This window comes from Nelumbo lutea, chromosome 3 (assembly GCF_056320005.1).
Source record: "Nelumbo lutea isolate HS-2025 chromosome 3, American lotus-T2T, whole genome shotgun sequence".
Classification (NCBI taxonomy): domain Eukaryota; kingdom Viridiplantae; phylum Streptophyta; class Magnoliopsida; order Proteales; family Nelumbonaceae; genus Nelumbo; species Nelumbo lutea.
The window spans coordinates 311579-370489 of NC_142686.1; the positions used below are offsets into that span (position 1 = coordinate 311579).

At 37.9% G+C, this 58911-nt stretch overlaps 3 protein-coding genes and 1 long non-coding RNA gene across 6 annotated transcripts; 2 read left to right on the forward strand and 2 right to left on the reverse strand.

Moving 5' to 3' along the window:
* Positions 1-1228: 1228 nt before the first annotated feature.
* U2A' (U2 small nuclear ribonucleoprotein A) lies at positions 1229-37692 on the forward strand. Its single transcript, XM_088977529.1, has 8 exons — positions 1229-1623; positions 1769-1809; positions 4356-4485; positions 4578-4783; positions 23308-23481; positions 25115-25165; positions 25304-25480; positions 37294-37692. Exons 1-8 carry the CDS (start codon positions 1542-1544, stop codon positions 37294-37296), a joined length of 864 nt encoding a protein of 287 aa, XP_088833655.1. The 5' UTR covers positions 1229-1541; the 3' UTR covers positions 37297-37692.
* Positions 14320-39773, reverse strand: LOC148862237 (equilibrative nucleotide transporter 1-like). 3 transcript variants are annotated; one of them, XR_016109787.1, is made up of 2 exons: positions 39144-39773; positions 14320-14925 (listed from the first exon to the last, which is right to left on the reverse strand). XR_016109787.1 is itself a non-coding variant. In XM_088977531.1 (2 exons), the coding sequence occupies exons 1-2, from the start codon at positions 39673-39675 to the stop codon at positions 24372-24374; spliced, it is 555 nt and encodes a 184-aa protein (XP_088833657.1). In that variant the 5' UTR covers positions 39676-39757; the 3' UTR covers positions 23761-24371. The 3 variants fall into 3 exon arrangements, 2 of the variants coding, with proteins under 2 accessions (XP_088833657.1, XP_088833656.1); XM_088977531.1 differs by lacking the exon at positions 14320-14925 and adding an exon at positions 23761-24394 and having other exon boundaries at positions 39144-39757; XM_088977530.1 differs by lacking the exon at positions 14320-14925 and adding an exon at positions 25464-25791 and having other exon boundaries at positions 39144-39758.
* On the forward strand, positions 39768-44902 carry LOC148862238 (uncharacterized). Its single transcript, XR_016109788.1, has 3 exons — positions 39768-39899; positions 43065-43295; positions 43372-44902. It is a non-coding gene; the product is annotated as an uncharacterized LOC148862238 (long non-coding RNA).
* Positions 44903-46356: 1454 nt separating this feature from the next.
* ENT1 (equilibrative nucleotide transporter 1) lies at positions 46357-51836 on the reverse strand. The gene is made up of 2 exons (XM_088978122.1): positions 51171-51836; positions 46357-47244 (listed from the first exon to the last, which is right to left on the reverse strand). Exons 1-2 carry the CDS (start codon positions 51721-51723, stop codon positions 46535-46537), a joined length of 1263 nt encoding a protein of 420 aa, XP_088834248.1. The 5' UTR covers positions 51724-51836; the 3' UTR covers positions 46357-46534.
* Positions 51837-58911: the final 7075 nt, after the last annotated feature.

Genomic DNA, 58911 nt, shown 5'->3' on the forward strand with positions numbered 1-58911 from the left:
TGAATGAACTATTTAAACTTTAAAAAAGCCTATAGGTAACGATCCCAAAAAATAATTGACGGATGACCAATTTCGGCTCTCCAATTTCGGTTCACATATGCGCCCCACTAGGGGGCTCCCCAAAATCCCCCACAACACATGACCCCACTCTTTATATTGGTAACATCTCCGGACGATGATCTCATCATCTCCCATATTTGTTGTTTGGGAGATATTTTTCAATGCAAAGTGGAGATGTGGTGTAGGGCATTTGGGGGCGCCCCTTGTGGGGTGCAGATGTAAGCTCAGTTTATGGTTTAGTATAACTATGCCAAAATGAAAAAGATAAGGTTATTATTGGAATTAAAAAAATTAAACATAGATAAAAATGATAAAAATAATTGGAATTTGAAAGTTCGAATATGAAAGTAGGGAGATTGAAACTCTTTGTAAGAGTATTACTAGAAGGAAGAGTGACACTCTCTTTTGTTATAGTTAACACATAGGGGGCGCCTTGGGCATTGTTATAGGTTGACACCAAGATTGTAATGTGTGGTGGTTAAAGATGTTGGAACAAGTTGTGAGTAGCATATCTAAGCCCTATGACATAGGGAGTGTAGCTGCTACGGTGTTAGAAAGTTTAGGGGAATACAGTAATTAAGTAAGTCTTTGGCATTGGTGTTGGGCATGTTTGAGTTGTGAACACATCATTGGTGTTGAGAAAACTGTGCTGTCACATAAGTTGTTTATGGGAAACAATAATGATTTTGTTTGATACCACTGCTATAGAACTGTTTTTAGCATTGATCATATTATCTAGTGTTCAAGATGATGCCACATCATTGCACCACTGGTAGCAATGGGTTGTTTTTTGACAAAACATCGAATTTGACATTATTTTTAGACCACACCTTATTGATTTCTAATGCATGGTCTGAATGTAACATTTTTTTTTTCTAGAAAAATGATACCAAAAACGTCATTGATGCCAAACACCACCTAAGTATAGGAGAGCTTGAGAGGTTTCAATAATTTATCTTTTAAGGCCCTGCTTGTTTTTTGACAATTCACTTACCTAGTTAAATAATAGAATGACCCTTTTAGCCATAAAAATCTATTAGTAGAAAGGACATTTTAGTCATCTTCAAGTATGACAACTTTCCCTTGAATGGGAAAATTATTTACCCCACCTTGAAGATTGGTATCATTTGCCCGAAATAAAACTTCTGTAATTCTAATTAAATCTGAAAAAAAATATGAGTTTCTTTAATCAATAATAACCAAAATCTAATTAACAAACTTTCTACGTCTCAAAATCCCCCAAAAAAGAACGCCCCCCTAAAAGCATTTCTCAAAACCCTAGGGATGGTTTAAGAGTTTATGTGATTTTCAGGTAACCCGGTTCAGCGAACAGGATAGACAATATGCATAAAGATGGATCGTAGCGGTGGACCGGTGGTATTCTATTCCGTTCCTTTTCTTTCGCGTGCTCGTCTGCTCGACGCAGCAGGGTTAGTAACTAGGAAGAGAAGCGAAGGGAGTGAAAAGGAAAAGGAACAAAAATGGTGCGGTTAACTGCGGATTTGATATGGAAGAGTCCTCACTTCTTCAATGCCGTTCGAGAGCGAGAGCTTGATCTCCGCGGTCAACACCATTCTTTCTCTATCTACAAATCCCTTCATCATCCATATCTCATAATGTTTCTTGTTAGTTGCAGTAGTAATAGTTGTCTATGTGAGACAAAAAACTTAGATTTGTCTTAAAAATTTCGTTATCATCTTTGTTCCAGGAAACAAGATTGCTGTGATAGAGAACCTAGGAGCGACTGAGGTGAGTGAGCTTCCACTTCAACTTCTCTATAAGACTTACCTTCTGCAATGAGACAAAACCTGTATTTGACTTTTCTCCCCCTCCAGTTCGCTAGTTTATCTTGTTTATATTCTTTCTTTGGGGTTCAAAGACATATGCGTACTTGCCAGGGACATAGATGATATGATTTGGTTAAGAAATCCTTTGTGTGAAAGATGAGTCTAGGGTCTCCTCGGGGCTGGGCCATCTGTATGGGGTTCTAGGCACAATATGGAAACTAATAAAAGTTTCATTGTTACTGATGAAAAAATAGAGTTTAGGGTCTCTACATCCTAGTAACAACCGTGCAGCTAATCTGTTGAAGCCCCGATGTTTCCCAAAGTTTTATTTGTTTTCACTTAAAATTGACAAACTTTTCAGGCTCATATGTTTGCTCCTTCTACGGTGGAACTTTGTTTTACCTGCTATTTACAAAGACAAATTAGAAGGGCAGAAAACAAAGCTTTTTTCTGTGAAAGAGATGGAAATATTAGCTGAAATGTTTCAATTGGAAAAATTTCATGTCCATTTTATAGAGATACAAATGCAGCCTATTACCACTATTCCATTCCGTTATTTACTTCTCTTGTGCACCATAGTTTATAGAAATCCAGGTCTGCTACCAACATGTTTTTTTGATAATTGTTCTACCAACGTGTTGTTAGCAACATTTGCTTCCAACATGATTGTAGCTGTACAACTCAAAAATGATCACTGTCTCTACTATACGACCCCCATCAATGACAAGATACATGAATGAAACATGTTTGAGATCTGCATCCATAAATCATATTGGAAGCAATGTTGCTACCAGCATAGTGGTACTTGGTAGCTGTTTGGACTCGGTTTATGGCCTCCAATTTTTTAGCTTCCCTTCATTCCATGTGGTCTCTTGTAAGCATGCTATATTAATCCTTATCCTCGTTGTATTTACTAATTACATAGTCTTTTCTGTTAAACATTCCTACATTCTAAGTGGCTAATTGATTCATGTTTCTTGGATTAACTTCTTTACTTACCCTCTTCCAAAAGTATATGGGAACCTTCACTTATTTCTCATCACAACTTACCATTGTTTTGGTGCGTTGCTTTTAGGGAATGCCCTAGCATTAGCATGAAATGACAATTAAGTAGCCTTGTTCATAAGAAGTTGGCAAAAGTTTTATTGTTGGTTGCTGATTTTACACAACCCTCCTCCCTTATTTGGGCTTGGGACAGGGAGTCAATGTATGGTTAGAAGATGGTATTCAATATGGAATTTGTACTAAAAACTAACCCATCTAACTCAGGCACGATCTCAGAAGACTATAACCTGTGGGGATAGAATTAGGATTGGGAGATGTTGTAGTCATAAATGAAGAGAAGTAGTAATGCTAGCCTTTTTTCTTATTATCTTTGAACTACAGAGGTAATGTTCAAGATTCGGTTCCATGGTGCTTGATGTTTGCTGATAACATAGTCTTAATTGATGAAACTAGTGAAGGATTAAATGCAAAATTAGTTTTAAAATATATTCACAAAAAAACAAGTCATTTTAATATAAACAGGACTAAAAATAGAATATTATCTCTGTAGTTCAAAGAGATAACTCAGTGTGGTCTCTTTGGTTACCTTGGTTCAATAATTCATAAGTAGAGCACAAAGCGTAAAATGGAGGGTTTGTTATTGATAAAAAGGGTAAAATGGAGGGGGTGCATCTGGTGCAAGGTTCAAAATTTTGTCAAGTATTGGGGCATATCATATTGTACTGGCCCTGTCTTGATATGTGAAATATTAAGCATTTTATAATTTTAATATAACCAGGGATAGGCCTTGTTAAGACCAGCCTCTTGTAAAAATAAGTGTGTTGGGGATTAAAAAAATAAGCATGCTGGTCAAATCCCTGATACGTACATTCCGGCATATCGGGGTGTATCAATATTCTGAACCTTGATCCTGAGTCTTATGTGATAGGCGAATACCATTTTGGTTTAAAGGAAAGTTCTATAAAACAGTTGAACCAGATTAACCAGTCTCTGGCGAAGAAGACTGTAGCCCTATTATCTTCTCTGATTTTCAGCAATTCCATTCCCTTCAATCTAAGTAGATGACTAATGGCCACACTAGGAAGGAGCAACTTGGTGCAAGTAGAAGGCTCTAAATGAGCATGGGGAAGGCTAAAGAGGGCATGAGCTGAAATAATAAGAAATGACAGTTTTGTTGAGTTGAGTTCTTGTCCTTCCTTGTGTTTTCTCTCCTTTATAAGAAAATATGGAGGTTCTCATTGGATTGCATGTCCCAACTTCCTATTACCTCACCTATGGTTTTCATGGGTTTTTCATAAATAAATTATCTTCATTAGTTGCTTGGCTGCTGTACTGCTTTTTTTTTGTTTTTTTTGTTGTTGCGTGGTCACTTCTATATACTCGTGTTGGATGTTTCTTTAATAGAACTCTTCAAGTAGATTATTCAGCTCTTTAAAATTTTGTAACCCTTTGGCACCTTCTGTTTGATGATAATGGCTTTTATACTTCTTATCTTAATTTCAGGACCAATTTGATACAATTGATCTGTCAGATAATGAGATTGTCAAGCTTGAAAACTTCCCTTATCTAAGTCGGTTGGGCACTTTGCTTATAAATAATAACAGAATTACTCGTATTAATCCTAATATAGGAGGTAAGACTGAAATCGCCATTTGCCTGTTTAATGCAATGTGTTTATTTCTTAAGGAAGCTTACTCTAATGGTTTCTGTTACTTAAATTTGCAGAATACTTACCAAAACTGCACACCCTAGTTCTAACAAATAATCGACTTGTTAACTTGGTTGAGATCGATCCTCTTGCATCCCTTCCGAAGTTGCAATTTCTTTGCCTGCTGGATAATAACATTACTAAGAAACCGAATTATCGGTTGTATGTGATCAACAAACTGAAACAGTTACGGTTGCTAGATTTCAAGAAAGTGAAACATAAGGTGAGTGCATTTTTTTTTTTTTTTTTAATTTTATATCAAGCAAGTATTGTTTAGGTGCCTTATAAGGCATGCCAGAGACTCAAAGTTCATTAGAACCTAGGTTGGATGGTCTTGAATCTTGATCTTGGTTATTTGATTCAATTACCTTGATTTATTTATTTTTTCCTTTTCTTTTTGAAGAGGTAATGTAAAATTGTACTAATAGAAAAAGGAAAGGTATACAAGTATGTCAGTTCACCGTACAAAAAGATTCTGTACATATGAACACCATTAGGAGCCCCCAAAGAAGTCAATAGCCAAAAAAGAAGACAGAAGATTCTCTTTAAAGTGTAAGTTGATTCTCTACCAGCCTCTGAGATCTTCGACAATGTGATTAATCAGCATCTCTTCTTGAGACTACTTTTGGTAAAAAATCCTCCTATTCTGTTCTTCCCATATAGCCCATAACACTGCCAGAGGAATAGACCACAAAGTCCACCCCTTCTTATTCATTTCCCTACTTTCCAACTTTCAGGAAGGGACTTCTGGCTGTGCTTAACGTAAGCTTATTAATGGGTGGTAATTTGTCCTCGTAGAATTAGAGATCATGCTCCCAAGTACGGCCATGAGCCCCATTGTAGTTTAGAGGAATGCTTGTCAAAATAAGTTGTCTCTCCACAAATGGGTTAATTGATGCCTAAGTTTTTTTTTGTTTTTTTTTTTTTAAATTCAAAATTGAAAAAAGATTCCTTGTCATTGATAAAAAACTTCTTCAATATATAAAGTTAAGAATGTAATGAAATACTCAAAAGTGCATAAACTAACAGAATCAATGACTCAGATTTAAGGGAGAAATGCATGAAGATCCAGACCCTGTGGTTAGATGGGGAAACAAATTTGATGCTAAAAATTAGTAATCTAAGTGAACTAGGATGGAAGACAATAAAATCTGGTCCATATTCAATAGCTCCCTGATTGCTTTTTTACACTAACAGTTTGTCATCATTCAGTGGAAGGATTTTTTTTTAATAAATGAGAATAGTTTTATTAATTCAAATAATGAAAGTACAATCAGCCTAGGAGGAGGCACGAGATGTTACCTCCCCTGAGGACTGAACCATATACACTAAACATACCCAAGCCTGAAACACAATTACAAAGTAGCCCAAAGTAGATCTCCCCTTGACACCCCTTGCTTGGCCAGAAAATCAGCCATTGCATTTGCTGATCTGTTAACCCACTGAAACCTGACAGTCATATTTTTTGTCATCCATTTAACTTTTTTTAACAGATCCCTGTAGCCCTAACAAGCTGTTTCTGGACTTATCAGCCAGCCCACTACTACTTGGAATCCTTTCTACTATCAAATTGTTCACTCTAATTTGACTAGCCATCTGTGTACCTTGTACTGCTGCTAGTAACTCTGCCCTTGCAGAATCACCTTCACCCACTGGTCCTGAAAATATAGACAACTTATTGCTGTCTTTGTCTCTCAGAATCCCTCCAATTCTGGATGGCCCTGGGTTACCTTGGCAGCTGCCATCAAAATTCAATTTTACCACTCCATCCGGTGGGGGTTTCCATTCAGCTAGTGATTTGTTCTTGGTGGAGACTGTAGAAGCCACTACTGCCCAGTTTCTCCTTAAGTCATCAAAGGAGTACTCTGCCAACAAATGTGAAGATTTTAACCACGTAAGCAAGACTTGCCCAGTTTCAGCAAGACTTCTTTCCTTTTCTTGAAATATTCTAACATTTCTCTCCTCCCGTAATATCCACAAGATAGTGGCTCTGATACATTTCCACATTAGCTTCCCTCTTTTTGTCAATCTCCCAAAGGCAGCCGGAGTGAACAACAACTTTACTTCACAGGGCAAGTTCCACCTGCACCCAAATAATTAAACAACCCAGTTCCAAATGTTGGCAGCAAAGGAGCACGATATCAGCAGATGGCTATAGTCCTCATCCTTCACTTTACACTGGAATCACCAATTTGGGTACAAACACATAAAATGTTTCTTCTTTTGCAAGTTTTCCATAGTATTGATCTTACCATAATAGGCTTCCCAGGACACTGCTATTTGGGGGGGGGTATTGGCCTTGACCAAACCTTTTTAACAGGGAAGATCTGAGAGGAGGGGTTGGAGCAAAGGGCTTGTACAGGAGCGGCTGTACAAGGCATCCAGATTGCTGAACAATTAGGAGTTCAACATTTGATAGTTGAAGGAGACTCTAAAATTGTTGTGGGATGGCTGACAAAGCCAGCTTCAGCTATGTGGCGATATAGAGATTTATTGAGGAAAGTCAATTGGCTCACAAGAAATATGACAATTACCTCTCTTTGGGTAGAAGGATCAGCAAATTCCTTAGCGGATGGACTAGCTAAGCAAGGGGTTTCAAGGGATCATTTGTTTTGGGTTGCTATGTAATTTTATTTCTGTTTATTTCTGCTTATCCAGTTCTTAATTGATGTAATACTTTGTTAGAAGAGGTAACAGCTCGTGCCTCTTCATGGGTTTCTTGTATTGCCTTATATTCTGATTTAATAAATTATTTTCATTAATAAAAAAAAAGATGCACAAATGAAGGAGCCAATTGGGGTTAGGGACCAGACCCTTTTATCCGAGTTAGGGGGTCCAAACACACCAAATCTAGAAGCAGCAATAGTTCTGAAACACAGAGAAATTTTTTACCCCTTAACCCTCTTTGAAACCTAAAATCCTATTTTAAAGCCAAAGGGCAAACTGGGGGAGGGGGGAAGGAACCATGAAATGAGTTTCTTTTTAAAGAGGGAGATGGAATAGTGAGAAGGGAAACCGTCTTTTAGGGGTTGAGTGCTCACCCAAATATCTTCCCAGAAAAGAATGGAGTTTCCAGAACAAGCATCATACCTTACAAATTTGAGGAATTTGGGGAGAATGCCAGAGATAGCCTTCCAAGGTGTTGTTAGCAAAGCCCTTCAGGATACCCTCACATCCCAACCTGATTTAGAACAACCATGGATACTTTTCACTATTTCATGCCACAACCTCTCCCTCTCCAGGGGCCACCTCCAAAGTCACTTACCTAAAAGAGGGAGATGGAATAGTGAGAAGGGAAACTGTCTTTTAGGGGTTGAGTGCTCACCCAAACATCTTCCCAAAAAAGAATGGAGGTTTAGGGGTTGAGTGCTCACCCAAATATCTTCCCAAAAAATAATGGGGTTTCCAGAATAAGCATCATACCTTACAGATTTGAGGAATTTGGGGAGAATGCCAGAGATAGCCTTCCAAGGTGTTGTTAGCAAAGCCCTTCAGGATACCCCCGCATCCCAACCTGATTTAGAACAACCATGGATACTTTTCACTATTTCATGCCACAACCTCTCCCTCTCCAGGGGCCACCTCCAAAGTCACTTACCTAAAGGAGCTTTATTCTTATTCACAATATTCCCTAAGCCTAGGTCTCCTTTTTTGCTCTGACTCACCATCTCCCACCTAGTGTTTTAAAAGCGCAAGACGTAGGGGTCAATTTGCACTTGAGGCGCAAGGCGAGGTGCAAAATTATAACAAAATGCTAAAAAATAAAAAAAGTCAGAAAATTAAAAAAAATGCCAAAAAATTCAAAAAAGTACTAAACATAATATTAATAAAAAAAAACTTAAATTCTAAAATAATGTTTTAAAAAACCTATTATCTAAAATTAGAATACATAAACATAAGATGTAATTATGTAAAGCATATTCAAATGAGAATTTAAAAATAAAATCAAACATATAAAACATTTTCAAGCATTTAAAACCTCTAATCTCTTTTTTCACTAAATTGCATTACTTCACGTAGCTAATGTAATGCAAAACATATTACATTCCTGATTCTACAATCCGCCTTTGTGCCACGCCCCTCGAGGCAAGCCTAAACAAGTCCATGTTAGCTCTTAAATTTTTAGTTTTCACACAAAAAATAATGATTTTATAGTTTTACTTGTTTTTTAAGAAGACATTTTATTAGGATGAATGAATGAACAACATTACCAAATTGGGGGTTCTCGGAGCTTTCGTAAGCTCGCCTCTGCTTCGACAAGCCCCCCCCTTTCAACTAATGTTATGCATTTTTATTCTTCTTAATATAAAAGATTTTTATTAAAAATAAAGAAAAAATGAGATCCCCCCTTCCTCTTCATCCTCCTCCTAACTCCCCTCCTCTTAAGGAGGCTTATGCCTCTTTGTGTTTGGGAGGCTTACGCCTCTTGCGTTCTGAACTATGCCTCACGCCTCTAGGTAGTGGAATGCCTCGTGTCACGCCTCCGCGTTTTAAAACATTGATATGAACATAGGACCTGCTGTCCCTCTGCCCACCCTACCATGCAAACTTCCCCCAAGTGTTTAAGTTATTCTCTTTTTTGTTGGTTAGCTCAGTTGACTTAACCTATTTTATAGTAGCTACTCTTCCTTGCAAACCACGTAAACAAGCCTGTTCTGTCCCTTCATCTTCCTCCCTTTGTCCCCCTTCGATAGCTGGGCTTCAATGGAAGTAGCAAGCTAAACATGGTATACTAAACCATCTGAAACAACCTCTATCTTCCTTGGAATATCATTGGGTGTAACACCACCTAGCATCACTGCGATTGAATGAGGATCAAAATCAAAGACACCATCTAATCTTGCATCACAGATTACAGCTATTGAATGTAATACTTCCTCCTTCCAAAGATTGAAAGGTAACCCAAGCAGTCTAACTATTACATTGTCCTCAATCTTAAAACTTTTGGTATTAGAGAGAGGACACCATTTCGAGACTGTGACAACACCAACCTTTGAGTGAATATTTAAAGCTGAAATCTCTACTTGATCTTCACCCAGATCTATCAGAGCTTTACAAGATTCATAAAGATTAACCACCATTGGCTTTTGCAGGTTTAATTCTTTGAGTATCGCTTGCACAATGCCTCTCCAATCCTTTGGTGGACTTGAAGTTTCCACCACAAATTTCTTCCCCTAATCCTCCTTTTCTACTGTTGCTACCAGTTTACAACTTCTTTTTCCTTTTTCTACAATTGTCCATTTCCTATAAATGGGTTCTTCCTCTCTCTTTTGTTTACCTACTTTCTTTTCCTTTGCCACAACCTCTACTTGTTTTAGTTTCAGCTGCTGAGTAAAGTCACTCAGTACCTCTGCCACTACCTTCCATCCATTACCCCCTCTACTTTCTCGGAAGCAAACCAACTGCTTCTTTCTTCCTCCAAAGAATTCCTGTAGAGTTATGTAACATCCTTTTGCATTCTTTTTACATTCCAATTCATAACTCTTTCTTCCGTCAAGGTTGAACTTCTTAAAGTTCATTTGTTTACCTTTAGAACTTGCTTCTAAAACAAACTTCCGCATCCATTCGATCACTTCAAGACCTTCCAACAGTATTGTAGCTTTCTTTGCCTCTCTAATCTTCAAGCTCTACTGGCCTTTGATCCTTATCTCTTCAAATATGAATCTTTTGCTTCAATCTTCATCACTTTCCTCCATCTTGCAACTTTACGAACCTATTCTCCATTTGAAAAAATCCTCTACCATTCTCTTGCAACCCCACAGATGTGCAGATATCTTGTAAAACAAGAAATAGTGATTGGAAAACTGTGTTACATAAGACTGCACAAGGTATTATGTAGCAGCACACATCTTCTTAGTTCTTTCCATATGATCTTTTGTCAGGCACTTTCTGTGCGTGCAGTGCATACCAAGAACACATCCTTGGTAGGAGCTTACTCTATTTGACTTGAAGGTTTAGGATATGAATCTGCATTACCAATGGTAGTCGGTGTATCTCTTGTTTGGTATGACATATTGCATGATTCAACTGTTGAAGCCGTGGTTAAAAGTAAAGAACACACCAAGGCTAAGTAAGCTAAGCCGAAAGCTAAGCCGTGTTGTAGACTCACCGATGCTCTTAGTTGTAGAGTTCACTCTTCACTGAACAAACCATTTGGCGTTTGCTCACCAGTCACCCCTAGAAGAGTTCACTCTTCACTAAATAGGAGAAGAGCTAGAACTCGCGGTTGTCGCTGGACTAATTGTTGTCGTCGGTTGCTGATGGTAGATAACGAAAGATGAAGCCCAAAGCTCGCCGCTCGCCAGCACTACACTAGGGTTTTAACTAAAAGTTTTGGAGGGAAGTCAGGGAACTGGGTGGGAAGAGTGGAACGTTAAGGAATTATTGATAAAAAAAGTGGACGGTTTCCAATTGGAAGGTTTAACTTAAGGAGGCAGAACTGTGTTGAGATTTCATTAGCATGGACAAATATGGGTGATCATGGACCAGGTTTGGTGCCAATGACAAGGGCTTTAGCCTAGGCCCGGGCTTGGCCTTATAGTGGTTTGGACTGGGTATACAAGCTTTCCAAGCCTAATGACTTTGGGCCCATGGCATCTAATGATAAAAGTTTGTTATTTAGAATTTTTTGAATTAAATAACATAACATGTAATAAATGAAAAAAATATTGCACAAACCCAAGCTAGGCTGGGTTTGGCTAGGCTTTGGGCCTAGGACACAAAAAATAAGGCTTGTGCCTCAATGCTTCGTTTAATTCTTAACCTTGGTTATTGATAAAAAAAGAATTCTTAGGCTTGGTTTGGCTTGGTTTACCTATCTTTTTATAGATGAAGGCAAGACCTTAATCTTATTCACGAGAAATATGGGACTTGGAACAATGCTTAATAGTGAATGTTACCATTGAGTGTTTTCCCATGGCTGCGTTTGTCGTGATACAAATGCAAATATGTATTGTACATAAATACTCTGCCTTTAGTTCATGAATGCAAAATGGGTTCACAGTTGTAAACCCATTTTGTACTCTTCTTGTTTGTTTCAAATCGATATAAATTTGTTGGTGTTTGGTAGATTACGTGGAAGTAAACATTTAATGCTTCAACTGCCCATGGTCCACATACGGTGATCTCTCTTGATCGAGGGGTTCCAAACTCTTTTATCTGGATTGATGGGGTCCAAGCAAGCAAAATCCAACAATAATAAAGTTCAGAGACACAAACACATTCCTCATCATTTAGGCCTCTACGAAACCCAAGGTCCTAAGCAGGAGACAAAGGGAGAGCTGGATGATGAAGAAACCTCGAAACAATCTCCTTCTTAAAGAGGGAGATAGAATAAAGAGAGGGAAATAAATCTTTTAAAGGTTGATTACCCACTTAAACATCTTCCCAAAAAAGAACAGAGTTACTTCAGCAAACATCATACCTTACAAACTTGAGAAATTTAGGGAAAATGCTAGAAATTGCCTTCCAAGGAGTAGTGAGTTGAGCTTGTCAAGATATCCCAGCGTCCCATCTAGTTTCAGAGTAGTCATGGATGCTAGCCACCACTTAATGCTAGAGCCGCTCTCTTTCCATAGGCCACCTCCAAAGCCATTTGCCTATAAGAACTTCATTTCTGTTGGCTAAGTTCCTTGGTCCTAATCCTCCTTCCTTGCAACGATTGACTATCTCCCAACTAATCTGATCCTTTTTTCCATCTCCTGGCTTTATAAGAAGTCCCTCGTTAGTTTTTTCTAATCTCTTAGCTACTCTAGAGAGTATCCTAAAAATGGATGGAAAGTAAATGGGGAGATCAGCGAGAGTAGCTTTGATTAAGGTGATTCTTCCCCCCAATGAGACGCAATTCTTTTTCCAAGCCAGTAGTCTTTTTTCAAACTTTTCTATGGGAAGTCCTAAGTAGGTCAAGTGCCACGCAGAAATGGAACACTCTAAGCATACAACAATAGACTCCGGCTCCCTCTGATTTTAGTTTATCCTCACCACACAACTCTTTTCAAGATTGATCTTGAAGTTGGAACCATTCTCAAAGAATGCAATTATTTTCTTAGTTTGTTCTGTTTTGAGTTTTGTGTAAGGCAGTAGCCTAGTATCTTGTTGGTGAATACTTGTTACCCCTCTCATGTATGTTTTTTTTCCTTTTTAATAAATTTTCTTTTGTCATTAAAAAATTTATTTGCATTAATGCCCATCTCATTGGTTATTCTAGATTTGGCCTTCCCCTTGGTCCATCTAACAAATGCTCGGAAGATTTATACATTCATAGAGCAGGTTCTGTTCATCCTCTTAAGCATATATATATCTAGAAGGTCCAAAGAGTCAACATAATTCTCCTCTTCTTCATCACCTTTAAGATGTTCTGCCTTGAGCCTTAAGTTGTGGTTGACAAGAACTGACTTTTTAAGCTTTACATGACCCAAGCTATTTTGCTATTTTGTGTGAATAGGAGAGAACATACTCCAATTTCACTCACATCTTAATGATGTAGCTGTTCGAGACAATACATGTACAACTACATGATGTAAGGAGAGTAGGGGAAGAGATAGATTTGGTCAACATAATTCTCCTTTTCTTCATCACCTTTAAGATGTTCTGCCTTGAGCCTTAAGTTGTGGTTGACAAGAACTGACTTTTTAAGCTTTACATGACCCAAGCTATTTTTCTATTTTGTGTGAATAGGAGAGAACATACTCCAATTTCACTCACATCTTAATGATGTAGCTGTTCGAGACAATACATGTACAACTACATGATGTAAGGAGAGTAGGGGAAGAGATAGATTTAGAGAGGGAAATGAGATAGAGTTTGAAGAAAGTTCAAGAAGAGCGAACAAAGTGGAACTCTTGAACTTGAACTCTTTATGTCCCAACTTATCAAGTGTAAAAGCAAGCTTGAAGGTCCTAAACGAAGAGATATTACATTATTACTTCACTTTTTATTTTTTTCTTTTTCTTTTCTCCTATTATTCACATAAGAAATCCAAAAGAGGGTTTTCTGTTAGTGCATACCTAAGGTCTTGAATGGCTGAAGGCCTGACTTTTTGATCGTTGCTCTAAGGAAGTTTTCAGTGATGTTAAAGCTACTAGTTCGAAGCGTAACTATGCCGTTTTAGACTTTCTAGTTTCCAAGTATGGAAAATAGAAAACCCTTCTTTAATATGATTGTATCCCAATGCTACTCTATAGTCTACAAATGTGGTTTTAGCTTATTTCTTTTAAGAAACATCTCTCTTTTTCTCTATGTTGATAGGAAATAAGATTCTATGTTTCTTCTTGGTTGACATGTCTTTCAAAATATTAGGAAAAAATGTTTTCTTGGTGTTTGAATCGACTTAGTTGATATTTTCAAAATATAGGAAATGTTGATTTACATATTGTATATTTTATATTCATCCCCAAGTTTATTTTAGTAAATCTTGAGAAATGTCAAGCACAACTTTAGAGGGTAGCTTTCAGAGTCTTCTACTTCAGAGTTAATTAATCATGTCATGTTATATCATTTTTGTTTGGGAGAAAAATCGTTTAAAGGAATAAGTTTGTCTAGTTTTCATTGTGAATCTTGTGAGCTCTCCTATAATTATAGAAACTCGTATCCTTTGAGTAATAAAATATCCATTTTTCTTTTTAATGTTGTGCTCTCAAAGGTAAAACTTGTATCATTTACCTTTGATGGGTGTTTTTTTTTTGATAAATGAGTATGATTTATTAAGTCAGAAATATAAGACAATATAGTAGTCCACACACCCAAAGAGAGATTATCTTCTTTTTTTTGATAAATGAGTAAGATTTTATTAAACCAGCAAATAATAGTTACATGCAACCCATGGAAAGGCACGAGATGCGACCTTGCCTTTAAGGCTAGTTACAGAATTACAAGTACAAAAGAAATTACACAGAAGCTCAAAATAAAGTATCCCAGAGAACCCCTTGTTTTGCAAGTTAATCAGCTATTGAGTTTGCTGATCTCCCTGCCCACTAAACTCTGATTGTCATATTCCTTGTTAACCATTTAACCTTTTTGAGGAGATCTCTAAAACGCCAAATCATAGTATTCGGATCCTTTAGCCAACCCACTTTCACCTGAGAATCCTCTTCAATAATCATATGCTCTATGCCTACCTCATTTGCAAGCTGAATTCCTTGTACAACAGCAAGTAATTCGGCCCTTAAAGAGTCTTCCACATCTGCAAGACCTGAGTACAAAGATATAATGCCTGAAGGTCCTGGATTTCCTCGGCTACTTCCATCAAAGTTCAGCTTGATAAACTCCTCCCCTGGTGGCATCCATTCAACCCTATGTCTGTCCTTCCTGGCATCCATTCAACTCCTCCCCAAAGAGAGATATCTTATATATGTTTTCTATACAAGGCTGAGAAAGGACCATTATGTCTCTCTCTTACAAGAAAGAATAAAAGAATATATGTGTACATATGTTATAGCATAAAAAGGTGCTCCTAAAATCCGAGAAAGGAAAGAATATATAAGATTGAAATCTTCAACCTCTACAGCTATAAGTATTTTGTCTGATTTATTGCTCATTTTTCCAGATATACATGGATTTACTTGATGTGTTCCCAAGATGAAGCTTCAAAAATTGTGAAGCAATTTCATGAATTTGTTTTTACCCAATTTGAAACTTATGTCAAAATATTATACTTTGATAATGTAAAGTAGTATTTTGAGAAGAGTCTTACATCTTACCTTAAAAAAATTTTGGGGTTATTTATCAAAATTCTTGTACCTGCATTCCACAATATAATGGAGTGGCAAGGATAAATTGTCACATTGTTGAAGTTGCCAGAAGTAAATAAGAAAAAAATAAGGCTTCTAATGGACCCCCCTCAAGTTGGAGCCTAAATGTCATAAAGCTTCAACTTGCTGTAAATGTAATCCATCTGAGCATGGCTTAAGCCTTTGGTGAAGTGATTGGCTGGCTGATCTTCTGATCTGACCTTGCATATGGTGTTACAATTTCGCTACTTATGACCTTCTCCTTTACAAAGTGGCAATCTACTTCTACATCTTTAAATTTTTTCATGAAACATTGGATTAGAAAAAATGTGGATTGCAACTTCAGTGTTACAAAATAGTTTGATAGGAGTGGAAACTTTTATTCCAATTTCCTGAATAGCTGTTTTAACCAAAGCAACTCACAAGTTGCATGTGCCATGGTCCTATATTCAGCTCCAATACTACTAGCAACCACATAATGCTTTTTGCTCTTCTAAGTAACTAAATTTTCTTTAGGAAAGGTGTAATAGCCAATTGTGGACTTTCTGTTAGTGATAGATCTGGCTCTTAGTCTACATCTGTAATTCCTTCAAAGAACAGTTCTCCCTTTTATACATCAACGCTTGACCTGGAGCACCCTTCAAATAGCAACTTGAAGAGGAATATTCATAGATAGACCTGTTCATGAGCCGGGCCGGCTTTGCCTCTACATTAACAGAATATGTTCAGGCTTGAGCTCGAGCCCGGCCTGACAATCGGGCCTAGGTCTTGAGCCTGAGCCCGACCCACATAAAACCCGAAGCCCGGGCCCAAACCCAAGCCCATTTAGAAATTTGGAAAAGAAGATTTTTCCTTTTTAATTCAATTAAAAGCTGTTTTATTTATACTTAAAGACCTCAGAACGTAAAAACTGATGAAAAATCTCATTATTACTTGAAAAAAGAGAAGAAGGTAAAGAAAAATATATTATATATGTTTTTTATTATATAAAATATATTTTTATTAATATAATACATTATCAAGTCAGGCTCGGGCGGACTTTTTTGAGAAAGCCCGAGCCCGACCTTAAAAAGTTGAGCCCGATATTTAGGCCTGAGCCCGAGCCCGAGCCCGTGGGCCTGAAATCTTGTCCAAGCCTGACTTAAATCGGGCTACCTGGCCCATGAACAGGTCTATTCATAGATAATACATGTTTTCTTGGATGATTTTTTCTAGTTAATGATATGTGTGTGTGGATATTGTGTGAGATAAGATAAATGTCTCCTATTTATGTTGTTGATGTCAGCTAGCATTTTGAGAAATCTTTACTAATTTTCTTTGCTTGCAGCTAGTGTTTTATAGTGTTTCTAGGCAATATGTATTACTGTTTGGTGATTATATGTGTTGGTGAGATTTAGTTTTAGGTGGAGGCTGCTAAAGTAACATAGCAGAATTCTCCCTTTCGTTATGGCATCATGGGGTAGTGAAATTAAGTCAAGCATGGTTAATAACCGGACTTCATGGCCGTCCAGATGACCTCGGTGAAGCTTAATGGTGCTAATTACATACCTTGGGCAAAATCTGTTGAAGCAAATCTAATTGCTAGGGGTAAATTGAAGTATATTAAGGATTATAAACCGGACTCAAGAATTGCTGGACACATTGATTGGGTAGAAGAACATGTATAAATTATGACTTCAATGGAATAGCATGGAACCCTAAAATAGTGTGAATTTTGTGTTCTTTGACAAGAAATATGGGATTGTGCTAAACAATTCTGCTCTGGACAAGATAATGTGACAAGGATTTATCAGCTTTATCAAGATTGTTTTCTGCTACAACAAAGTGACATTATCGTTGAAGAGTACTATGCTAGCATCCATAAGAGTCTTGCATAATGATTTGAATTCCTATCAGCTGTTGTCAAATGACTTGAAGGTACAGTAGCAACATAGGGATCAGCTGGATGTTGCCTTGTTTCTTTCTGGGCTAAGGTCTAAATATAAATCTGTTTATGGACAAATTCCAAGTAGTTGTTAGATTCGTACCCTATTGGAAGTCTTCTTTAGAGTTAGGAGAGTCTCAAATCCACAGGCTTGTAGTTCTCCCATATTTGAGATGTTTGCTCTAGCTGCAACCAGGGGTGGTGGAGGTTTATGAGGTAGAGGTGGTATGGAATGAGAGGTGGCTGTGGAGGTGTTTGAGATGGAAGTGCTGCTAGAGGCTGAGGTGTTGGAGGATGTGGTATAGTTGTGTGAATGTGGTCATCGTGGGCATGAAGGATACATTGTCATTAGTATGCAATACAATAAAAAAAGAAATCAACATGATAGACTAAACACATTTAAGTTGATCATTATTTCATTAGAAAGTGGCTACTGAATGTCTACTATTAGTGTGCCTAAGGTTTTCCTTATGCTTCATTGATCCTGGCTGATTGCCTTGATGTATGATGTCTTGGAGGAAATCTCTTCCCCTTTATAATAGAATTTTCACCACTTCTTTAAAAAAAAACAGAATTGCCAACCATTTGTAAATACCCTTTTTGTCAAACTTGCTAAGCATGGCTTTTCATCATGCCCAACTTGCTAAGACTAAGCAAAAGTTTAGGTTAAATACCCTTTTGTCAAAACATTAGCTAAATGATTCTGGTTGTGTTTGGGAGCGTTATTTTTGGCCTAAAGGGGCTTCTAAAATGCCACTTTTTAAAATGGGCATTTTAAACAAGTGCTTTATAGTGTTTGCTTGGTCACCAGCTTTTTAGTTCAAAATAGGTTCTTGTTAACATAAAAAATCTAAATGGAGTTTTTTTTTTCTTTTTTGCTTTTTTAAATGGACATTTTGAGGTAGAAAGCCCTTTTTGAGCTTTTTCACCAAACAACTATTTGACTGGTTTTTGGCTTCTCCAACCCAAAAGCACAAAAAACCCATTTAGATTTTACTAATTAGGGTATATATGTAACTTGCATTTCATTAATTATGTAATTCAATACAAATTAGGGGTATATATGTAACTTCATCTTCTTTCTCTCTTTTATCTTTAATTACTTTGTTTTAAAAATTGAAACAACCCTAACTAGTCTTGATTGACCCTATGTAATTGTTTTATACTATGTTTTGGGACAAAGTCTTAGTTGAGTTGACTATACTTGTGTCAATCTTTTTGCAAAGCTCTTCGAATTTTTTCTTTTTTTTGATCAATAACAACTTCAGCAATTTTATTAAAATATCACAAGAATAGTTACAGCAAGGAAGACAAACACTCTTATCTGCCAAAAACAACTTAAGTCCTCAAAGAAAGAAAAGGAAAAAAAGAAGCTATTTAGTTACAACTTAGCCCAAAACACTACATCCCTTTCTATCCCATGTTTATTTAGCCCATCAGCTATAAAGTTAGCTGTTCTTTTAATCCAACTCATCCTGATTTCCATTTCCCGTACCAGCCACTTGAACTTTCTTCTCTCATTGCTGTACTTCCATAATCCACAGTTGTCTTTCCTCAGCCACCCTATCACCACTTCCGAGTCCCCTTCAATTATGAGTTTTCTGACGTCCATCTCCTTAGCTTTCTGAACTCTTTCCATAACTGCCAAGATCTCAGCTCTAAGAGAATCCCCCACTCCAATTGGACATGAGAACATGGCTGAAATGACCTGGTTCTCATCCTTAAAAACACCCCCAATCCCTGATTGTCCAGGATTCCCCCTACAACTCCCATCAAAGTTCAATTTTAGGAATCCAGCAGGTGGGGGTGTCCAAGACACCTTCACAACTGATTTGGACTCCATACAGCTTGCAATCTCACCCCACTTCTTCAACATGTCATCCACTGTGTAGTCTGTGAATAGCTCTAGAGATTTCAGCCACTGGATTAGGAAGCCCTTTACAAGACGAAATGTGACATGAGCTGGATACTTAATTCTACATCGTTGTTCCTATTTGCAATTGTGAATTTATTTACTCGGGATAGAGTTTATAATTCAGTTGCTCCTTTCATGAGCACCTTTATACCTAATACATCCAGCATTTACTTCCATCATCTCGCTAAAACGTGAGAAGGATATTCTTTATACTTGTCAATGACGAAATGAATATACATGAATCGTTTTTTGCACTAAAGTGTTTGACTGTTTGTATGTCTCCTTTTTAAAAGCTCGAACCTTTATATATCTGAGGCGGCTTTATCATTTTTGTTTCTCTTAAATTGGTGATTTTTGAATAATCACAATTTCTGATCCATCATGTGAAATTAGTTGTTCAAGCAGCGGATGGCCTTTCCTTGTAATTGTCCAAAGCATGGCTAAGGATTTTTAGAGAATGTTAGGGGAACCTTATTCATAGTTAGGAATGTGGCATACTTGTCTGGCAAATTGATCTTTTGATTGACCGCTTCATCTAAGAACGTCTTCAGTGAGATTATATCTGAAGTTAAAAGGGGCTGTTGTTAAATTAAAGGAAAGAGGTAGATGAGAATTTTCTTTCTTTGAGGTGCTCATGTTATATATTTATTTGTTTGTTTGGTATTTCACGTTTGTTCTAGTTTGTGTTGTTTTTTTTTAGTTTTTACTGTCTTGTCTCTCCACTGATGTTACACCTTTTCATTGTAGTGGTTCACTTTCCCCCCGTTTTCAGGTGAAATTGCTAGGTTATCTAAAATAAGTAACTTTTAACTTTCTTAAATGAAAATAAACCTTAATAAAAGATATCGACACTTTACTACATTTAGATTGTACAAAGTTACTTAAATTGATGATAAACTGGTAATTAGGATCTTTAGCAAAGAATGCTGTCTGCAAAGTACTTAGTGCCATGAACCATGTTGCTTTACCCCGCCTCTTCTTTGCCCAACAAATTTGAATCCACTCCTTCAAGAACTTTCCCCTGAATATCTGCATCAAAATTCTCTTTAATTCAATCTAATGTGAAAATTTCTATTGACATCAAATCTGACTTCTCACTTGATGTTTCTACCATCTGATTATTGCTAGGTAATTTGGATCGATGATTGCCACCTATGCACCTATGCCTCCTTTTTATCTTTTATATCTTCCTATTACTTTTATGGGATCTGATTCCCCATAGGCCAATTCTCATTTGGGAGAAATTTCTTGAAACTTGAATTATTTGGCTGTTCTTCAAACTCTTAGGCCTCTAATCCATCCACAATGCTGATCTTTTTTCTCCTTCTCAACTGGTTCTCCATTTGGTGATATCATCTTTTCATTCAAATTCATCAATGAAATCCTCTAAATGGGCTTCCTAATCCAGTCCAGCCCTTTACAAGATAGTTAGTAAGGTCTTGTCCTTAAGAATCTGACAAGTACTCCCCTCCTTAGTTTTTTGTGAATCAAGGAGTTTTTGTTCAAGATGGACAAATTATTGATCTAATACTAATTGCCAATGAGTGTGTAGGAGAAATGAAGAGATCAAGGAAAAATGGTGGTCTATAAGTTGGATTTGGATAATGCCTATGACTTGGTTGATTGGAAGTTTCTGATTGGGGTTGTTAAGACAATATGGGTTTGGAGAGAGATGGTGAAAATGGATTTGGGGGTGTTTAAGGACTTGTCGCTACTTGGTAATAGTTAGCGACACATTGGTGGATTTCTTCCCTACTAGGCATGGAATTAGACAAGGAGACCCCCTCTCTCATTTTCTATTTACGGTAGTCACAGATGTTTTAAGTAGAGTCATCCTAAAATTACTCATTTGCAATTTGCAGATGATAACATTTGGTTTTGTGAGGGTGATGAGTTAGTTGGGATAAATATGGAAGAGGGGGAGATTGCAGAGTGTGTTGGCATCTTAGGGTGTAATGTTGCTCAATGGTTGTTGACTTAATTACCTCTAGGAGCTAACACAAAAGAGGCATTTTCTAGAACCCAATAATGGAAAGATTCTATAAGAGACTGGCTAGTTGGAAGAAAGGGTACATTTTTCTGGGTGAAAGAATAACTTTGATTAGTTTGACCCTTTCCAAGTTACAAGGAATATGTTGGTCTCTTTACAGTGGGTGGGGAGATCAGCAAATACTTTGTCCAATGTGGTAACCAAGCAAGGGGTAATTAGGGAAGAATTGTTTTGGGCTTAGTTGTGATTCCTGTATTTTTTTCCTAGTTTAATTGTATGACTCTAGGAGGGTCCGTAGCTCGCACCTCTCCCTGGGATGTATGAAATCACAACTCTAAATCAATTTTTGAATTAATAAAATTTTACTATTACTCTTAATAAAAAGATCCCGGTAGGTGTGGGCAAAAGGTTAGAGAAGTTAACGAGGGACTTTTTATGGGAACCAAGGGAAGGGTAGCAGGATGATAGGATTAACTAGGACGCGGTGAGTAGAGAAAAGATGCATGAGCTCTGGGAATAGGTAATATTACAAAGGAGGAATACAACTCTTCTGGGGAAATGGCCTTGGTGAGTGCCCCAAGACAGGGATAAATTATGGACGAAGGTGATATTGAGCATTCGTGGGCTTTTGGACAATGAATGGGATGGCAAAACTTTGGCTAGGGTGAATTGGGCTTCTCCTTGGAAAACCATCAATGCCGTGTTGCCACTCTTTACTCCTTTTATGTACAATTGTTATAGTGGTAACTAGTTCATGGGCTGGGCTCGGGCTTTGCTTTTGTCAAAATGTGCTTCTTGTTCTAGTTAAGGGGGTATGGTGTAAGCCCAACCCTATCAGTGCTTTTTGTTGGGAAGTTGCTCATGAAAAAATTAATACTTGTGACTTCATCCAAAGAAAATGACCATATTGGTGCTCATTGCCTCAATGGTGTACCTTGTGCAAGGTTAGTGGTGAGAGTTTCTACCACTTGCTTATCCTTTGTTCGTTCACTACTTTTATTTGGGAATGGTCTCTTTCCTTGTCTGGGTGTAGGTGGATACCTCCGGCAGATGTTCAAAGTTTAATTGTCCCCTCTTTCTTCATATGGCCAAAGAAAATGGGAAGAATTATGTGGGGATGCTCAAGAGTGGCATTTTGATGGATAACTTGGGAAGAAAGGTACTCTAGAATCTTCGTAGAGAAGGAGAGAAGCAAGGAATATGTCATTGGAACTAATTATAATCAGAGTGGTACATTAGCTGAAGTCCTTGGACACTTTTTTTCCCATTGTATCAATGGACGTCCTCTTTAGAGGAGGAAGTGGCTGAATTATGTTCAACTAAGTCCATTTCCAATTACTACTGGTCCCTTCCGGAACGAGGGTTCATTAAACTTAATTTTGATGGCAGCAGCATGGGTACTCCAGGGTTTTTTTTGGTATTGGTGGTGGGGTTTTCAGAGATGATGAAGGCTAGATTCTACCTCTTTTCTCAGGACCAGCCAGGGACGGTTGGATATACAGTAATGAAAAGAAGAAAGTCAGGTGGTTGACAAGAGATATGGAAATTTCATTCAATTGGGCTAAATACTGTGCTATCTCGTTAGCTGATGTTTTAGGCAAACACAGGGTGGGGGGAGAATCTATGTTCTGGGTACTGTTTTTAATGAGGGAACAGTTGGGGGAGAAATAAGAGATTTTTTCTCACATTGACTGACATTTACTTCTGTAATTCCTTTGTTGTACACTTATTTCTATTCTTTAATGAAATGAATTTATGCTGTTATCGATAAAAAAAGTTCCCCTCAAATGTCATCTTAGTTTTGATATGCAGATGTGTTTGATGGAGGTACTGTTTGTATTCCATTTTGAGGTGTCCATGGAGCATAGGCCTTACACTTGCATCAGTTATATACTCTATAGTAATGTGTATTTTTTTTTTAAAGTTTAAAGCATTGTGGGTGTAATGTCTTACTTCCAGATACATAATGTATTTATTTTATTGGAAAGTAATAAGTTCTACTCCCTATTTGTTTTGAGTCCACCCAAAATTCTATAACATGCGTATATGAGTCGGGGCTTTCTCTAATGATTCATACCTTTTGATCTTTAGAATCTTTCTGTTTCTAGCCTATAAATTTTATGTAATCCTTTTCTTCTCTTCTGTTTTTTTCACTCCATGGCTTGATTTTCGTCATCATGTTTGAGAATAGGAGAGAATTGAAGCAGAAAATCTGTTTGCATCAAAAGAAGCTGAAGAGGAGGCTAAGAAAGTATCTGCAAAGACGTTCACTCCAGGTGAGATGCCAGATGTTCAAGATATTCTGAAGGAAGAACAAACCCCTAAAGCAGTTGCTCCCACACCAGAGCAGATTATAGCTATTAAGGTGAGATGTTTGTGACACATTACTTTTTGTTATTGGGTTTGTGCTTTATGACATGGAATCTCACACTCTCTCTCCATGTGTTTGTGTGTGCATTGACTCTTATCTATGTTGTTAACCAATGTTGGTCCCTACTGTCTGGGGGCCTTGTGAGGGATGTACTGGATATGGACATAATTTTTGGCAATTTTTTGCACAAATTTGCTGCTCTCAGACTCAAACTCGTGTTCTCCTGCTGGCCACTTGGTAGTCTAGGATTTTACTATTGCACCAAGCAATGACTTTTTTTGATAAATGAATAATGCTTTTATTAATAAGAAAGGAAGTGTATGTTCACCCTAAGAGCAAGCACGAGATGCTACCTCCCCTTAGAATCTCCCTAAGTTTCAGATTTTCTACTCCTAGTTGGTTTGCGGCCTATAATCCTTGCACCGCAGCCAGTATCTCAGCCCTTGTTGAATCGCCAACTCCCACTGGTACTGGGAATAGGGATAGGATGTTTCTATCCTTACCTCTTAAGATCCCTCTTATACCCAAAGGCCCTCGATTGCCTAGACTGCTGCCATCAAAGTTCAGCTTTACCACACCCTTTGTAGGAGGTCTCCACTCTATCTGTAGTCTATTCTTTTTTGGGGGGTGGGGAGGCCACCTCTGCCCAACTTTTCCAGAGATCATCAAAAGAATAACCTCTGAACAGATCTGAAGTTTTTAGCCAATGAATTGTTCTTGTCAAAATGCACTTCTTTACTTCATTGATGCTTCTTTCATTTTCTTGGACTATTCTAAAATTCCTTTCCTCCCAGATAGTCCACAAAATGGCTGTCTGATGCACTTCCACATTAGTTTCCCTCTCTTAGTTGGCTGCCCAAAAGTAGACAGATCAAAAAGCAAGTTTACTTCAAAGGGAAAGATCCACCTGCACCCAAAAAACATAAAGACCCAATTCTAAATATTAGCAGCAAAAACACAAGATAAGAGCAAGTGATGGTGATCCTCATTATGCACTTCACACAAAATACAGCAGTTTGGGGATATACAAAGAAAATGTCTCTAACTTTGAGGGTTATCCATAGTATTGATTTTACTCTAAAAGGCTTCCCAACAGAAAACTACTTTAGGGGGAATGGGCCTTGACCAGATTTCTTTGACAACGAACTCCGAAGAGAGAGGGGCAGAACAGAGGGAGTTGAGATAAGAAGCGCAAGTAAAGGAACCATTAGGAGTTAGTCCAAATTCTTCTATCGGGTTTTGAGTGGTCCGAACAAACAGAGTCCAAAAGAAGCAAAATCTCAGAGACACAAGCAGATTCCTCATCCCTTAAACCTCTAGGACACACAAAATTCCAATTCAAAGGCAGGGGGAGAACTGAGGGAGAAAGAAATCTTGAAGCAGGCTCCTTTTTAAAGGGGGAGATAGAGTACAGGGAGGGGAATGATCCCTATTTGTATCCTGTACATGACAAAGAATGTTTGAAGAGGTTTTTTTTTTTTTTAATTTCCTTTTCTTTGTCTATTATTGTATGGTGACTTGATCTTGGGGTATAGATTTCTGTTATTACTTATTTTATCGGTAAATGTGAAGAATATGGGTTTCAAATTTCATTATTAATATCTCTTCATCTTTGTCATATATGCAGGCTGCAATTGTAAATTCCCAAACTCTTGAAGAGGTTGCAAGGCTTGAACAGGTTTTTATTTTTATTTTCCTTTTTCGGAAGATAGTTTACTGTCCATTTTCTCTTTATCTTTGTCCCTGCCTTTTTGCCTTTTTGTCCTTTTTCTGGTTTTACACTTGTGTATTCATCTTTCGTTTAATTTCATGGCAGGCTTTGAAGTCGGGTCAGCTCCCAGCAGATCTGAAGATTCCAGAGGATGACACTGCTACAAGTATTGTCCATCCCAAAGACGACAAAATGGAAATGCACAACCAGAAAGAAGATAATTCACAATCACAACATTCCGTGGACCAACAAAATGATAATGGCTCTGTACCAATTGAAGAGGTATTTTGTTAATTCTATTACATGCTGGTGAATCTGTTTGGGCAAAAACAAGTAGCTCTCCTGAATCAATGGCTTAGGTATATGTTAAGATTGCAGGTGTGACATATGGGTATTTTGTGTCACTTCATTTTAAGTTTGCTTAAGCAATGTTTTATTTACTGTCCCACACTTATTAGGGGAATAATTGTCATGATACTATGAAATTAGAATACTACAAATATCAGCTGACTGGTAAGAGACACCTAACCTCTCATCATTTGTTTCTTTCCTCTTTCTTCTTCTTTCCACTGTCGCTTCTTTCTTTCTGCCTACTGTATAGAGCAAATAAACATTAGTGCATGGTATCCGAGCTAATTTGAAGCATGCAGTCTCTCTAGAATACCAGTATAAAGAGGTTCTTGTCTATCTTTTCTCTCCTGAAGCTGAACCCTAGAGGCATGCAATCTCCTTAGGATTCTTCTCTGTTATGTTTTATAGTGGTAGCAATCATCTTGGTTGACTGCACGGTGCTGTGCATGTTATTGCAGCCCTCCATACGACAGTTCAAAGAGGGATTAGGTGCTGTTGGTTGTGAAGACTGGTAGCAGTGCATGAATGCCAAGGTTGTTACATGATTTTAGTGTATTTTGTTGTTGGGTAAGAGTAGTGATGATGTTTGGTGGCTGCTGTAGGAGTACCGAAATCCAACTTGTGGTGGCTGAATGCTGTGACGTATAGTAGCGGCTATGTTGGTGGTTGAATAGGTGACTGGTATTGTGTTTATGATGAATGACTGCAAAAGAATGCACAGATTATGAGCTGGTTATAAAACAATATGGAACCATGTTAGGAGGTTGTATTCTGGCTAGTACAATATTACGGGCGTTTACCAACTAGTCTAGGAGTTTCCTATTATAGCAGTGTGATAAAAGTTTAAAGAAGCACCATACAAGTCTCAAGAGCAATCATAATGAGTTGGATGTCTATCAGCCATTCACCCTTGATAATAGCAACATAGGGAGAGCTTTGATGTGGCTTGATTTCTTTCTGGATTAAAACCAGACTGTGAGCAAGTCCAGGCTACATTTAATGTAGTAGCAGAGATGTTTGCTGGACTTTGAAGAGTCTCTGTTATCTGGTAAGACTATTACTATCCCTGGGAGATCTGCATTATTGGTTTCCACTTTCCAGAGATGGTTGAATGGCAATATGGGTGCTGGTTGTGAGACAAGAGGTGGTAAAATAGGTGTTAATTTGGATATTATTGGAATATGTGGATGTGGTCATGAGTCAGGGGGAGGTCATGGTAGAGGACCCTTGGAAATGTACTTATTTTAAGTGGCATTCCTTGGGCACATAGACCATGAGGGGTGATTTGGCTCAAGCTGGGTCAACCCTCTTGTTGATTATCTTCTCCACGGGACCCTACCAACAAAGCATAATGCAGCTCGGAGGGTAAAGCGTCAGTCAGCTTGGTACGTCCTCATTGACGGGCAACTGTATAGGAGATCCTTTATGCTCCCCTACTTGCGTTGCTTACGACCTTTAGAAGCAGACCGAGTGCTATACGAGATCCACGAAGGTCTCTGTGGAGGACACCTGGGGGGCAGGGCGCCTGCCCAAAAAACTCTAAGGCAAGAATATTATTGGTCTACAATGAAAGCGGATGCACTTGAGCTCGTCCGAAAGTGTGACAACTGGCAGAGGCATGCCAACATCCTTCACCAGCCTATCGCCGACCTGAAGTATTTGACCAGCCCGTGGCCTTTTGCCTAGTGGGGGATAGACATCCTCGGTCCATTCCCACCTGCAATCGGGTAGAGAAGATTTCTGGTCGTGGCAGTTGATTACTTTACAAAGTGGGTGGAGGCCGAGCCCTTGGTGACTATCACAGCCTGAAACAGTTCGAAGACATCAAGTTCTAGAACTTGTGCACCGAGACGGGGATACAACAAAATTTCACGTCGATGGCTTATTCCCAAGCGAACGGATAGGCCGAGGTGACCAACAGGGTGATTCTCTGGGGATTGAAAGCTTGCCTAGCGCGAACTAAGGGTTTGTGGGTTGACAAGCTGCCCAATGTCCTATGGGCCTACATGACCACTATCAAGATTGCAACATACGAGACATCATTCAACTTGACCTATGGTAAGAAGGCCATCATCCTCGTCGAGATTGATGTACTGACCCTGCGGCTAGAGGTGTACAATGAGGAGGGCAATGATGACGAGCTGTGCATGAACCTCGACCTGATCAAAGTGGTACGCGACTTGACCTACCAACAGTTGGTAGCTCGGTACTACAATGCTTGAGTCAAGAGATGCCAATTTCGAGTTGGTGACCTTGTGCTTTGGAAGGTGGTGTTACCTAAGCCCGGTGTAGGTAAGCTCGGACTGAACTGGGAGGGTCCGTGCAGGGTAAGACGTGTATTCGGTGAAGGGACGTAAGAACTCAAGACGTTGGAAGGGAGATAGGTGCCCCGTGCCTGGAACGTCGACAACTTAAGAAGACATTACCTCTGCGTTTGGGAGCAAAGCATCTACCGTAATTTTTTAAGTCCAGATGACCACCCACTTAGGCGAATTGGTTAGGCCGCACGTCGGCTAAATGATATGGTGGAGAGTGGACCAGGAGTAGTTCCCAAAGCCTAAGGGCCACGGTGCTGAGCCAATAGTGACCTCAGCGCTAAACACAAATAAGACTCATTTGCTTTCTAAGCATATGGGCAGCACAAACATACTCAACTTACGCCTCATCAGTGCATGGGCAGGTCGGACACATACCCTACAATGTTTGCTCACCTTAGCTTACGTTGACTTTGGGTTATTCCTTATTGTGCCTAGTTCATCATCTTGGCATCTTGGGGTAACCTATACTTAGAGAAAAAATTTTATAGTTCAAATTGGTGTGTGCGAAGTGACAAAAAGTGTATTTCATTCCAATGATGGTTCTTACATTCATTAAAAAAATAAGAGAGAGAAAGTCTACTGAACCAAGCCCAGAGGCTCGACATACATTGTATATACAAGGAGGTCCAAAGAAAAGAAGCAGAAGGTTAGTCTTCATGGGGCTCCTCGCCCCACCTTCAACATCTTCGAGGACCTTGGCCAACTCAATCTCCATGACATCTTTAGTAGCAGCAACATCATCGGTCTCCACGACCTCGTTGATTGCAACATTCGGGCTCTTCTCTGTTTCTCCCCCATTGAGACCATCATCACTCTCCTCCTTGGAGTCTGGATCTTGGTTGGCTTCTAAGACCATTTCAGTGCTGACTCTGATAGTGGTGAGGTCTCTGAGGTTGAGCTCGGGGAAATTGCATCTGGCTAGCTAGCGACAAACTTTGAAGCCTTTCCGAAAGGCATCTGAGCATTCCTCTTCCCTTAGTTGATTGTATGCCAGTAAAGCTTTGTAGGCAGCAATAGCAGTGACCTCGGCGTCTTTAATGACCTGGGTAAGAGCAGCCTCATGCTTAGCAACAGTAGCATTTAGGTCCTCAGCTTCCTTCATTAGCCGTTCGACCAGCCCATTCTTTGCCAACACCTCGGCCTCCAGCTTCTAGATAGCATCAACGACCTTTGTCAGTTGACTCTGGCACTCTGTTAGTGTCCCCTTGACGTGTTCGATCCTCACCTCGGTGGCCAGAGCTCTTTTCAAGTGCTGCTTGGATTGTTGTGCGAGAGAATGGATCAATGTTTTCACTTGCAAAAGGAAGTAAATTTTCTAAGTATGGAAGATGGAATGAACCAAAGCAAAGCACTGAGATCGAGGACATACCACCATGCAGTGATTCATAACCTTGCCCCTGAGTTGAGCAATAGGCAGCCCGACAAACTTAGAGACCTCCTCAGGGAAGATTGCATCCTTACTCTTCAAGAGGCTAGACCCGGGCATTCAAGATGCTTTGGACCATCCCGGGGCCTTCACTAGAAGAACCAACCTCGGGAGTAGTAGTCTGGGCTCCTGAGAATTTTCACCTCGGGTCGTCTTTCTCTTCTTCCTCTTCATGCTTGAGAAGAGGTTGGTTATCGGGACACCCATCATAATGCTTGTGGAAAGCGAGCACCGAGTCAGTCGAAGTGATAAGATAACATTAAAAAGTAAAGTGTGCACGTGCCAAGGTGGTCACCTACTCGAAGGACTTTGCCTGGCTGCGACAAGCTTGTCCTTGGCTAGATAATCTCCTAACCAGACCGAGATCTACTAAGGTCAACATCTTTTTCATCTTCCTACTTAAGCGATCTCTAGGGTCACTGATGGCAGTTTTCCATTGAGTCTGGAAGGGCCACCCCCTTTCAACAATCACAATAAAGTACCTAGTCTTCCAGGATGACACCTTGGAAGGGTATTTATGAAGCAGCTTGTATCCAGGTCGATAAGCAATGAAATAACTAAACTTGTCGACCCCTTTGGGGCCGACAGGGTTCTTCTTGATGGAGCAAAGCGAGGTGAAGGTGTCTATGTCTAAGGGGAGGTCGCGGTCATGGAACAAAGTGCCAACCACAGTACGAATTGAGTTCGGGTAAAGCTGATCTATGGTGACACTGAAGAAGTTTAGGACTTCGACAATAAAGGGATGAAGGGGAAATCGGATACTGGCGAACAATTGCTCTTCAAAGATAGCGATCTTGTCAACTTCGTGCACCCAGGGAAAATTCTCTAAAGGAAGGTTGTAACCATAGAAGTTGGGGAACTTATAGTGGGCAACCAGCGCCTCAATCCGCTCGGATGTTAGGATAGAGGGACCGAAGCAATCTGACCCCCGAGCACGACAAGAGGATGAAGCCTTTCTACCAGTAGCTTTTCGCTCCTGAACCGAGGTGTCAACGTCGGTTGGGATAGACTCTGAGCTGCGACTGATGTGGTAGTGACCATCTCGGCCAGACCAGACTCTAAGTCTTGGACCGAGGTGCCCACCTTGGCTTGATCGAACTCACTATTCATCTCAAACAGGCTACCTGTGCTACTATTAGACATACCGAATTGAAGGCAAGAAACAAACTCAAAGCAAGGCAAGGGAAGGCGAATGGGACCCTGAAGAAGAGAGGAGCAACCTTGGAAACAAGACAGAGACCATTGACTTGGAAGCTAGTGCGTGACCTCTGGAATGCGAATACCCTGAATAAGACAAGGCGAATGGGACCCTAAGGCGCCCTTATTTATAGCGACAATAATCGATCTTGGATGGCTTAGATCAATGCGATCTGATGGCTCTTGTAAAAACCGACTGCACGGTTGTAGAGGTCGAAATCGATTGAGTGGGTTTTTTGACGTTTGCGGAGTCTGTAACCCGCGTAACGTCCATGCGTTCCCGATACAGTTGAACCGGTTGGTCTAACCTTCGGACCGGACCTTGGCATGGGAGAAAGTCAAGCCAAATCCACCTCAACTTGTCATGAACTCTCTGCACCGGGTCAAGACTGCAATTGATGAGGGATGATTTGGCTCGACTTGCTAATAGGCCAACATGTGGACGTGACAACTGACTGGACATTGATGAGGCACTTCTTGCCACCTTAGCAGGACAAGTCACCTTGGGTACCTCACGCACCTCAGCCAAGACCAAGGACTGAGTAGCTCGTTATGACCTGACCTATCGAGGTGACACGTAGAGGACTTCTAGAAGCAAGCCAGCTGTCTTTGAGCTCTTCGGGTTTATGCCACACAACCGTAGGTCTTATCCTCATCCTGCCCGGATCGGACATACTCGATAAGCCTTATCGGCTATCACGAAGTCCACCTCCTGATGCAGAATGGACTCCTAAACAGCACAGGCTGAGGATCTCGGAGGTGTTTCGTGAGACCCATGGCAGCTGACCTATATAAGGGCATCTAGCCTAGTGACACAAGGTACGCGTGATTATTTGCTCACTAGCCTACTTGCTATCAAGCTTACAGCTCGCACGCATAAAGTACTGACTTAAGCATTTGAGCAACCACACCGGGTAAGCTACCTCGGGTCCTCTGGTTCCCGTTTTTCTTGTAGTTCGACTGGCCAGCTAAGCAATCGACGTCCGACCTGCCCTCCAGCTAGGAGCATCCAAATCGCGCACCATCAGTTTCTTCTTTCCAAAGATGGTTGAATGGCAATATGGGTGCTGGTTGTGAGACAAGAGGTGGTAAAATAGGTGTTAATTTGGATATTATTGGAATATGTGGATGTGGTCATGAGTCAGGGGGAAGTCATGGTAGAGGACCCTTGAAAATGTACTTATTTTAAGTGGCATGCCTTGGGCACATAGACAAGATAAATTTAAGGCATGCACCTTTCCTGAACTCAAGTGATGTCCCTTCTAAAAGGTGCATGTCTGGTATACCCAAGCATGCAGCTTCTATAAGTTTCAGTTTTTTTTGTTATCAAATATTATTATATGATGGTATATAAAATAAAGAGACGTATAAAGCAAAATAATGTAGTGGAGAAATTCTTGCAATTTTTCTTACAATCCGTTGTATTATGTTATATAAAGTTGCAACAAACAAAGGGCACATCACTTGGGCCACTTTCTTTCCCAACTGTTCAACTGTGTGACTTTTCAAAGAGTCATGTGACTTTAAAAATAAAAAAAAGTCACGTTACTTACTCAAGTCTAAGCCACTCACTTGGGCCAGTTTACCATTTGGCCCACTTGATAAGTCTTGGGCAATGGGCTTTTTCATAGGCCCATCTTTGGACACCTGTAAGCCCTCTTTACTAGAACTAGACACATTCTGGTTTAGGCCTACAACTGGCCCAGCTGCTTTGGACTTTCCCTGGACCAACTCCTCCCCTATTTTAAACCCTCTTTGGTTGGTGCCTGAAACCACCCGCGCATAGGTCCAGCTACCTGTCAGCTGGTTGCCTTCAACTACATGCTTAAGAAAGCCCTCCTGTTGCCTGTCTTTTGGTCTCCCCAGCTCTTTAGCTTCCATTTTGGTGCAAGGTCCATTTACGTTTGACTCCACCAATCCTCTAGTGCCACACAGAGCTTCTTCTTCAACCTTCTCATCTCCCTATCTGCGTGCCACTCTCTAGAGCCGAGCTTCAATTGCTGATGCTGGCCAAACTGAAACAACCTGCCCTTCCACCCTCAGCTCCACTTTCCGTGGTATCTCCTCTGGTTTTACACCACTTAGACTGATAGCTGCGGAGTGGAGATCTCCCCAGTAAGCACCAAGAAGGGTTGCACCACACAATTGTGCAATCGATTCAGCAATTTCTTGCCTCCACAGGTGAAAAGGCAGGCCCAACAGTCTCACTAGAATCCCATCTTCTACAAAGATGTCTCTTGAGTTTGATCCTGGACTCCAACTTGAGATTGTGAAATTTCCAATATTGGACTGGATGTTTAAGGCCCTGACTTCCACTCTATCTTCAAGCAAATCCAGCACTGCCTTAATTTCTCGAAGGGTGTTAAAATGAAGTTTTTCTTCAGCTTCAGCCTTACTATTAACAGATCTGCAACTGCCTTTCAATCCTTTACCCAGGAGCTGGCTACAAGTTTCTTTTCCCAATCTTCTTTCTTTAGATTCACTCCTATTTTTTGTCTCCCTGCACTATTCGCCACTACAAGAAACTTTTGCTTGTCCATCTTAACTTGACTTGTATAAGAGTTATCTGTTTCTTTGTTTTTTCCTCCTCTGTTGAACCTTCTTGTTTTCCTATCTTCCATTTCAGTATTTCTCTCAAAGCTCCACTTATCTCCTTCCATCCAAGACTCTGCCTTCCCTCTGGGAAGCAGACCATCTGATACTTTCCCTTACCAAAATACTCTGTTAGTGATATGAAAGACCCTTTAGAGTTTACCTTGCTTTCTATCACATCTTTTCTTCCATCTTCAGAGAGTTGGTAAAAGAGGTTTAGAAGTGGCAGATATGGTGTGTCCCTTATGGATCGAAAATGTGGAGTCATCTGGGCATTTGCTGGTCCACTGTGATTTTTCTCAATGGATCTAGACAAGATTGTTGGACTTATTTGGGGTAAAGCTTTTCTTCCCAGTGGATGTGAAGGAATTCATGGAGAGGCATGGTATCTAGGGGGTTTAAGTAAGGCTGGAAAGTTTGCATGGAGCTTCATTCCTGCAGCAGTATTTTAGGCTATATGGAGTGAGAGAAATAGTAGAATTTTTGAAGGCAAACAGTGCTCAAAGGAAGAAGTCTTGAACAAAAAGTATTGGGGATGGTTCATTCATGGTTGGCATTCTAGATCTATAAAACGGAATTATAAATTTTAAAACCATTGGAGATAGACTAATTTTAATTATACTTGTTTTAGGTGCGGAAATCATTAACATATTTAGTTCTTATGTACCTCAAGTGGGTTTTTTAGAAATCATTAAAAAAACAATTTTGAAAAACTTAGAAGGGTTAACCCAACAAATATTAAATGAGAAGATTTTTTTTTATAAAACTTATATGGATATGTAGGGAAAAGTAGGGGAAACCCGGGACAACCGGGGATCGGGGGTGTTTTTAGAGATGAAAATGGGGTCATCTCTGCTATGTTCTCAGGCCCAATTGGAGTGGGTGACTCCCTTAGAGCTGAGATATATGCAGTTATGGAAGGCGCCCGAAAAGCCAAGGAATTGAACATCAAGAAACTTATAATTGAAGGGGATTCAGAGGTGGTGATAGGGTGGCTGACTAAAGATCAATATGATTTATGGAAGTATAATAATGAGAAGAGGAAATTCAAATGGCTGGTGCGGGAGATGGAAGTTAAGACATGTTGGATTAGAACAGCTAATTTCCTAGCTGACGGTTTAGCAAAACAAGGGGCAGAAAGGGATTCTTTGTTTTGGGCTAAGCTGTAACGTTAGTGTATTTGTTTCTTTGTTTTTTCTTTTTTCATTTCTTGAAGTTCCTTGTGACTCTTGGAAGATAAGTGTGTTTGTCTTCCACTTGTAATTTTTCTACTGATGAATTAATGAAAGTGTTATTGATAAAAAAATATATATGTGTAGGAAAAAGTATTGGATATGATGTGGTACATGGAGGATTTGGGTTTGAGAAGGGGAATGGAACATGATATACAATCTTTAATTTGCATTAGTTTATGATATGACAAATTTGAACACATTTTTCAAAAAGAAAGATGAACACTGCTAACTTTTAAAAGTGAATAAAACATAAGTCGAATCATGGTTGTCAAGGTGATGCCTAGGCACCTGCCTATGAGACAAGGCACTTTTAAATGGTTGCCTTGCTTGATGGCCTACCTATTTTGTACATGCCACTATGAAAACCTTTTATATTCTTTGTTTTTTGATATTATAATGAAAATTTTATTATTTTCTTATTTGTTAGGGTTCAGTCAACACACATGTTGGTATATGCTGTCTTAAACCTTTGTAGACTTAAGAACCTGAATCAACAAGGAAGAGCTTAAAATTATGTCCAATAAACATTCTTCTTCTTCTCTTTATTTTTCCATCCTTTCTTCCCTTTTCCTAGACAAAAAAAGGGGCTTAGCCCTATATTTTCTACATTTTCTTTTCTTCTATGTTTTAATATGAAGATGGTTGCTGGTTGCTTTGGAACCTAGGGAATTACCCTAGAATTCATTGCTTTTATGTAAAAAACATTCCATTGCCTAGGTGACAAGGTTCCCCCACCCCACCCCAACGCCTAGTTTTGCCTTGGAGCCTTGAAAATTTGGTGGGAGGATAAAAAAGGAGAAAAATTAGCACAGTTTACAAACAAAATAATGCAAGGAAATTGTAATTTAGATGAAAAAACTAATGATCTGTGACTTGGAATGGCAAATTGCATAAAGAAAGTAGCAAGGGACATTTTATGAAAATCTGAACGGGAAAGGAAGTTAAAAAGAAGGAACCCAAAGTTAAATTTAAGGAATATGATGAGTTCGATCACAAAATTGATTAAAAAATGAGTTTTACCATATATTAGGCTAAATTGGGAGAAAAAGGAATTTATAAACTAGCAAAAATGACAGAAAGGAAAGGTGGATATTTAAACTATGTTCAGTGTATTAAAGAGGAATATCAAATCATCTTGGTAAAATATGTGGAAAGCAAGGAAAGATGGAAAACTATTTTAAAAAATTGTCAAATGAACATGTAGAGGGCACTAATGGAGAGATTAGTAACACTGATAGTGAAAAAATAACATGTGCCTTCATGAAATTATAACTAAAAGTGAAAGAGGCACTAAATAAGATGGAGAAGAGAAATGTTTTAGGACTTGATGGTTTTCCAATAAAAGTGTGGGAAGGAATGGGAGAGGTTGGCTTGTTGTGGTTAATTTAGCTATTTAATAAGATGTCAAAAGAAAAGAGGAGAAAAAGTATGATGATTAGTGGAGAAAGAGTAGTATAGAGCCTATATTTAAGAACAAAGGTAATATATAAAGTTGTAATAAACTGTCATGGGATTAAACTCACGAGTCATGAGCCATATTGTGAAAATTTGCAAGGGCAAAGGGTACAACATGAAACAAGTATATTAAAGAACCAATTTGGGTTTACAGCTTTATGCTAGGGAAATCCATCACGGAAGCTATCTTTCTTTTAAGACAATTGCTAGAAAAATTTAGAGAGAAGAGAAGAGATCTTACGGTGTTCATCGATCTACAAAAAGCATATGATAAAGTTCTTAGAGAGAGAGAATATGGTGGATTTTGGGAAAGAAAGGTGCTCTCAATAGGTATATAGATGCAATTAAGAATATGTATGAGGGTGCAACAACCAATGTTCGAACACCTATGTGAGAGACATCAGATTTTCTAGTTGAGATGGGTCTTCATCAAAGCTCAATACTTGGCCCTTGTTTATTTGCAAAGGTCATATCTGAATTGACTAAACATATTCAAGAGAGGGGTCCTATGGTGCATGTTGTTTGATGATTTATTGATGAAACTAATGAATGATTAAATGCAAAAAGTTTTATGGACAAATACCTTAGAAACAATCAAACAATAAGTTTTAAGGCACCATTTGGTTTGTGGGAATAGGAGCTGGAAGTCCAATTCCACTGTTTGGTTGGGTGGAATCGAGATCTGATTCATATTCCTTGTGGAATGGCATTCCCCCACCTGAGGGAATGGTCATTCCCTCCCTCTCCCTTGGGAATGAGAATCCATTCCGGGCAATTTTGGTTCCTATTCTGATTCCAAGGAATTTCAATTCCAAATACGATTTTTACTGCAAATGAAATGGACCCTATAATGACTAAATTGAATATATGACAATGTATCAGGAAAAAAGATAATATGATATGTAAGTTGAGTAATAATTTTTTTGGTAAAAATTTTAATAATACTTGGGAGTATAAATCAGCGTACACTTGAATTGGAGACGAAGAGTAACTCGGTGTGACATTTTCCAGTATCTTGGTTTGATAATTCATAACAACAGAGAGATCGAGGAGGATGTTGCCCATAAAATTGGAGTATGATGGGCAAAATGGAGGGGTGCACCTGGAATCTTATTTGATAATTGAATAGCACTTAGATTAAAAGGAAAGTTCTATAAAACTGTTGGAAGACCAGCTATGCTGCATGGATCAGAATGTTGGGCAGTCAAGAAATATAATGTCCAAGAAATGAATGTGGGGTGAAATATGCATGCTGGCTATGAAACTTTAAACTTTAAACTTTAAACCTTGGCAGTGGGATTGCCCATTCTTTTTGAAATGGAAGCAATAGCTAGTACAGCTAATTCTATTATTTCATTGACAGATTTTGTGTTTTCTTTTTCCAATCTTCCACTGGAATCTCATGTCGTAACTGAATAAAATACGTTTACTTTTTTTATTGATTTTTCGGGAGTGAAGTTTCGAGATTGTCTACTAAGTTACTGAAAAGTTAATTCCCTTTGCACTTTCATATCCTATCAGTGACTCAGGATTTTGCTTAATGTTGAGATTACTGCATGAGTGATTCTGAGATCATCTGCCCATTACTGTGGATAAAGCTATGCTCCTCTTCAATGTATTGGTGGTAGACCAACTTTCATGGTGAAGATGTTATCTTACATGTAATCAATTAATGAGCTGGTGGTATTTCCACTAATTCACCAAAGGTAGGCAGTATACATCTTGCTTTGAAAAAATAGGATTCTGTATGGTGATGGTAGCAGTCCCATGATTTAAGAGTGATTGAGACTCGAGTCTCTGTTTGTATGCATGTCATTCTCTTGCAGCGAGACATAACTGATCTTCATATTATATTTTACTTCATAGAGCTTTATTGCATGATAGCAAATGCCCACATGCTTTTATGTGGCAATTTTAGAAGATGATGCTAGTAATAATGACAGTTGTTTTATGTTTCTATAAATAATTTTTATTTATTATATTTATTTTTGTTTAATATAATAAATATGTTATATTAACAATGTGTCCAAATGCTTTCTACAAAATTTCCGTATTTTTTCATTTTTTTTGTCTTTGCAAAATTTTTGTATTTCTAGGGTAAGGACATTTTACTCAAAAGGCTAAACTATTGATGCACCAATTAATAGGAAAATAATTTCATTTTTGAGTTTGTTTTAAATTTTGTATTTTCATTTCCATGACAATTTTTGTTTGTCATTTATTTTCTTTTAATATGGTTAATATAAAATATTAAAAATGTATTCAATTTTTCTACAGTTTATTTATTTATTTATATTGTTTGTTTTTTAAAAATTTTATTATTTAATTACAGCATGAATTGATCTATTTGACTCGGATGAATTGCTTACCTACTATCAGGATTAAATAATGATTTCATTATGGGGTTGGTTTTAAAAGATGCGAGTTTTATAGTCATAGGATTCTTTGAGAGAATGAGTTTTATATTGAATAATGGACGTGTTTCGCACTGCATATCAATCTTCTTTTGTTTACCGGGTGGTTCAGGTGGTACGTAAACTGGGTAGTCCTAGAATAAATGCAATTTCGAGCCCTTCTATCGGTTTCCACCACCATTTGGAGAAAAGTAATGGTTGATTTAAAAGTAATGCCGATAAAGTGAACTACAGCCCCTATGGGGGCACAATGCTACTGGTGTCTCGTTGACAACCACCTTAATAGCCAAACTCTGTAATACAAGACGGAGCTCAAAAGGCAAAAAAAAAAAAAAACAAGAAAAATCAAAACAAGGCACCAATTTGACACAACAGGGGACATGCAACAGGTGCTCTGAGCACATACCATTAGAGAAATTTTTTGGACTATGGGATCATTTTGAGCATGTACCTATATCTATATCTATATAAGAAAGACGAAAAAGGGTAGGTGAGGGGTCTGCTCCTCTCATTTTTCCCTCATGTAGATATCTATTTTTAATTAAATTATAAAAAATGTAATACAACAATTAAAAGATGTTTGTAATTCTTCCCCCATGTTAAGACTCAAATTCGCCAACCCAAATATGGCACCGACTTGGGTTGGGAGTTTGACAAATTTTTCGTGTCTGGCAGCATTGAACCTAAATCTAACAAAATTTCTATTTAAGCCCCGCTAATGTTATCATATATCATTAGGAATTAGGAATCACATAAGCTCATAATCTACCATATATTGCATGTAAAGAGCAAGCAAATCCTCTATATGGAAAGAAAAGCATCTGTAGGTTGATCCGTTAGACTAATGAAGACGTTTACAAAAAAAAAAAAAGACAAGAAAACCAGGAAATTAGCAGAAAAATACAATACCAGAAGCAGAAATTAGACTCGTAAAAAGCAGCAGTAGTAGTGTAATACCAGAAGCAGCCGTTCCAGCAACCACAGCTTGCATGTACCTCTCTTGGAGCTCCCCAGCAGACCCAATAACCCCACCCTGGACCAAGGCATCAGCCACTCCAGAAAGGCCAACCGCACCAACCGTAACATAGTATCCGTCATATAATCCCCTCCTTCCCTTAGTGTACAACACGTCCATGACTGGCACAATGACCAGCGACACAACAAACAGAGCAAGGCCGATGTTGATCCTGATGAAAGCATCGGATTCGTGGGCGTAAGCAACGATGACGAGGAGGCAGAAGAGGCAGATCAGCATGTACACGACGGCGAAGACGAGATCAACGCTAACATCCGGGTAGAGGTAGGTGAAGTAGTCGACGGCGGTTATGAAGGCGTTCCATGGGAGAAGGAGACCCATACCCGGGGTGAAGTAGGTGATGTAGGCTAAGTGGAAGGTGTCCTTTGGGACCTTGTCGTTGCCGCTGGTGTTAGTTGTCAGAAGGAGTGATGTTTTCGCTTCTGCGTCACCGATGGCAGCCGAGATACACATATTGTCCGATTCCTTCCCTTTCTCTTCTTCCGTTGGTTGATAATTGCTTTTGGGGGCTCTATCCTCCAGGGACGCTTGGCCCCCACAGCCCCACTTAAGAATTTCTTTAAAAGAGTGCTGATATATATGAAAAAGAGGAAATGGTCCGGACCGTCCGGTGGATGTAACCAATCATCAATAAGGTTGCCAGATTGGTTGACGGTATTATTAAGGCCACGTTTTCGGTAAGTTACTAAGCGGGCATAATTGGATAAGTTTTTTCAATCATTTTCTCGTAGGGGAAGTTAGTTATATATATGATTTTTATTATTATTTATATAAACTGTCATTTTTTAAGATATTTATGCAGTCTACGGGTTGATATAAATTGACCAATCCATAAAATTATATGGGTCATTAAATTCAACTTGAACCTCTTATTACTTTAGTTTAACCATTATTATTATTATTAATTTATTTTAGTATTTAATTTAAAATTTTCGTTATATAGTAAAAATAAGAATTAAATTTCTAATTATTTAAATATTTACTTAAAATAAAATTTTCCAACTAATATAATTATTATTTAATAGATTTGTTAATTCATATGTTGCGTTTAATAACAAACATTAATGATTTGGCTTAACAATTTTAATGATTGTTAATAAATATTGATTTTTATTTAAGGTTTAATTAATGTATTTGGTAATTATTATGGGGCATGCTTTGAATAAACATTAACGATAACTGATGATTGTTATTTCATTTTTTATTATTTACTTAATTAAGTACTTAATGATTGTTGTTATTGTTAATTTTTTTTATAAATAATATATTGTTATTATTATTTATTTAATCCAGTTATCTTCAATAAGTAATTATTTGATTTAATTTAAATTATTTTATTTATTAATTATTTATAATAGACATTTAGGGTAGGCTCTTTCATTGATTTAAGAGACTTATCATGTTTTATCTAGACAATGATCCCATACTAAGTAAGGGGCAACTATAGTATCATTTAATTTGAAATTTACTATTTAACAATAAAAAACCAATGTCCTATTGAGCAACCCACCCCAAAAAAGTATGAATAACTTTGAAATCATTAATCTTTATAAAATAGCAAAAATAGATGGATGTTTACAACAATATCACTAATACTGCTTAATATTTAGGGGACATATGAATGTATAAAAAATGTTTAAATGATATCCATTTAAAGAGGCAAAGAAGGAAAAAAACCACTCAAAGAACTACTAAGAAAAACAATCCCTGCCAAACAACATTTGCAAATGAATCCATCATCTGAAGTAAGAGATGAAAAATATATGACTACAATCAAATCATCATCATGTATGGCTATAGTCAACTGATAATATAATCAAGACTCCAAAGGCATCCAACAGAAATGCAGGAGAATAATAGGACCATCCTGAGTATGGAAGTCACCTCCAAGTTAGGTGGCAATGCTTCTTTTGGTCAATCATGGTTATGGATTTTAAGTCTAAGCTCTCCACGGTGCAAGTAGACTAGCTAGAACTTATCTTTAGGAAAAAAGGTAGGAAGCTTGTACATAACCTAATGGCATATTTGAATTATGGGAATTGGGAGATAGAAATAGGAAATGTAGATTGAAATTATAATTTTAGGCATGTTGATGTGTCAAATTCAAGTCAATTAGAATACTCATAGATTTTTAGTTCGTTCAATTAGTGGTAATTTGAATTTTTTTTGTTCAATGTCTTTATTGAGTAATATAAATTAATAATATAATAGTAATTATGGAATCAGTAATAATAATAAGTATAATTATTACTATCATTTACTAATATTATATTCTTATTATGTGTGTATTGATTTTGAAATAAGTAATATTAAATTATTATAATAATTATTATTACTATTATTTATTTTTATTATGAAGTAATTAATTTGTTATAAGTATGATTTTTAGTTAATCCCTAAAATAGTACTTGCTTTTATAATTCTTTTAGTTTAACAATAATGAATAATTGAAACTTTATAATTTAACTTTCACTAAATGAAATATTTATTGGAGAATAATGATAGTATTACTTATAATAATAATAATAATAATAATGATTATATCCCAATTAATATGATATAAATAAGTAACACTTATTATATATTTATAAAATAATTATATGAATTAATATAAATATAAAATTATTATACCCCAATTAATAATTAACGTTATTAAAATACTTATTAATTATCATTAACTTATTAACATTCTGAGAAGTAATAATTCTCATTGTTATAATTAAGGAATTAATTATCAGTAAGTAATTATAATCAATAATTAATTTTTATCAGAAATCATTATTATTAGTAATAATTATTTATAAATATTGATAATAATAATATAATTAATTATTTCATATAAATGTATGAATTATAATTTTTGATAATAATTCTACTATAAATAATTAACATTAAATGTTTATTTTTAATATAATTAATGTGAGTTAATATAAATATAAAATGATCATTCCCAAATTATTAATTACCATTATAAAAATAATTAATAATGAGAAAAATTATTAGTAATTATTTAATATCAATATTTAAGTATTAGCAGCAATTATTATAAAAAAATATTATCAGTGAGTTACTGTTAGTGGTAATTAAGAGGTGAGATTAATTAATTAGATGTCATTAATTATTATTAGTGCCCTTCTCTTTCAAAAAGTTGACTCATCATCATCGTAATCATCAATGACAACAACTTGATAAATACATAATTTGATAAAATAGGTAAATATCATCAATTTATTTTTTATCTTTTGAAAAACTAAATAAGTGAAAAATAATCTGGTTAGCATTGCAAATGAAAAATTATTTGGACTTTTGCAAAAAAAAAATTATTGAACATAAAAACTAATTATTCAAAAATAAGGTCATTAAATCAAAGAGTAATTAAAATTGTTCAGTAAATAATAATTTTAAGAAATTAAAATTAATAATTAATTATCAGTCTGAATTAAAATGGGTAATTTCAGCAAATAATTTTAAGTAATTAAAATTTTCTATTAACATTAATTAATAGCCTAGTTTCCTTTTTTTTAGGAAATGATTGAAAGTGGGAGCTTCTCACTTCCCACAACTCTACATGGTGGTGGGCTCCACTTTGCATGTCAATGGGCTCTTTTCTTGAACTACCACTAACTAGAATTTGACACATGTCTAGTGGGATCTGTTCTTGAATTACCACTATTCAGAATTTTACACGTGTTCATTTTGTTTAGATCTTTGGAATGACAAATGTATGAATGTAGATGGGCCACATGTTTGACTATAGGGGACTTTAGTTTGAAATCATTCATTTAGTATATATATAATAGATTTCACTTGATGTTGCGTGATCTGACTGCTCCCTATTGCAGGAGGAATCTGAGAAGCTCTACCCGCCCCACGCAAACGAGGAGGCAATGTCTTCGGAACCCGCTCCTACAGCCATTGCTTCTTTAGGCAGTGATGAAGCAACTTGGAGCATTCTGACTCCAAAATACAACCTTCTCAAGAGCCAAAGCGTAGCATATGCCAAGGAGGTTGCTAGTTGGGCCGAACTGCCGATCGCTCAACTCGAAGCATGAGCGGCTACCCACTACATGTTGGTAAGTTTCTAACTTTTCTTTTTCGATTTTGTACTTAGCTTCTCTTGTGCTAACTCTTCTTCTCTTCTCTTGGTAGGTGAACTCTACTATCCACACCCTGACTTACTAGTCTGAGGTGCATCTGAAGCAGGCTCTCGCAGCTGAGTCTTCTTCACACGAGGCTCACACCGAGTTAAACTTGGCCCGCAATGAAGTTAGCCAACTGAAGAAGGATACATGGGCTAAGAAGGAGTTGATCACGCTACTGATGTCTAAGAAGGAGGAGCACACGGAGAAAGCAGTGTTGAAGAGGAGAAGATGACGTTCGTCCCCCTCTACCAGTGAAGACAGAGAAACTGTGCAATGAATCTTGTCAGCCCATGCCTAGAAATATTCACCAAAGGAACCATTCAAAAGTATGGGAATTAGGGTGAAGCCATTCATCTGATCATGCTTCACTATTTCGTCCTCCTGTTGAGTTGATGTACTAGATGGAGTCATCAACCTCTGTTTCGTTCTCTTGTTTATAAACGTAACAAGAGGAGTTATCAATCTCTGGTTAAGTTGATGTACCAGATGGGGTCATCAATCACTGTTTCATTCTCTTGTTTATAAACATAACAAGAGGAGTCATCAATCTCTGGTTTATAGCCAGGAAACCGAAGTTGCAGAACATGAGGAGATGGTGTTGGCTTCTACGGAGACTAAAGCCTTGTTGATTGAGAAAACTATCTATCCACCACTCCCCAGAGAACCCAAGTGTGAAAAGAGCCTTCTTTGCAGGGTGGCGGTTTGGTTACCAAAAGGACGTCGGATTTAGCGGGACTTCCTTTGTAAGACCATTCCGGTTGAGGAAACAGAGGCAAGACCATTCCAGTTGAGGAAACAAGGGCAAGAGCATTCCAGTTGGTACAAGCAATTCCAGGGAATTCAGACCAGCTAGATTATGCTACCAAACTCACGTTCATTGAGCTTGTATCGCCCTTCTGGTTCGGCCTTGAAGCTGGATCGAAACCCAAGCTTTAACCTTGGCAGCAGGATTGCCCATTCTTTTTGAAATGGAAGCAATAGCTAGTACAGCTAATTCTATTATTTCATATACAGATTTTGTGTTTTCTTTTTCCAATCTTCCACTGGAATCTCATGTCGTAACTGAATAAAATACGTTTACTTTTTTTATTGATTTTTCAGGAGTGAAGTTTCGGGATTATCTACTAAGTTGCTGAAAAGTTAATTCCCTTTGCACTTTCATATCCTATCAGTGATTCAGGGTTTTGCTTAATGTTGAGATTACTGCATGAGTGATTCTGAGAATATCTGCCCATTACTGTGGATAAAGCTCTGTTCCTCTTCAATGTATTGGTGGTAGACCAACTTTCATGGTGAAGATGTAATCTTACATGTAATCAATTAATGAGCTGGTGGTATTTCCACTAATTCACCGAAGGTAGGCAGTATACGTCTTGCTTTGAAAAAATAGGATGCTGTATGGTGATGGTAGAAGTCCCATATTAAGATTTAAGAGAGATTGAGACTCGAGTCTCTGTTTGTATGCATGTTATTCTCTTGCAGCGAGACACATATAACTGATCTTCATATTATATTTTACTTCATAGAGCTTTCTTGCATGATAGCAAATGTCCACATGCTTTTATGTGGCAATTTTAGAAGAAGATGATGCTAGTAATAATGACAGTTGTTTTATGTTTCTATACGTATATAAATAAATTTTATTTGTCATATTTATTTTTGTTTAATATGATAAATATGTTATATTAACAATGTGTCCAAATGCTTTCTACAAAATTTTCATATTTTTTTGTCTTTGCAAAATTTTTGTATTTCAAGGGTTAGGACATTTTACTCAAAAGGCTAAACTACTGATGCACCAATTAATAGGAAAATAATTTCATTTTTGAGTTTGTTTTAATTGTCATTTATTTTCTTTTAATATGGTTAATATAAAATATTAAAAATATGTTCAATTTTTCTACAGTTTATTTATTTATTTATATTGTTTGTATTTTAAAAACTTTATTATTTAATTGCAGCATGAATTGATCTATTTGACTCGGATGAATTGCTTACCTACTATCAGGATTAAATAATGATTGGTTTTAAAAGATGCGAGTTTTATAGTCATAGGATTCTTTGAGAGAATGAGTTTTATATTGAATAATGGACGTTTTTCGCACTGCATATCAATCATTTTTTTGTTTACCGAGTGGTGGTTCAGGTGGTTCGTAAACTGGGTAGTCCTAGAATAAATGCGATTTCGAGCCCTGCTATCGGTTTCCACCACCATTTGGAGAAAGGTAATAGTTGCTGAGAAAGTAATGCCAAGAAAGTGAACTACAGCCCCTATGGGGGCACACACAATGCGAGTGGTGGCTCGTTGACAACAACCTTAATAGCCAAACTCTATTCTACTTAGCCAATTTTAAGCGTATCAACCAATACATATCATTTTGGGACCTTTCCAATACACTACTACAGTGGATGTATCGGGGTTTTAACCAGTTCAGGGGATGAAAGAGTCCTAAACCGATCTCTCTGAACTGGTTTCAGAAAAAAATTTAAAAAACACTAAAAAAATAGTATCGATTTGCATGATACACATACCGACATATCAAACGTATCAATATTTTGAACCTTGCCTACTGCTGATCCGACTTCCAACACCCTCAACACGTCCTAGCTTCGAATTGCCTCTATTAATCGGAAGTTAACTACGTGACCAGAAGAGGATATTGATTGCTTACCTAAAACAAAATCCATGCAATGGATATTGTTTCTGTAAGAAAAAAAATCATGCGAAGTCTCAACTTGTTAATGTCTCAATCCGCCCCCCTCCCCCCTTCTGTATATGAACAACCAATGCTTCAATCAATGCAACAGAGGCAACAGATTCGAGTCATCCAACTATTTAGATAGTCCTGTGTGGCCGCCACTAACAATCGGACAAGATTGTAATGCACTGCATGTTTTACCATCATCCGTGCCACTTGTACTCCATCATGGCATCATCTCCCTGATCTTACATTGCTATGTGGTGTAAAGTGCAAACCCAATCTATACATTATTTCTTATACAGCAACCACTCGTGTTTCATGAGTAGATTAACTTATTAAAATAGGTGGTGTCATGGATTTACAAATTAAAACTGGATCCAGGAATAGGAACCTCGCATATCATTGACAGTCCCCCATCCACCTTACACTGGGTTGGGGGTTTGAAAGACATTACAAATTGCTAAGCGATCAGATGACCCAAAACCAAGCTACCACCGAACCAATTGCTAAGCCAACAACCAAGAACAGTACAATCACAATACCTGCAGACTCAGCATGTTGTAGCTGGACAGTCTTGGGCGCTACAATCATCAAAACACTTGTAAAATAGCCATTCGTCAAGCCAAGAAGGCACGTTAGCAGTGTGACTGGAATCTCCGTTCGAAAAAACTTGGGACCATGCAAGCAGCCTAAGAAGAGTGGGTAAAATAGCAGCCTTGCAGAACAGGCGCCAATGGCAACCTTTGAATTCTCAAGGAGGTAAACTGCAGTCAAGGACTTGCCAATGAGATCAAACACATTGTAGCCACTGATGAGAAGGATTGGATACCAGTCTTTTAGGATCAGTGAGTGCACATCTTCTGTAATATATCCTGGAAATATTGACAATGTCACAATGTAGATAAGGACTATCCCAAACCCAAACCACTTGACTCTCCCTATAATGTCCCACAAGGTTGATCTCCAGGTAGACCCACTCCTGAAACCTTCCTCATTTTCCTCCTCAAGTGCAGCCTGTGTTTTTATATCTTTGTAATATTGAATAATTGGAAGCCTGTGTGCTACATTGTGGAAAACAATGCATATGACCATAACCACGATACCAACAACGAAGTAAAGGATTGCACTTTTTCTGAGACCATGGGGATCCTGTGGAAACGAACAATTTTGGTAAACACAAAATTGTAATCCTAGAAGATTTTGAAGAGAATTGCAGTCCATAGTAATTCTTTTCTGTCTGATTGAAGCCTGTAAGTACTTGAATACGTATTTCTTAGTTCTCAGGAGATAAATATATGCTGATCTTAGAACATTTTGTGTAAACAACAATTATCTCTTCGATCAAGAAAAAAAGTTGAATCAGCAAATTAACCTCAGTTCAGCTTCAAGGCATGCATAGGTGATACATAAAACTAACAAGTGGAGATTTCATAACACCAGAGTTGGGGCCTGTTCATTTCCTCTTAACTCTTATCTGTTAAGAAGAATCTTTTAATTTTAAGAGAAAATTGGTTTTGTTTCCTTTTATCTCTTATCTATTAAATTGCAATCATACAACTTTTTGTTTTCCAATGATACCCCCAAAAAGACAAACAAAAACTCCTATATATGGGGTCAAAATGGATATTTGATAGTTTTCAGAATTCAGAATAACATTCTCTGCATTCAGAGTTCAAAGTAAAGAAAAGTTCACAAATACCAATATACCTCTTAATGTAATTATTACACTTTCAGACGTCAGACTTCAGAGCAAACGAAGAGGCCCTTACTAGCATATAGCTGTCTAGTTTTCTTAAATATCATAATATTTCTCACAAATAATCCTCCCAAATAGGAAAAAATAAGAAAAACAAACTTTGATTTGCCGAGATTTTTTTATGGTTCTTAACATATTTAAAGCCATTTGAAATATTACTTAACAATTTAGTGCTTCTTAATAATCATTACATGTTTTCTAAGTATGCGATTGATTTCCTATGGTTTCTAATATTCTTATTTGATATTTATGTGATCATCTAATCATTTATTTTCTTTTCTTACATAAAATATACTCCTCTCATGCATATTTCCATACTCATTTTAGTTTGATGTTTTTCTTTTTATTTTTGAAGATAAATAAAGAAGAAAATTTATTATAAAACAACCAGCCGATAATACAGAAGGTGACAAGGTTATCACCCAAAAACCCAACATAACCAACCCACCCCAACTTCTAGACAAGCCCTTAAACAAAACAAAAAACATTAAACTCAAAAAACCTGCTGCAGACAGACCCAAATCAAAGCCAGAACCCCTACATATAGCTTATCTCCCCTCTTTCCAAAAACAAAACAATCAGGCACCCAAACCAAAACCCTTCCCAACAGCAGAAACTCACACCCTTCTTTCAAGACCTTCATCAGTAGTTTGATGTTTTTCTTTGAAAAATGGTAAATGATGACACATAGGTCTTATGCATCTAAAGGTCCTGGAACCTTGTTTCCCATCTCTACATTTTTAAATATTGCCTACAACAGAAGAGCACTCTTGGATCCAAAGCTACCAATGACTGCACTGATGAAAACTGACTTTGTGCAGGACAAAGCCTCTAAAGGAGCAAAATCATTGCTGAAGAGGATGCGGGTTCAAATTTTGACAATAAATAATGACAAATAATCAAGTAAGAGTTTGTTAAGTTGATCTCAAATCACTCTAAGATGGTTTCAACCATCACATCTCGAAGAAAAATGAATACCATAATCTGACAATTGTGCTTCTAGGAATTACTTCTAGAAAGAAAATACACCAAACTCAAGAAAGTTGATAGAATATCACTCAGCTACCATGCTATAAAAAGACCATAATAAGCAACTTAGATAAACTTGAACCAAGATTCTAGATTCATGAGCAAGTAACTTCCTTATTGATGATATAATTAACAGATCCACAGAGAAGCCATGCTCAGAAAGTTTCCAAATGCCACCATATAGGGCTTCGCCTTATTCATCTGGATCGTGATTTCAACAATGATCCATCTGATTCATTTTAGCAGTGTAAACTAGCTCGTGCCTCTTCACGGGCAGTCTGTTTTGTAACATCACCTTATTATCTTTGAATAAATTACCATTCAATTATCAAAAAAATATAAAATAATTGCCCAATATCCTTCACAAATCATCATTTAGGAATAGATGCAATTTCATACTTACTTCATCAGCTACCATGCTTTTCTAAGAATTCAGAAGGTGGGAAGGTAATGTTTCTCTTGAATATGGCATCTGTGCTCTTGCCTGGTTCCCCAAGGCTCTGTTTGGTTTGTGGGATGGGGATGAGAAAAAGGGAATATTCCAAAAATATTCCTTTTTCTCTCATTTGTTTTGAGGGAAATAGAGGGATGGGATGAGAAAAATGTGGGATGTCAGATCCCCAAATCGTGGAATCGGGGTCGCACCAAAACCGCGTGACCCCGGTGGAAAAACTCGAGAAACCACTGTTACCATTGAACTGATTGTTATTGGCCTTCTTCCTCACCAGATGCTGGCAAGGAACCAGTGCGAGGGGTAGTGGCGATCTCCCTCCATCTTCCTCTTCTCTCTTCTCCCTCACCTTCTTCTTCTTCCTATTCCTCCCATCTTCCTCCCTTTCTCTTCTCTCTTCTGCGAGGGGCAGCGGTGATCTGCGGAGTCAGGGATCTGCGAGGGGCAGCGGCGATCTTCACCAGATACTGTCTCTCCCTCCATCTTCCTCTTCTCTCTCCTCCCTCACCTTCTTCTTCTTCCTATTCTTCCCGTCTTCCTCCCTTTCTCTGATTGCCGCTGCAACTCTCAGCAGTGGCGATCTGCTTTCTTAGCACTCCTATCTCTCTCTCATTCCCTCATTTTCCCTCTCTCTCTCTCTCTCTCTCTCTCTGACCGCCGCTGCAGTCATGGAGCTCTGTTCTTCATCTTACATGAATCCGGCGAAGAACCAGCTCGTAACAGTGTTTTTCTTATTATTTTCCCATATATAAAACCAAATAATGGAAGTGCAAGTTTTTACACTTACCCATCCCATCTTTTCCCATCCCACCCACAAACCAAACGGAGCCCAATAGAAAGTCTACACATAAGAGAATAGGAGCCTAACAATTAAATAAGTCAACCATCATATGATCATTTTGAGCACCAATGTCACAAAACCTCAAAGGGGAATTAAAATGCCTTCCAGGAGCAGTTTACGAATCACAAAATCAATAGTAAAACCAAAAGAAGCCACCAATTTGACTCGGTATTCAAATCTCACACTAAATTTCCTAATGAATGAGCAAGGTTCAAAGTATCGATACACCTCTGTATCGGCAGAGGTGTATTGGTACTTTTGACTATAACAAGTGTATCGGGACCCAAAATATAAAATACAATACACCTGATATGGGTGTATCGTATCAAAATTTTGATCCTTGCGACTAAGAACAACAACCCAGCACATTAACAATACTCAAATTGAAAAAAGAAATAAAAATTAATCTAAATAGAAGTATTCTCTGTAATACAAGAAGGAGCTCAAAAGGCACAAAAAACACAAGAAAAATCAAAACAAAGGCACCAATTTGACACTACAGGAGACATGCGACAGGTGCTCTGAGCACATACCATTAGAGAAATTTTTTGGACTATCGGATCATTTTGAGCATGTACCTATATCTATATCTATATAAGAAAGACGAAAAAGGGCAGGTGAGGGGTCTGCTCCTCTCATTTTTCACGCATGTAGATATCTATTTTTAATTAAATTATAAAAAATGTAATACAACAATTAAAAGATGTTTGTAATTCTTCCCCCATGTTAAGACTCAAATTCGCCAACCCAAATATGGCACCAACTTGGGTTGGGAATTTGACAAATTTTTCGTGTCTGGCAGCATTGAACCCAAATCTAACAAAATTTCTATTTAAGCCCCGCTAATATTATCATACATCATTAGGAATTAGGAATCACAAAGTTCATAATCTACCATATATTGCATGTAAAGAGCAAGCAAATCCTCTATATAGAAAGAAAAGCATCTGTAGGTTGATCCGTTAGACTAATGAAGAAAGCAGCAGTAGTAGTGTAATACCAGAAGCAGAAATTAGACTCGTAGAAAGCAGCAGTAGTAGTGTAATACCAGAAGCAGCCGTTCCAGCAACCACAGCTTGCATGTACCTCTCTGGGAGCTCCCCGGCAGACCCAATAACCCCACCCTGGACCAAGGCATCAGCCACTCCAGAAAGGCCAACCGCACCAACCGTAACATAGTATCCGTCATATAATCCCCTCCTTCCCTTAGTGTACAACACGTCCATGACTGGCACAATGACCAGCGACACAACAAACAGAGCAAGGCCGATGTTGATCCTGATGAAAGCATCGGATTTGTGGGCGTAAGCAACGATGACGAGGAGGCAGAAGAGGCAGATCAGCATGTACACGACGGCGAAGACGCGGTCAACGCTAACATCCGGGTAGAGGTAGGTGAAGTAGTCGACGGCGGTTATGAAGGCGTTCCATGGGAGAAGGAAACCCGTACCCAGGGTGAAGTAGATGATGTAGGCTAAGTGGAAGGTGTCCTTTGGGACCTTGTCGTTGCCGCTGGTGTTAGTTGTCGGAAGCAGTGATTTTTCCGCTTCTGCGTCTCCGATGGCAGCCGAGATACCCATATTGTCCGATTCCTCCCCTCTCTCTTCTTCCGTTGGTTAATAATTGCTTTTAGGGGCTCCGGCCTCCAAGGACGCTAGGGTTCAGGCTGCCACAGCCCCACTTAATAATTTCTTGAAAAGAGAGCTGATATATATATATATATGAAAAAGAGGAAATGGTCCGGACCGTCCGGCAGATGTAACCAATCATCAATAAGGTTGCCAGATCGGTTGAGGGTATTATTAACGCCACGTTTTCGGTAACTTACTTACCGGGTATAATTGGATAAGTTTTGTCAATCATTTTCTTTTATTTAAAATTAGTGAATGACCCCTAAGTATAGAGAAGTTAATTATATATATGATTTTTATCATTATTTTTATTATTATTTATAAACTGTCATTTTTTAAGACATTCATAAAATTATATGTTATTAAATTCAACTTGAATCGCTTATTATTTTAATTTAATCATTATTATTATTATTATTATTTTATTTTAATATTTATTTTAAAATTTTTGTTATATAATAATAATAATAACTAAATTTTTAATTATTTAAAATATTTTTTTTCAATTAAGTATAATTATTATATAATAGATTTGTTAATTCATATTTTGCATTTAAGAACAAACATTAATGATGACCGTTAATAAATACTGATTCTTATTTAATATTTAATTAATGTATTTGAAGACACAGATAATAGAAGAAGCATTAAACAACTATTGAAACACTAATAAAAATTATAGCATGATAATACACTAATCGATTGGAAGGTAGCTGAGCCGGGACCTTCAATGCAGCAGCAATGCTGAAGTTACGAGTTATTTGAGTAGCAGAGTTGTTCCAGAATTCTCTGAATAGAAGATATGAGAGTTTGTCAGAGACCTTGAGAGTTTTGTGAGTTCCAGGCTTCTCTAAATTCGCAGATTCACAAAGGAGATTCCTTGAGAATTTGATAGACACGTTGAATGAGCAGAAAGTTTATGTTTCTGTTGGATTGAATCTTTAAGTTGCCTGATGTTGAACTCGTAGGATGGGTGATGGGTGTGCTTTAGAAGATTCCTTGAGTTTTGTGAGCTCCAACCAAAACCCGTTGCCTGATGTTGAACTTGTAGGATGGGTGATGGGTGTGCTTTAGAAGAAGCACCTGAAGGGGTCTCCGATTGAGAAGATGGCTGAACGGGATGTGGTGTCAGCAGAAAACACTGATGGAGATGGTGTCGACGAAGGTGATGATGATACCGAAGAGCCAGTCCATACGCTCCTAGAACCTTTCTCCAAATATCAACTCATCGATCTCCTCCGGGAAGTTGCTAGTAAGCATTCTGCGCATTCACAAGGTCTCTGATGTAGACCAATGTAATGGGATTCGGGAGAAGAGCGACGGAGAAGAAAAGGGGATGTCTCGCCAGCGTCATGGTGATGATCTAAGTGTGCATGCTTTAGAAGAAAAGGGGAGTGGCGATTCATGAGAAGAGCATTGGTTGTAGTGGTTCCAAAGAGAACAAGAGGGGTGCCGACCTCTGCAGTTCCGGAGAAGAGCGGCGATTCTGGAGAAGAGCACTTGAGAAGAGCGACGGTTCTAAGAGATCTACAGTTCTGTCCTTGTCGGCGTCATGGTGATGATTTGAGTGTGCATGCTTTGAGAAGAAAAGAGGAGCGCCGATTATTGAGAAGAGCGGCGGTTGCAACGGTTTCGAAGAGAACGAGAGGGACGCCAACCTCTGCAGTTCTAGGGAAGAGCGGCGGTTATGAGAGATCTATAGTTTTGGTGTAACTGGAGGAGTCTTACTGTTGTTCGATGTACAGCTCTGGTGGGTGATTAGCCCAATTCAGAATTCTTTACCCCCACCGTACCACACAGGGGAAGAATCCTGACCATGGATTGATGCAAAATCCACGGGCAGAGTGCGCTTTATAGGTGGGCTATTAGTAGACTCTGGGGACTGTAATTTCAGAATTCTGCATTTCTCCCTTTCGGGGTGTGTGTATATAGACACTAGTGACGATCGCAATGCAATTTCAATTTTGATGATAAAAAAGTATCAAAATTATATATTAATTGTTAGCCACATCGTAAATTTACGTAAATAATAAATTCAATATTTTTTTATATTTTTTATATTTTTAATAATTTTCAGAATTATACTTAAATTAACGTGCATATTCATAATTATTGTGCATTTCCATTATTTACATTTTGTTGCCTTTTTCATGTTTTTTAATTTTCAGAAATATTATGCATTTTTAGTATTTTTAACATTTTCAGTAATTTTATAATATTTTTCAGAATTATCTAATTTTCAGTAAATTTAAATATTTTTTTAATTTTGAATTAATTATTAGTTGATTTTAAAGTAATTACGAAAAATATGAAATAATATTTTTTTGATATTTATTTCAATATTATTTTTTTCATTTTCAATAAGTTTCAGTAAACAAAATAGGCCACAAAAAACATAAAATACGATGTGAAAAAAAATTAAATGAAATTACTAAAAGTTATAATTTTTAGTGATTAAAACTTAGAAATATTAAAATACAAAAATAATATTAATAACTAACTACTAAGAATATTAAAATAAATAACTAAAATTAAAGAATATTATGATATTTAACTTATGGAAAATCAATAATAATAATTATATTGTTATATTATTATTATTATTATTATTATTATTATTATTATTATTATTATTATTATTATTAGACTTGTACATGCACGGGTCCAACTGACTTGTATTTAGGGGTGTCAACGATATTCAAAAATCCGATTTCGAATTCGATATTCGATATAATCGAATTGAATTTGGATATGACCTTATTCGATTCGATAAATATCCAAATTTGATCGATTATTTAATTCTTATATGTAATATATAAAATATTTTATATAAATTATATAATAATAAAGTTATATAAATAATTTATATATTTATATACTTTATATCAATAAAATATTTATTTTATATATTTATAAATTATCTAAAATAATTAATTAATCGAATTTCAATCGAATCGAATATTCGAATATTTAATCGGATTCAAATTCGAATATTAATTTTCAATATCTATCGGATATCGAATCGAATTCGAATATCGGATATTTTAATTAGATTCGAATTTAAATATTGCCTGATCCGATTCAAATTTGATCCGTTTATACCCTTACTTGTATTGTACATGAAAAAGATTAGTTGGACCCGTATCTTCGCATTCGGTTTTTTAATCGGGTAGTCGTTATTAGTTTCTAGGTCATTTTTTGGTGTTTTTTACTCTCTTTTTTTTTGGGTTAAACCTTCATACTTTTGAATAATTTATGCATCTTTTCACAATAAATAAAAGGTTTGACCTCCTACCTCATGTTTAGAAACATTTGAAAGAGCTAAAACGTGAGTCGATACAGCTGTACAGGTGAAATGTCTGAAATGCTTTTATCCTTGAGGTACAGTTGAAACGTTTGCAACGACTGAAACCTCACTCAGTATAGTTGAAACGCTTGCAACGTGGAGGAGCTGAAATTATGGGTGATCATTTCTGCCTGACCCGCACAAGCCTCGTCCAGAAATTTTGAGTTTGGGCTTAGGTTTTGTATTTAATCCTAGTCCGAGCCTAAACTCGTATCAAGTTCATAAACTTTAGGGTCCGGCTTATGCTTTATATTTTAAGACTAGCTCAGGTCTGTGTATATTTAAACGTTCATATTTTATGTATAATGTATATATATATATAGATACAAATGTTATTTTATATTACATTATAAATTTTATATATAAATATCATAATATGACATGTATAATTTATATTATATTATATAATGTATAAAATAAGTTTATGTGCATGTTATATGTCACCCGGAATCAGGTCTGGCTTGGCTTAAGTCCATATAAACCAGGGTTTAGGCTTATATTTTAAGCCCGAAATTCAGAGCCCAGGCCTAGGTTTGCCTTTATCATAAGTGCAAAGCACTGCCCTCCTGGCTCATGATCACCCCTAGCTGAAACATTTGCTCAATGCAAAAAAAGTTTGAACGAAACCCTGTGTAGGAAAGAAAAAAGCGAGATGAGAAGAGAATGCAAAGGAAAGAAGGAAAGTGAAAAGAAAAAAGTGGCTAAGACGGTTCAATTGCAACGGGGTGCAATGAGAGTTGAACGGGTGCGAGTTTGCAATGGTGTTCTCGGTCTCCTGAAGGTGTGAGAGCTGGACATCTGAGTTTGAAATGGTTTTTTGGTCGTTTGAATAGGCTAGAGAGGAGACGTTTGGTCTCCTACCATGCATTTGAACCTAATCCACCTCGCCAAACTATGCTCTGGGTCGTTAATGGAGGATCTGAACCTGAGAAGCGAATCTCTGTCTTCAACCTGTAAATCAAGCATTGGTTCTTCAGCTGCTTCTACGAAGTTGAAGCTCATAAACAGTAAAATGAATGAGAAAGAAAGTAAATTAGGGAGGAGTATTGGATATCAATTGGAAAAAATCAAGAAAATGAACAGATCGAAATGGGGTGATCACTGATGAATCAATTTTTGGCTAATTACCTCGTCATTTGGTCTGCTTCCAAGTGGCTGATGACTCAGAGGCCAAAGTGAAGAATTTTTGCTGGATGAGAACCTAGATGCCGATCTTATCAGGCCGAGTTGGGGGCAGATTAGGTGTCGAGCTAACTGAGCCGAGCTAGGCAGGTTAGGTGCCGAACTGACTGGGCCGAGCTGGGCAGGTTAGGTGCCAAACTGACTGGGTCGAGCTGCATATTAGGTGAGGTGGCGAGCTGGATTGATTGTTGAGCTTCGTAGTTCTTTAGACCTGCAAGGAATCAATGTCAAATGACCCGGGGTGGCTAACCCGGCAAGGTCGCCGATGCTTAAGTCAGTACTCTCATAGTAGACTGCGAGCTAAAAATCATAAAGTATGAGAGCTAGAATATGCTTACTAGCCCCCCCCCTCCATGCCATTGGGGTCGGTGTCTTTATATAGGCATTGCCTGGCGTGGGCTTCACGCACCGTATCTGAGATTTTGAGAGGTTGCCCAAGTGGTCTGAGATTCCCGAAGGCAACCGCCATGCATGTTGACCACCCTCCGGATCGTTCGGTACGTGGGCCAACTTCCAAGGATCGTGGGAGTGTTGGGATATGCATGCTGAATTTGTTGGCGAGCACGTCCTACAGGTCGCCAGGTTAGTGCCTGTGCCAGGTCGCCAGGTCGGCGCCTGTGCCAGGCTACCAGTTCGGCACCTATGCCAGGTCACCAATTCAATGCCTATGCCAGGCCGCTAGGTCGGTGCCTGTGCCAAGCTGCCAGCTGGGATACCATTATCTTGGCTAAGGCAAGTTGTTGCTAAGTGATTCCTGATGTCACCTAGTTTTTCCGAGATGCCATGTGTCACAATGTCATTAGAGGGCCAAATCCACCCTCATCAATTGCCCCCCCACTCCCAAGCTGAAAGTAACTTGGCAAAGGGAGTAGATTGCTCCTTTTAGCCTCGAATTACTAATTCAATGAGATTGTAAGCGTCGATCCAATTTGCTTCTCAGGTCGGAAGAGCCCAAGTGCTTGCAACCTTAGGCTCTGGGAGTGACTCACAGTCCACTCTCCTTACCCTTGATTTTCCCATGCCGAAGAGGCGACTAGGTCTTATGTGGTGCTGAGATCTTTTATCAGCTCGGTACTTTAGAGTTACGGCTGTGCTGCATCAGCCTCGTTAGTGACGCCGGTCACCCACTCCTATAAAAGGCTACTGGGAGCTCGACCTACGAGGGAAACATTACTAACTTTAGGTCACCAGCTCGTGTGGGAGCCCTCGAAGGCTCGATCGGCAAGGGCGTCCGTGCAGCCTGTTCGCTGCCAACTCCCGCGAGAACCACACAGAGCTCATCTTGTAGAGGGTACCTTGCGAAGATGACTGATGAAGCTTTATCCAAGTTGAAATAAAGTCGGCAAAGTTGCTGGCCATCAACTTCCTACTTATTCCTTGAGTTCATAAAAATGGAAATTAGAAAGTGAGAGCTTTAGTTTCTAAAAGGTTAAGAACTTAGCTTTCTACAAGAAGAGGACTTAGCCTTTCAAAAGATGAGAACTTAGCATTCTGGAAGAAGATGACTTAGCCTTTCAAAAGATGAGAACTTAGCGTTTTATAGCGTTTCCCATAGACGACGCCAATTGATGAATCAATTTTTGGCTAAGTACCTCGTCATTTGATCTGCTTCCAAGTGGTCAATGACTCAGAGGCCAAAGTGGAGAATTTTTGTTAGATGAGGACCTGGATGCCAAGCTGACCAGGCCAAGCTAGGGGCAGATTAGGTGCCGAACTAACTGAGTCAAGTTTGGCAAGTTAGGTGCCGAACTAACTGGGCGTGCCAGCCTGACTGAGGTCCAGGTGGCGACCTGTGAGACGTGCTCGCCGACAAATTCGACATGCATATCCCAACACTCCCACGATTCTTGAAAGTTGGCCCATGTACCGAACATTATGGAGGGTAATCAACGTACATGATGTTTACCTCCAAGGATTTCAGACCGGTTAGGCACGATCTCTCGAAAATCTCGGATGCGATGCGTGAGGCCCACACTGAATAATGCCTATATAAAAGCACCAACCCCAAAGACCCAGGGGGAGCAGAAAAAAGATAGGTACGCGTGATTACTCTACTCTCTAGCACTCAAGCTCTCAAGCATTCAACTCGCATTTACAACATACTTACCGACTTAAGCATTGGAGCAACCTCGCCGGGTTAGCTACCCCAGGTTCTTTGATAGATTGTATCAATCCAGCTTGCCATCCACCTGGAGTCTGGATCAACCTTCAGCTACGAGTAGTCAGATTGCAGACCATCATAAGGTATTTGCACCTTTTTTCAAAACAATAGGGGAGAATTTTGTTAGGGTCAAAACACTAGAGAGTTTCATAAGATTATTAGAAAACCCTAAGAGGTTTTTATAATTTTCCTTATTTTTAAATGGAATTTAATTTGGTTTTAAAATAATTAAACTATGTTTAAAACTAATATTTTTATTAATTTTTTTTAAATTAGTAAAAATTGAATTTGTTTAAGTATATTAAGTTTTTATTAAATTCAAATTGATATTCATTCTTAATTTATTTTATTCCTTTTATTAATTAAATTCTTTTTATTTCATTGCCTATTTCCTAACCCACTATGGTTTCATTCACCCACCAAGAATTCAATTTGATTGAATAGATAA

What these genes read in the sequence shown, in the direction of transcription:
- U2A' (XM_088977529.1), top strand. Translation starts at nt 1,542, where the DNA reads ATGGTGCGGTTAACTGCGGATTTGATATGGAAGAGTCCTCACTTCTTC. An exon ending in TATTAATCCTAATATAGGAG is followed by an intron (nt 4,486 to 4,577) that starts GTAAGACTGAAA and finishes TTAAATTTGCAG; the next exon opens with AATACTTACCAAAACTGCAC. An exon ending in AGCAGATTATAGCTATTAAG is followed by an intron (nt 23,482 to 25,114) that starts GTGAGATGTTTG and finishes TCATATATGCAG; the next exon opens with GCTGCAATTGTAAATTCCCA.
- LOC148862237 (XM_088977530.1), bottom strand. Translation starts at nt 39,675, where the DNA reads ATGTGTATCTCGGCTGCCATCGGTGACGCAGAAGCGAAAACATCACTC. An exon ending in TGCTGGAACGGCTGCTTCTG is followed by an intron (nt 25,792 to 39,143) that starts GTATTACACTAC and finishes TGCTCTATACAG; the next exon opens with TAGGCAGAAAGAAAGAAGCG.
- ENT1 (XM_088978122.1), bottom strand. Translation starts at nt 51,723, where the DNA reads ATGGGTATCTCGGCTGCCATCGGAGACGCAGAAGCGGAAAAATCACTG. An exon ending in TATTACACTACTACTGCTGC is followed by an intron (nt 47,245 to 51,170) that starts TTTCTACGAGTC and finishes GATTACAATTTT; the next exon opens with GTGTTTACCAAAATTGTTCG.